General features: G+C 47.4%; 2 protein-coding genes across 6 annotated transcripts; both read left to right on the forward strand.

Annotated features, from left to right (window-relative positions):
• Positions 1–15,580: 15,580 nt before the first annotated feature.
• LOC127342146 (uncharacterized) lies at positions 15,581–31,103 on the forward strand. 5 transcript variants are annotated; one of them, XM_051368088.1, is made up of 20 exons: positions 15,581–16,078; positions 16,170–16,262; positions 16,489–16,586; positions 16,711–16,762; positions 16,911–17,053; positions 17,844–18,022; positions 18,121–18,266; positions 19,370–19,645; positions 20,094–20,234; positions 20,503–20,757; positions 20,937–21,074; positions 21,152–21,448; positions 21,573–21,746; positions 22,592–23,558; positions 23,636–23,724; positions 24,390–24,494; positions 24,570–25,700; positions 26,873–28,177; positions 28,279–28,477; positions 30,465–31,103. In XM_051368088.1, exons 2-20 carry the CDS (start codon positions 16,170–16,172, stop codon positions 30,908–30,910), a joined length of 6,234 nt encoding a protein of 2,077 aa, XP_051224048.1. In that variant the 5' UTR covers positions 15,581–16,078; the 3' UTR covers positions 30,911–31,103. The 5 variants fall into 5 exon arrangements, with proteins under 5 accessions (XP_051224048.1, XP_051224045.1, XP_051224046.1 ...); XM_051368085.1 differs by lacking the exon at positions 30,465–31,103 and adding an exon at positions 28,901–29,864; XM_051368086.1 differs by lacking the exon at positions 30,465–31,103 and adding an exon at positions 28,901–29,864 and having other exon boundaries at positions 16,495–16,586.
• A 5,541-nt stretch (positions 31,104–36,644) lies between these two features.
• On the forward strand, positions 36,645–39,658 carry LOC127342148 (vacuolar-processing enzyme beta-isozyme 1-like). Its single transcript, XM_051368091.2, has 8 exons — positions 36,645–36,806; positions 37,023–37,179; positions 37,338–37,423; positions 37,531–37,730; positions 38,345–38,393; positions 38,458–38,661; positions 38,903–39,109; positions 39,220–39,658. Exons 1-8 carry the CDS (start codon positions 36,711–36,713, stop codon positions 39,400–39,402), a joined length of 1,182 nt encoding a protein of 393 aa, XP_051224051.1. The 5' UTR covers positions 36,645–36,710; the 3' UTR covers positions 39,403–39,658.
• Positions 39,659–71,327: the final 31,669 nt, after the last annotated feature.

A 71,327-nucleotide genomic window follows, 5' to 3' on the forward strand; every position in this document is an offset into this window, starting at 1 on the left:
TGTTGTGTTTGTTGGGATCCGATGAATAGAGAATACTTGTTATGTTGATTATCAATTTATATCTATGTGTTGTTTATGATCTTGCATGCTCTCCGTTATTAGTAGAGGCTCTGTCCAAGTTTTTACTCTTAACTCCAAGAGGGGTATTTATGCTCGATAGTGGGTTCATGTCTCCGTGAATCTGGGGAAGTGACAGAAATCTCTAAGATTATGGATGTGCTGTTGCCACTAGGGATAAAACATTGGTGCTATGTTCGAGGATGTAGTTACTGATTACATTACGCGCAATACTTAATGCAATTGTCTGTTGTTAGCAACTTAATACTGGAAGGGGTTCGGATGATAACCTGAAGGTGGACTTTTTAGGCATAGATGCATGCTGGATAGCGGTCTATGTACTTTGTCGTAATGCCCAATTAAATCTCACTATACTCATCATAATATGTATGTGCATGGTCTTGCCCTCTTTATTTGTCAATTGCCCAACTGTAATTTGTTCACCCAACATGCTGTTTATCTTATGGGAGAGACACCTCTAGTGAACTGTGGACCCCGGTCCAATTCTCTATACTGAAATACAATCTACTGCAATACTTGTTCTACTATTTTCTGCAAACAATCATCATCCACACTATACATCTAATCCTTTGTTATAGCAAGCCGGTGAGATTGACAACCTCACTGTTTCGTTGGGGCAAAGTACTTGGTTTGTGTTGTGCAGGTTCCACGTTGGCGCCGGAATCCCTGGTGTTGCGCCGCACTACATCCCGCCGCCATCAACCTTCAACATGCTTCTTGACTCCTACTGGTTGGATAAACCTTGGTTTCTAACTGAGGGAAACTTACTGTTGTACGCATCACACCTTCCACTTGGGGTTCCTAACGGTCGCGTGCTGTACGCGTGTCAAGCTAAATTTCTGGCGCCGTTGCCGGGGAGATCAAGACACGCTGCAATGGGAGTCTCCACATCGCAATCTCTTTACTTTGTTTTTGTCTTGCTTAGTTTTATTTACTACTTTGTTTGCTGCACTAAATCAAAATACAAAAAAAATTAGTTGCTAGTTTTACTTTATTTGCTATCTTGTTTGCTATATCAAAAACACAAACAAAATTAGTTACTCGCATTTACTTTATCTAGTTTGTTTTATTTACTACTGCTAAAATGGGTACTCCTGAAAATACTAAGTTGTGTGACTTCACAACCACAAATAATAATGATTTCTTATGCACACCTATTGCTCCACCTGCTACTACAGCAGAATTCTTTGAAATTAAACCTGCTTTACTAAACCTTGTTATGCGAGAGCAATTTTCTGGTGTTAGTTTTGATGATGTTGCTGCCCATCTCAATAATTTTGTTGAACTTTGTGAAATGCAAAAGTATAAAGATGTAGATGGTGACATTATAAAATTAAAATTGTTCCCTTTCTCATTAAGAGGAAGAGCTAAAGATTGGTTGCTATCTGTGCCTAAGAATAGTATTGATTCATGGACTAAATGCAAGGATGCTTTAATTGGTAGATATTATCCCCCTGCTAAAATTATATCTTTGAGGAGTAGCATAATGAATTTTAAACAATTGGATACTGAGCATGTTGCACAAGCATGGGAAAGAATGAAATCTTTGGTTAAAAATTGCCCAACCCATGGACTGACTACTTGGATGATCATCCAAACCTTTTATGCAGGACTGAATTTTTTTTCACGGAACCTATTGGATTCAGCTGCTGGAGGTACCTTTATGTCCATCACTCTTGGTGAGGCAACAAAGCTTCTTGATAATATGATGATCAATTACTCTGAATGGCACACAGAAAGAGCTCCACAAGGTAAGAAGGTAAATTATGTCGAAGAAACCTCTTCCTTGAGTGATAAGATTGATGCTATTATGTTTATGCTTGTGAATGATAGGACAAATGTTGATCCTAATAATGTTTCGTTAGCTTCATTGGTTGCACAAGAAGAACATGTTGATGTAAACTTCATTAAAAATAATAATTTCAACAACAATGCTTACCGGAACAATTCTAGTAACAACTATAGGCCATATCCTTATAATAATGGCAACGGCTATGGTAATTCTTATGGGAATTCTTACAACAATAATAGGAATTCACCCCTGGACTTGAAGCCATGCTTAAAGAATTTATTAGTACACAAACTGCTTTTAACAAATCTGTTGAAGAAAAGCTTGGGAAAATTGATATACTTGCTTCTAAAGTCGATAGTCTTGCTGCTGATGTTGATCTTTTGAAATCGAAAGTTTATGCCTAATGAGAATCATCATAATAAAATTGTTACTACAGCAAATTACATCCAAGTTAGAATTAATGAGAATATAAGATTGATGGCCGAATTGCGTGCTAGGTGGGAAAGAGAAGAAAATGAAAAAGAAGATAATATAGCTAAAGTTTGGACTATTACCACCACTAGTAATGCTAATGCTACACATGTTGCTGCACCTTCTACTATTACTAATAAAAGAATTGGTGTTAGCAATGTTTCCACTTCTAATGCAAAGCGCGAAAAAGCACTGAAAGCTGCTAAAGCGCTGAAAGCTGCTTTGTGATAAAACTGCTGAAATTTTTTCCAACATTGGGGATGATGATCCCATTGCTTTAGATTATAATGGTTTGAATTTTGATGATTGCCACATCTCTGATGTTATAAAGTTCTTGCAAAAACTTGCTAAAAGTCCTAATGCTAGTGCTATAAATTTGGCTTTCACGAAACATATTACAAATGCTCTCATAAAAGCTAGAGAAGAGAAATTAGAGCGCGAAGCTTCTATTCCTAGAAAGCTAGAGAATGGTTGGGAGCCCATCATTAAGATGAAGGTCAATGATTTTGATTGTAATGCTTTATGTGATCTTGGTGCAAGTATTTCTGTTATGCCTAAGAAAATCTATAATATGCTTGACTTGCCACCATTGAAAAATTGTTATTTGGATGTTAATCTTGCTGATCATTCTACAAAGAAACCTTTGGGGAAAGTTGATAATGTTCGCATTACCGTTAACAATAACCTTGTCCCCGTTGATTTTGTTGTCTTGGATATTGAATGCAATGCATCTTGTCCCATTATATTGGGAAGACCTTTTCTTCGAACTGTTGGTGCTATCATTGATATGAAGGAAGGTAATATTAAATATCAATTTCCTCTCAAGAAAGGTATGGAACACTTCCCTAGAAAGAGAATGAAGTTACCTTTTGATTCTATTATTAGAACAAATTATGATGTTGACACCTCGTCTCTTGATAATACTTGATACACACTTTCTGCGCCTAGCTGAAAGGCGTTAAAGAAAAGCGCTTATGGGAGACAACCCATGTTTTTACTACAGTACTTTGTTTTTATTCTGAGTCTTGGAAGTTGTTTACTACTGTAGCAACCTCTCCTTATCTTAGTTTTGTGTTTTGTTGTGCCAAGTAAAGTCGTTGATAGTAAAGTTCATACTATATTTGGATTACTGCGCAGAAACAGATTTCTTTGCTGTCACGAATCTGGGCAAAATTATCTGTAGGTAACTCAGAAAATTATGCCAATTTACGTGAGTGATCCTCAGATATGTACGCAACTTTCATTCAATTTGAGAATTTTCATTTGAGCAAGTCTGGTGCCTCAATAAAATTCGTCAATATGAACTGTTCTGTTTTGACAGATTCTGCCTTTTATTTCGCATTGCCTGTTTTCTTATGTTCGATGGATATTTCGATTCCATTGACTTTCAGTAGCTTTGTGCAATGTCCAGAAGTGTTAAGAATGATTATGTCACCTCTGAACATGTATATTTTGATTGTGCACTAACCCTCTAATGAGTTGTTCTAAGTTTGGTGTGGAGGAAGTTTTCAAGGATCAAGAGAGGGAGATGATACAGCATGATCAAGGAGAGTGAAAGCTCTAAGCTTGGGGATGCCCCGGTGGTTCACCCCTGCATATATCAAGAAGACTCAAGCGTCTAAGCTTGGGGATGCCCAAGGCATCCCCTTCTTCATCGACAACATTATCAGGTTCCTCCCCTGAAACTATATTTTTATTCCATCACATCTTATGTGCTTTTCTTGGAGCGTCGGTTTGTTTTTGTTTTTTTGTTTTGTTTGAATAAAATGGATCCTAGCATTCATTGTGTGGGAGAGATACACGCTCCGCTGTAGCATATGGAAAAATATGTCCTTAGGCTTTACTCATAGTATTCATGGCGAAGTTTCTTCTTCGTTAAATTGTTATATGGTTGGAATTGGAAAATGCTACATGTAGTAAATTGCTAAAATGTCTTGGGTAATGTGATACTTGGCAATTGTTGTGCTCATGTTTAAGCTCTTGCATCATATACTTTGCACCTATTAATGAAGAAATACATAGAGCACGCTAAAATTTGGTTTGCATATTTGGTCTCTCTAAGGTCTAGATAATTTCTAGTATTGAGTTTGAACAACAAGGAAGACGGTGTAGAGTCTTATAATGTTTACAATATGTCTTTTATGTGAGTTTTGCTGCACCGCTTCATCCTTGTGTTTGTTTCAAATAGCCTTGCTAGCCTAAACCTTGTATCGAGAGGGAATACTTCTCATGCATCCAAAATACTTGAGCCAACCACTATGCCATTTGTGTCCACCATACCTACCTACTACATGGTATTTCTCCGCCATTCCAAAGTAAATTGCTTGAGTGCTACCTTTAAATTTCCATTCTTCACCTTTACAATATATAGCTCATGGAACAAATAGCCTAAAAACTATTGTGGTATTAAATATGTACTTATGCACTTTATCTCTTATTAAGTTGCTCGTTGTGCGATAACCATGTTCCTGGGGACGCCATCAACTACTCTTTGTTGAATATCATGTGAGTTGCTATGCATGTCCGTCTTGTCTGAAGTAAGGGCGATCTACCACCTTATGGTTAGAGCGTGCATATTGTTAGAGAAGAACATTGGGCCGCTAACTAAAGCCATGATCCATGGTGGAAGTTTCAGTTTTGGACATATATCCTCAATCTCTTATGAGATAATTAAGTGTTGCTACATGCTTATGCATAAAAGAGGAGTCCATTATCTGTTGTCTATGTTGTCCCGGTATGGATGTCTAAGTTGAGAATAATCAATAGCGAGAAATCCGATGCGAGCTTTCTCCTTAGACCTTTGTACAGGCGGCATAGAGGTACCCCTTTGTGATACTTGGTTAAAACATGTGCATTGCGATAATCCCGGTAGTCCAAGCTAATTAGGACAAGGTGCGAGCACTATTAGTATACTATGCATGAGGCTTGCAACTTGTAAGATATAATTTACATGATACATATGCTTTATTACTACCGTTGACAAAATTGTTTCTTGTTTTCAAAATCAAAGCTCTAGCACAAATATAGCAATCGATGCTTTCCTCTTTGAAGGACCTTTCTTTTACTTTTATTGTTGAGTCAGTTCACCCATCTCTCTCCACCTCAAGAAGCAAACACTTGTGTGAACTGTGCATTGATTCCTACATACTTGCATATTGCATTTGTTATATTGCACTATGTTGACAATATCCATGAGATATACATGTTATAAGTTGAAAGCAACCGCTGAAACTTCATCTTCCTTTGTGTTGCTTCAATGCCTTTACTTTGAATTATTGCTTTATGAGTTAACTCTTATGCAAGACTTATTAATGATTGTCTTGAAGTACTATTCATGAAAAGTCTTTGCTATATGATTCACTTGTTTACTCATGTCATTTACATTGTTTTGATCGCTGCATTCATTACATATGCTTACAAATAGTATGATCAAGGTTATGATGGCATGTCACTCCAGAAATTATCTTTGTTTATCGTTTACCTGCTCGGGACGAGCAGGAACTAAGCTTGGGGATGCTGATACGTCTCCGACATATCGATAATTTCTTATGTTCCATGCCACATTATTGATGATATCTACATGTTTTATGCACACTTAATGTCATATTTGTGCATTTTCTGGAACTAACCTATTAACAAGATGCCGAAGTGCCGATTCTTTGTTTCTGCTGTTTTTGGTTTCAGAAATCATAGTAAGGAAATATTCTCGGAATTGGACGAAATCAACGCCCAGGGTCCTATTTTGCCACGAAGCTTCCAGAAGACCGAAGAGTCAACGAAGTGGGGCCACGAGGCGGCCAGACCACAGGGCGGCGCGGCCTAGGTCTTGGCAGCGCGGCCCTGTCTCCTGGGCCCCTCGCGTCGCCCCCTGACCTACCCTTCCGCCTACTTAAAGCCTTCATCGCGAAACCCCCAGTACCGAGAGCCACGATACGGAAAACCTTCTAGAGACGCCGCCGCCGCCAATCCCATCTCGGGGGATTCAGGAGATCACCTCCGGTACCCTGCCGGAGAGGGGAATCATCTCCCGGAGGACTCTACGCCGCCATGGTCGCCTCCGGAGTGATGTGTGAGTAGTTCACCCCTGGACTATGGGTCCATAGCAGTAGCTAGATGGTTGTCTTCTCCTCATTGTGCTTAATTGTCGGGTCTTGTGAGCTGCCAAACATGATCAAGATCATCTATCTGTAATTCTATATGTTGTTTTTGTTGGGATCCGATGAATAGAGAATACTTGTTATGTTGATTATCAATTTATATCTATGTGTTGTTTATGATCTTGCATGCTCTCCGTTATTAGTAGAGGCTCTGGCCAAGTTTTTACTCTTAACTCCAAGAGGGGGTATTTATGCTCGATAGTGGGTTCATGTCTCCGTGAATCTGGGGAAGTGATAGAAATCTCTAAGATTATGGATGTGCTGTTGCCACTAGGGATAAAACATTGGTGCTATGTTCGAGGATGTAGTTACTGATTACATTACGCGCAATACTTAATGCAATTGTCTGTTGTTAGCAACTTAATACTGGAAGGGGTTCGGATGATAACCTGAAGGTGGACTTTTTAGGCATAGATGCATGCTGGATAGCGGTCTATGTACTTTGTCGTAATGCCCAATTAAATCTCACTATACTCATCATAATATGTATGTGCATGGTCATGCCCTCTTTATTTGTCAATTGCCCAAGCTAATTTGTTCACCCAACATGATGTTTATCTTATGGGAGAGACACCTCTAGTGAAGCTGTGGACCCGGTCCAATTCTCTATCTTGAAATACAATCTACCGCAATACTTGTTCTCTTGTTTTCTGCTAACAATCATCATCCACACTATACATCTAATCCTTTGTTACAGCAAGCCGGTGAGATTGATAACCTCACTGTTTCGTTGGGGCAAAGTACTTGGTTTGTGTTGTGCAGGTTCCACGTTGGCGCCGGAATCCCTGGTGTTGCGCCGCACTACATCTCGCCGCCATCAACCTTCAACGTGCTTCTTGGCTCCTACTGGTTCGATAAACCTTGGTTTCATACTGAGGGAAAACTTGCCGCTGTACGCATCACACCTTCCTCTTGGGGTTCCCAACGGACGCGTGCTGTACGCGTGTCAAGGAGTAGGAGCGTCGATGTTTTGTTGAGGAGGCGAAGATTCTTCTCCTTCAACTTGCACCTCGGAAACAACTAGAGTATGCGACGTACTCGTTTGAGCAGTCGCATCAGTAGCTGGCATTTCTTCCTCGTCACCACTACGATTAAACGGCGGCAGCATAAAAAGCAAGATAGACAAAACTCTTCGAGTAGCAAAATAAGGAGAAATAAAAGATGACTTACGAGCTGACGAGGGCTTCAAGGTATGGATCAAAAGCTGCCTTCTGACGTGAAGGAGCAGCTTCTTCGGCTTTGGAGGTGCAGGAATCTTCGACTTCAGCCCTTTTCCTTTTGTTCTTTGGAGAAACAGCAGGAGGAGGAGACTGTGCCGATGTAGTAGCCTCAGAGGTACCCTCCTTTTCAGAAGATCCCGCAAAATTTCGAGAACCTGCGGGTTCATTATGAAAAGAAGGGGCATCTTGGTTGTCATCCGTGACAACAGCTCGTTCTTGGACTTCCCCACCTTCAGGAAGGGGAGGAAGCGAGACAAGATTTGGATGGTTCTATATAAAAACAAGGGGAGGTGTCAATAAAAGAGTTATGTAAAGGATGGCAAAACAAGAACAAATCAGTCGACAAAAGTTACCTTGGGAAGCGCATTGGTGGCGCTATATGGTTTTACGCGACAAGAAGAAGGGACAGGATCTTTCTTGCTGAGGGAGGAAATTTTCCGGACAAGTTTCTCTAAGTCCTTGACCGGTAAATCCACCGACAACCGATCCGCATCATTGTCGCCAGCATACTTCCAGAGAGGGTATTTGCGAGCCTGAAGAGGCTGCACTCTGATTCTAAGGAAATATGCCGTGATTTGGATACCTGATAGTTCTTTACCGCGAGTGTTTTGCAACTCGTGGATACGGGTCATCAATGCCTCCGTCGACGTTTTTTCTTCCTCGGTAGCCTCTGCATCCCAGGAGCGGCGGCGATAGATTTTCTCGGCACCGTCAAAAGGAGGAATACTGTCTTCAGCACATCCATGGTTCTCCTCATGGATGTACAACCACTTCTTGCCCCACCCTTGAACTGAATCAGGGAATTTGACATCGAAATACTCGACATCGGGGCGAACGCAGATAACAACGCCGCCTATGTTATAGGCGACATTGGGAGAGCCATTGCGGTGACAAAAGAAAATGCGCTTCCATAGCGCCCAGTTGGGCTGGACGCCAAGGAAGGCCTCGCAGAGGGTGATGAAAATAGAAATGTGGAGGATAGAATTGGGCGTAAGGTGATGAAGTTGCAGGCCATAAACAAAAAGCAATCCCCGAAGGAAAGGGTGAATGGGGAAAGAAAGGCCGCGGATGAGATGGTCGACAAAACTAACCCGATACTCTATTGGAGGGGTTGGGTAGCTTTCTTCGCTGGGGAAGCACAGCGCCTTGGGCTTCTTGCTGATCCCCAGTTTCTTCAGAAGGTTGATATCTTGGGTCGAGATTTTGGATCTCTCCCACTCGGCGCTTCCCAGATCCACGGAAGCCATCGTCGATTCTGGCGTGCTGTGTCTAGTCAATCTACGCGGTGGCATTAACAATGGCGCAGGAATGCAGCTTGGGAGAAGATGAGCTCAGGGAACTGTGGGGCGCAAGAGGAGTTTTTGCAGAGGAGAGCAGGAGAACGGCGCGAGCGGAGGTGCTCGAGGAAGAAGAAGGGGATCTTATATAGAGGTGCGGCGAAGCGGCGTACCGTTGGATGGAAAAAGTGTGCGGCAGATGATGACCACGTGGAATAGGGGTATAATAGTAATTTAACCCTAGAGGAGTTACAGTGCGTGCGCCAGGAAAAGCGGAGGACGTGTGTCCCCCATTTGCACGACGTGGCAATATGATGCGTAATTTGGGCCCGCAAGGCAGCGGGAGAGGACTTCTCGCGATTTCAGGAAATTGCAATCGTGGCTATCGTCAGCAGTAACGTCACTTTGGTAGGAGAAAAATTCGACTTCACAGCTTCATGAAAAAGGCGACAGTAAAAAAAAAAAATATTGGAGAGCCTTTGATCAAATACAAGTTTTTGATCAAATGCTCGGGGGCTACTTTGGAAAAATGAAAAGTTCGAGAAAGACAAAATAGAAATGGCGTGAGCCTATGATCAAATACAAATATTTGCTCATAGCCTCGGGGGCTACTCCCATCGGGAGCGCTGTTCGCGCACCCGAGAGATTTGAAAAATTCTGGAGAGAAAGAAAATATAGCGGCATAAGGCGTGGAGCCTACACCCAAGCACAAGTCCTTGGCTGTAGCCTCGGGGGCTACTCCCATCGGGAACGCTGTTCGCGTGCCCGATGAAATTATAAAAAAAGAGGGAGAAGAAGACAGATCAAAGCACAAGAGAGTATATTTCAAGTTATAAGTAACTCTACATATACTCCCATCGGGAGAGCAATATAAGTCATCTGTTGACTCAATAAAATGTGCCATTCAACAGCCGAATAAGCACTCGACAATATATTCTCAGAACGCCAAAGTTGCGATCAATTTCTGAATGCCGCAAAACTTTGCGAAGGTAAGACCCCAGATCCGTTCTGTTTGGCGCGGCGCCGTCTCTGACGTCGGTTTGCTACTTTTATCCGTATCAACAGATACGAAGAAAAATCCTAACGGACGCGTTAGGTACCCAATAAATATGACTGGGACTCGACAGAATGGTAAGACCTTAAGCAGCACATGTCGAAGTTTACACCAGTGTCCCGAGATCATATCCAGAGACGTGATCTTGAAGTAGGTTTTTGCGGATTGCCACTAGAGCAGTTAACTAGTACATGATCCGTCAGATGAACTAGCCCCAACTACCATTATCCCTGTACAATATAGAAATTCATATAAAGAAATATAGAGAAGTTTTAAGTTGTCGAGTAAAAATAAACAGTGGAGATTTTCCCTGACTCTACGATTCAAGCAAAATCTCGGGGGCTACTGACATAGACATCCCCAATGGGCCTGCCGAAGATAGTACCCGGGGTTTACTGAAGGCCCACGACCCGAAGAATAAGAAGATTCGGAAGCCCAAGTTGATATTAAGGAAAGTTAGAATTGTATTAGAGATGATGTTTGTAATCTTGCGGGATGAGTTGTAAATCGTCTCGGACTATGTAACTTGTACAACACGAATCGCTCGGCTCCACCTCCTATATAAGGGGGGAGTCGAGGGACAAAGAAAGCATCGAATTATTGTCTCTCAAACCCTAGTTTTCATAATCGTCGAGTACTTTTCGGCTGAAACCTTCGAGATCTACTTGCCCTCTACTTCCAACTAAACCCTAGTCTACAACCCGTAGGCATTGACAAGTTCATCCCTTGTCACCCACCCTGGACGGAGCCGTGCTATTGAGTTTGGCTCCACCTGCAAAGGCGCCATGCTTCTCATCTTGGCTCCATATGGAACGGAGCCGTGCTACTGAGCATGGCTCCATCTTGTGCGGAGCCGAGCAAAAGGTTATTTTGTGAAATCTTTTCGAAACCAAGTTATTTTGTGTGATCTTTCCAGATTTAGGTTAATTTTGTCAAAATCGACTATGCAATGGTTGATAAGACTGTTTTATCTTAATCCAATCACGTAATCTAAATATAACATTAAAACATGATGTATAATAGGTTGTTTTTAGTCTTATATTTGGTAACGAGACATTCTAAATTTGTGGTGAGAGAGATTGTGCTAAAAGATGATCTCTTAGCTAAGAGAAGGCAAAGTCTTTTTTTATCTTTCTCTTTCCTCCACCTCAGCGTTTATCCTAAGTGGTACTGCTAAGATATCACCATTGTACATGCCCTTATATTCATGGGACCGTTATGACGACAACCGGTTAGTGACATCAAAGACAATGGTCGTTTGGCCGCACCTTAGGCTTCTTCTCTCACGATATTGTGACACACTCTACTATGTGTCCCCTCGCGAGATCTAATGGGTGAAACCAGAAAACCTACACCCTTGATCCATCAATCCTTCCAATAGTACACCCTTCTAACATTCCTATTTTTATCTTGACCAAACTCTCAAAGCTTATATGGATCACATGATTACAAAATAGAGAAATGAAAAAAAAACATAGGAATTTTCTAGGATTGCAGGTACTCCCTCCTATCCGAAAAAGTGTCCGGTAGGTTATATAAATACATTTTACAAGTAAGCCCTTTGAAAATCAGAAAAATCGTCCACATTGGCACTATCTGCATCTTGGTTTGTACTTGTGGCTAGCACTAGAGGCGACGCTTGGAGATGAGGCGTCGGAGGACAGCCAACCGAAGATGGGGCTGCAGCAGGAGTACCGGCCGGAGGAGGGAACCACGCAGCGTCGCTTGCTAGGATCTTAGGTATCTAGGGTTGCCGTGAGGGCAGAGTTTTGGGGGTTTTGTGCCTTGGAATCGGTAGAGGGTTAGAACTTAGAGCATCTCCACTCGGCTCCCCAACACCCCCTTCCCAGGCCGAAATTTATCGCCGGATGGACGAAAATTCCTTAGCCGCGCCCCCAGGAGCCCAATTTTCACCGGATTGGTCCTATTTTTCATTCGGCGACCGCGTGCCAAACCCAACACCCCCGGGGAGCGCCGGATGAAGAGAAAAGGCGAGTGGGCTAGGTCTGTCGGCATCACACCCACAAAGATCCCCCACTCCACTCGTGTTTCCCAAACCACCTCGTCGCCGCCACCTCGCTACCGGCACCACCCCATCCTCTACTGTCGCGCATATGCCGGTAGAAAGGCCACACCCACTCCCTATCTACCGCCGAGCTCGTCGCCGTTCATCACCTCACCAGCGTTCCGTTGTCGATCCCCATGCCGATCCGTGTCCCGACCGTTACAGCAGCACGCACGTGAGGTGTTGACATTTTGATTGCTCGGCCATGGAATCTGATGACGAGGACGGCCAAATGTTTGTTTCACTGTTGGAGGAGGAGAACGCTGTTGCCGCCGATGATGTAGCACATGATGATCCTAGCGTCTCTGGCCACCCTATATGCCGAGCGGAACTCAAAGCCGCGGCGTGGCTGCTCTGCGTCGGGTCGCTGGAAGGCCAAGGCGGGGCAGCGCCTAGAGTGGTACATCATGTTGTATGTCGATTACTTCGCCGATGAACCGCTGCACCCTGAGGCAGTATTCCAGCGGCGGTTCAGGATGAGCTCGGATCTCTTTTTGAAGATTGTGTATGCCATCCGGGACTTGGACCCCTACTTTCGATGCAAACGGGACCGCACCGGCATGATTGGGTTTTCCTCGCTACAGAAGTGCACAATCGATATGAGATTGCTTGCATATGATGCTCCGGGTGACAGTGCCGATGACTATATGTGCATGGCCGAGAGCACCGCCATTGATTGCCTATACAAGTTTGCAGGGCAGCCATAGCAGTGTTCGGGGAACTATACTTGAGATCACCCACTGTTGAAGATACTGAGCAAATATTGCAACCAATGCAGCAAGATGATTTCCTGGGATGCTTAAAAGCATCGAGTGCATGCATTGGAAGTAAAAGAACTGAACAATGGCTTGGCAGGTCATGTACAAGGGCTACAAGGAGGATGTAGTGTGGTACTTGCGGCAGTGGCTACATATGATAACTGGATTTGGCACTCCTTCTTTGGAATGACAGTCTCAAACGATGACATCAACGTCTTGAAGTGTTCGCCTGTCATTGCCAAGCTTGCTGAGGGACATGCTCCCCCGGTGAATTATGAGGTCAATGTGTGCCACTATAACAAAGGATACTACCTTGCAGATGGCATCTACCCTACATGGCCAACATTTTTGAAGATGGTCTCAAAGCTCGAAGCTGCCAAAAGAAGCGTGGTTTGCCAAGGAGCAAGAAGCTGCCAGGAAGGACGTCGAGCGAGCATTTGGTATCCTCTAACAGAGATTTGCAGTTGTTCGGTTCCCAGCTATGACTTGGTCGCAGAATCAGACGTGGGAGGTGATGAACTGTTGTGTGATATTGCACAACATGATCATAGAGAATGAGCGGAAACATCCAGTTCCTCAGGTCGAGTTGCAAAGCTTGATGATCAGATGTCGGCATCATGGGATTTCTTCCTAGCTATGCGTCATGAGATCCAAAACTCACATGTGCATCAACAGCTGCAAGATGATCTGGTCGATCACCACTGAGCTCGCAAGGGTGCAAGAGCTGCTGCACCATGATTTGTTGTGTTTGTTGTGTTGCTGTCATGTTGTGTTTGTTGAAGTATTTGATTTGTTGAAATAATGCGGTGAATAATGTCATAAATTTTTATATTTCATGTTGTATTCTGAAACTGTGCCGAAAATTGGCATATTTTTCCCGAATTCATCCGAACTAGGGATCGACCGTGGGTTCATCACCGAAAATCTCCCTTTTCCAAACTGAAAAATACACCCATCAGAAACACCAACGAGTGGAGATGCTCTTAGCCTTGTCGAAGCGGTGCTGGAGGTGTGAATCTCGTCGCTGACACACAACGGCGATGGAGACATCAGGGATGATTCCTTCATCGGGAGCGCACGAATCACGGCGCCTAGAACGAGTCCGGGTGGGTCACTTCACTTCACTATGCTAGCTCCTTGCGGTACCCACGAGAAGTGACCATGTAGAAGTTTTCTTACCAAGGATTGAGGATATCCAGTGATATAGGAATAATTAGAGCATGTCTAACAGATCCTTTAAATTTCTGCCCCGTATAATACGAGTAGAGGGCACTGTATTCGATTTCGATCAGGCGAAAACGCGTCCGAGCTAACAGATACCGTATCCTTAAACTATAAAAAGCCAAATCAATTTTTTTTTCCATTTTATTTTTCCTCTTCTTCCTCCTCTCCTTCTTCCTCCTCCAGCCACTGCCTCTGCCCCAGGCCCTGCCCCGCCCTGGCTGGCCGCCGACCGCCGGCCTGCTTCGCCGCCGCCGCTCGCGCCCCCGCCCGTCCGGCTGCCGGACGCCTGCCCGCGCCCGCGAGCTCGCCCCGCGCCCGCGCGCTGCCTCCGCGAGCTCGCCCCGCGCCCGCGCGCTCGCCCCGCGCGCTGCCTCCCGAGCCCGCGCGCTCGCCCCTGCCCCTGCGTCCTGCACAGCTGCTCCGTCTAGCCAGCGAGCACGCGCGCCGCCTCGCCCCCGCACCGGCCCGGCCGCCTGCTTGCCCCACCCGCGCCCGCAGTGCTCGCCTTGTCCCGCAGCCACCCGGCCGGCCGGCCGCCCGCACGCCTCCCAGGCCAAGCGCGCACACCAGCCGACGGCGATGCCCATAGTCCCGGCGAAGTACGTGCAGGATCTCGATTTGGCGCAATTGGGTGCGTGCAGGATCTCGATTTGGCGTGATTGGGTGCGTGCAGGAGAGTCAACGAGGCGGAAGCAGTTGCGATTTTCTGAAAGTTCAGCGCGCCACGAGTGGGGGGTTGACCCTGTATTCATCCTCCCACCCTGTACTTGTAAGGGGCGAGGAGCCGCCCCGTAGCCAAAACTGTAAAAATTCGATACCGGGGGACTGATTTACGGGTCTGCTAGACGACCGGGTAGAGCTCTACCCCGTATATCGGCAGTTATTTTACGGGATTGGATCTTTTAAGGGGCCTGTTAGACATCCTCTTACTTTGGACGGGATGGATTTGGACACTGAACAAGAAAACGTGAACTGAACATGGATAATAGCACGTTGAAGTGGGTAACCGCTGGACACCTGTGCTTTGGATTTGGATACTGATCTAATCTTTGTTCCAGGTTTAAGTGTAGCCCGGACTTATTTTCTTTTTTTGAGACTTCAAAACTTTTGGTTTCAAAGTTTCATAAAATTCTAAAAATACTTCATAGATAATGTTGTACTCTATCAGTGTGTAATTTTTCAGAATGAAAGTAGATTGTATTTGGCCCTTAGTAAAAAAATGAACAATCTTATAAAATGGCAAAATCGAGATATCATTGTACTGTCCGTTATTGACTGTTCACTAATGACAAAATCTAGATTTGTTATTTTTGCTGATCCCAAAATACAACATATTTCATTCAAAAAAGTTTACACAATGGTAGCTTACAATATTTTCTACATTCTGGTATTTTTTGATTTTTTTGAAATACTTAAATTCGAATTTTCAGAGGTTCAAAAACAGCCTCCATGTAGCCCGAGGAAACAAAAAAGAAAAAAAAAAATCCATTCTCATCCCTTTCGCTCCTCCCCAAAGTGAAAAAGCACCCGGTGTAAACCTCAACCGCCGGAAGTGAAATTTCGTCGCCACCACCACCGCCGCGGCTAAGCCCGGCCGCCGCTGTGCCGGCCCCGCTCGCCCTCCCGCACCCCTGCTGCACCTCCTCTACCCCCCCAATTCCGTCGGGAGAGCGCTGCCACCGCCGCCTCCCACGTCGTCCCCAGACTCCGGCGAGATCCTCCCTCCTTCCAGGACCTCTCTCCGCCGCCCCGTTAGGCTCCCGCGAGCACCGGACCGAGCAGGAGCACCTCGGCTCGATCTCCGCCGCCGCCCCGCCGTTGGCTCCGAGCCGCAGCCCCGACCTCCTCCGGCTTCGCACACGGTGACAAGGACCTCGTCCAGCTTCTCCCCTGCGTCCCGCGACCACCCGCGTCGTCCTGTTGACCGCGGCGCCCACCACCGGCCACCCTGCTTCAAACGTGTTCGACCGAAGTCCCCCAAGGTATTTTTTCTATTTTTTTTTCTTATTTGTTCGTTTTCTTTTTACAAGTGCATTGAGTATTGATGTAAATTTCTGTAACTAATTTGCACAGATGAATTTGCTTGTGCGTGCGGTTTTCGATGACTCGCCCTCGGATGCTGACGAGGAGATGGCGGTGGAGTCTTTGATCGAGATGCAGGCCAATGTTTGTAATTATCTTATATGTTCGATTGTAGATTGTGTATATCAATCGATATATAGGTCTACCTAGCACAGAAAATTTAGGGAGTCTGTTTTGGGGGGGTCTGCTGGAGACGAGCATTTTCAAAAGCAAAAAACCTTCTCTCTTCAGTCCCTACAACGCTTTTAGGCTCTCAAAATTTAGGGATTCTAGTGGAGATTCTCTAACCTTTTATCGTCAATTGCTGTAGGTACAGCCGTGTAAACCTACTGATGTGTGTCGGCAAAATATAGCGGCTGAAAGCAGCCTTCCAGTGAAGGCTAGAGATCGACCCACTGCCCCTGCAAGGTGCTTAGTTCTCATTGCAAGAATTGCTATTCTCAGCTCAGCCTTTGCGGCTTATACGATAGTAGGCAGTTGGGTTATGCATTCTGAATCCATGTTGATTCTGTGTTAACCTTTCATTTTGCAGACAAAGCTGTCTATCATCATTTCAAAGTGTGCCACTATCTCATCATGAAAAGGTTACCCCTCTCCAAACTCAAAAATAATTTGATTCTTTCAGTAACGTGTTTTTATGCCTGAATTCTCTTGTCCCGTGCATTGTGCGCTTTCTGATTTTATGCATCAACGGCTTTGGGGTTGAACATTGGCTCTTTGACATTGTGTTAGATGAAGAACCCACTTGGAGACAGCGAATCCATTAGCTTTCAAAAAGAAGATTCAGCTTCAGGACATGTCAAGGTGATGTCATCTGATGAAACAGATGGTAACTCCAACATATGCGTTGCTTGTGGAACCCCAGGAACTCTTAGGTAAGTTGATTCATTTTTGTATCAACATCAGTTTTAATAATGTATTAATAAAACAGTCGTGCAAATGAAGCCATTTCTATAGGATTTGTATAGGAACAGATTATTGTGATCTATAAAGGGGAAACAAATGTCACCTACCCTTGGTGAGCTACCGTGTTACTGAATTCTGTTTTGGCTTTTATGATGCCAAATCTTAATAAATTCTTATCCTGAAGTATGTTCCAATTCTTAATGCACCCAAAGGATATATATGCATTTATGCATATTAAATCCAGTGTGTATACTTTTCCTTGTTCCATCATGGTGAATGGAGGAATGACATGCTGTGTGATGGTCGTGCGTTGAGGAACGTCTGAGTGCTGGACATGATTTTGCCTTCTTCACAGTTTTACTTGCCACATCTCCAGTCTCTGTGTTCATCTGCTTTTTTACATTTTTTATTAGGTGAGTTATCATAATAAGTCACCCATATTAATGGCTTTATCGATAATCAAACCCTGTGGTATAATCTCAGCCGAACACTAGGTTAGTAGAACCTACAAGAAATCTTGCTTAGTTTGTGAGTGAGTTATCTGAAATGTCCCAGAATCAGATAACCTGTTTTATGATTACCAATTTCTAAGTGCACATGTAAATCCCTTGTTCTCTTGTACTGTCTACCATGATAAGAGAAGACACTATTAAAACTTGCCATCTGATCTGTGTATATTATGGATGTTCTGCATACACTTTGGTCCGTCATGCACAATGTTCACTTCATGTTCTCATGTATATATTCAATTGATAATAGGTCCTGTGATGGAAAAGGTTGCCAAAGTAGATACCACATCTCTTGTTTGTATCCTTCCCTGGAATATTTGTCTCCTGGAATTTGGTTCTGTACCAGCTGCACGAATAAGAGGTTCCAGCTTGGCATACATTCTATCGTTGATGGAATAGAGTCTGTGTGGGATGTCAAGGATGCTGAGGGTAAGTACAATCTTTCTTCTGACATGAGACAAAATCTATTATAGCAGTTCTTCTGTTTCCAAATTTATTACTTCTATTTATCGGATCTGTGTTTATAGGAATGCAAAATAGCAAGCATTACTTTGTTAAGTATAAGAATCTGGCGCATGTCCATAATCGGTGGGTTCCAGAAGGTGATATCAATGTCACGCCTGGAGGTCCTGATCTTCTTTCCTTGTTTAACAAGAGGAATCATACTGAAAAGGTGATTACTTTTTTGGCGATCTTTATTTTATTATGCATATGAGAGATGGTTCAGGCTTTGCAAAAGAACCATGCTGATGTTATTCTTTGAGTAAAATACATCACAAGTCCTAGGGTACCAAGTTAGTCCTACAATTATGAAAATGCAGATCCGAGCCCTAAAAGATTGTTAAGTGTGTCACCGGTGGTCCTACTCGTGCTGCATCAGCTTTGACTTGCAAGCATGGCTAGTTGACCACTGCCATGTGGCAATTTTTTGCGAAAAACCCCTTGAAGATTCTTCTCTTCCAATTTCGTGTCCCTTCTACAAGATGTAGAAGCTGAGAACCGGGAAGGACACAGGGGAGAGGCTGAGGATGATCTCGAGCTAGCGGCGTCATGCCGTGGGTGGCGAGTCTGTGGCCCCCCCTGTTCTCCCCGTGACCTCCCGATGCCGGAAAACCCGCACCCCACCCATCACGATCCTGAGCTGTCAAAAAAAAAAAAACCCTCATGATCTCGATCCTCTTCCTCATTATTGGTGAGCGGAACTCCTTGCCTGCCCTGCTCCTGTGCCTCCATCCTGGGTTCCCCAACGCCATCCTCGTCTCGTGTTTGCTGCCCACCTTGAAGCTCCCAGCTGGCCTCCGCCTCTCCCCTACTGGCCTCCCTAACATACCGCATCGCCAGGGCCCTCCTACCTCCCGCGCCACCACAGACATGGTTCCAGCTCCTGCCGTCGCGACAGCTCGCCCTCTGCTTGACGTGCTGTCCCTTCTAGAGCAAGAAAGTATTAAAATTCGTCACCGCGAATTTTGATTGGGTTGACCACGAGACAGCAACCGGTGGAGACAGAGGTGGACAGGAAGACATGGAAGGGCAAGAAAGTTGAAGAGATAATTTTGTAGCTGGCTTCGTGCAAAAATTTGCCACATGACAGTGGTTAACCTGCTACGCGTGCAAGCCAAAGCTGATGCAACACGGATAGGACCGACGGTGACATATTTTACGAACTTTTAGGACCTAAATCTGCATTGTCATAATAGTAGGACTAACTTGGCACCCCCTAGAATAGTTTTAGGACTCATGGTGTATTTTACTCCTTTTCTTTTAATGGTTTTCCAGGCAATTTGGAAGGAGGAATGGACTAAGCCACACCGCCTGTTAAGGAAGAGACTGCTCTTGGCACCAAAATTAGCTGATGATTTCTTTTCCTCATGTGATGTTAAATATTCATATTGTACTCTTGAATGGTTAGTGAAATGGAGGTGTCTTGGCTATGATCATGCAACATGGGAATTAGAGACTCTACCCTGTTTGCTTACGCCCGAGGCTGACCAACTTAAAAAGAACTATGAGAACCGCCATGAGGCTGCAAAACAATCATCTATAAAAGCAAAGGTGTGGTGGGAAAACTAATTTTAATGCTTTATCTTGGTGCTCCTAGTAGTATTTGTAATTCATTCATGATACAAGTCTGATAGGGAATAGCCTGGCTACTTTGAGAATGATAAACTTTGTAGAAACATAACATCATTTATTAGGTTATATATACTATTAAGATTTTTGCTGTTTAAGTTGATCGATAAACTAACAACCAATAAATTGAAAACTGAAAGCTGGGTTAACTGGTCTGCTAATTCCATAAAAAAGTTTAAGTGCATATGAACCACACTATATTATCTTTATTTTTGCCCAGCTGTATTAAACTATCACATCATTGATATTATATTACCTCTGTCCTCTTTGTCACATGTTTAGTTATATCTGTGCTTAAAACCTATACATATTCATGAAACTGCTAATTTTCTTCTTCTGTGCAATACTGTAATTATTACTTGTGTTACAGGTTAAGAAAAGCTCATTTCAGAAACTTCAGAGATTACCAGATGGGTGTCATCCTGATTTTGACAGTGATCACTTGTGTTCTATCAATTACCTCCGAAAGTTCTGGTACAAATCTTTTGGCGCCGTTCTTGTCGATGATAAGGTAGGATTATGCAAGTAGCTTAGCTGCATTAGTCTTAAAAAATGGTCAAGAAACAAGACTTTATCCTTCTATTCTAGTTTTCCACCCATATAATTGTTTGTAGTAGTTATGACCACTGGCATGGTCATATGTTCTAGTGCGTACTTACAAGGATGTAAGGTTGTGCTTCCTTACAAGGATGTAAGATTGTACATCTCTTGCAGTTGTACTTGGCTATTTTTAAACTCCCATCTGAATAAAAAGGACTCTGTGTTTAACCATCATGCAGGAGTTTGTAATAAAGACCATCTTATTCACAATGTCTGTGTTACCTGACTCCAGCCAACCCATCCTAATTGTCACAACTCCTGCTTCTCTATCCTTATGGGAGGTTCAGTTCAATAACTTGGCACCATTTATCAATGTTGTTGTGTATGAAGGAGGGAAAGACAAGCTCAAATTAATTCAAGATTTGGAATTTTATGATAGCGGAAGCTCTGTTATGTTACAGGTTCTCTTATCCCATGCTGATGCTATCTTAGAGGTAATTGCCAACTGCTAAGTATCTACTTTCTAGTCTTAGCTAGCAAATGGTGCTCACCAATCAAGAGCACATAATTTCCACCTAGATCGTATTGGGTGTCGTCGTTACTAGTTACTACACCCCTAGCTCTGTTAAGCTTATGCTTTTCATGTAATTGCAATCTCTCTGCCATGGCACAGGATATCGAACCTATAGCCCACATTGGTTGGGAGGCGGTCATAGTTGATTATTATCAAAAATCAACCCTACAGTATCTCGAACAACTGAAGCAACTTTCCACTGATTTTAGAATGTTGCTTGTGAGCTCCCCAATTAAGGTGCCTATCAATAGCTCTGGCCTGTATTACTGCTTCTGTGCCACAAATAAGCCATGCTGAATCTTGTTATTTTGCAGGATAATCTTCCTGAGTACATGAAACTTTTAGGTTTCCTTGATTCCAGAGAGCAAGAAAATGGCAATTGCGCTGATACTGCTGATGCCCTTGTGACGGCGAAAGTAAACTTCAAAAATCATATTGCATATGAGCGCCGAGCAGATTCTTCAAAACTATTGGAGCATTGGGTTCCTGCTTACATGTCACAACTGCAGCTAGGGATATATTGTTCCATACTGCTTTCAAATTCATCTGTTCTCCAGTCGAAGATGAAAAGTGGTAGCTCTCTTTGCGACATTATTATGTCTCTCTCAAAGGTGCTTTGAAAACAAATTTACAGCTTGCATGATAACAAGTAATCAGTAATGTGCTTCTTTTCTTCTTTTGCAAAGTTACTAACACTGCTATTGCCCTTGATCTATTCTTGTCCTTATGTTATAGTGCTGTGATCATCCTTACCTTGTTGATGAGTTCCTGCAAAATTCGACTGTCAACATTCACAATTATACTGATACTCTAGATACCAGAGTGCAAGCGTGTGGCAAGCTACTGCTTCTTCATGAAATGCTTAAAGAAATAAGGAACAAGAGGCTGAGAGTCATTATTCTTTTTCAAGTGAGGCACTCATCGCATTACCCTCTTTCCTTAGTACATATGTGTGGCACGATGTACTAAAGTAACCAATCAAGGTTCTAATATTGTTATTCAGTATTTGTTCAGTCATACAGCTAGACACCTAGTAGTGATTAGGTGGCCCCAACTGCTCCAGTTATGGGGCCTAACCGGTGATTATATGGTAACATCTAAGGGGCCTATATTCGTTCAGTAATACACTCATACACCTAGACACCTAGTAGTGATTGTGTGGCCCTAACTTCCAGTTATGGGGCCTAGCCCGTGATTATACGGTAACATGTAGATGCACCTGTTCCTTTTTTATACCATATGATCTCTTTTTTGAGAACACTTCTGCATATAAATTTCATAGAAGCTGGATTGATATAATTATCATCTAAACTGTGAATAATTGTAAATAGTCCCTAATACTATTCTCTACATTACTAGAATATGCTCATTAGCTATGCTGTTTGCATCTTGCCTTGGTTCCAATGTCATGGTGCTCCATAAAGTGCCAATATTCAATATGCCGTTTATGTCAGCAGATATTTACATGAATGAACATGGTGCCTTGCAGAAGTATTTTCTTATAACAAGTGATCAACAATGCAAATAAATTATGTATGGCAATTTCCTCGTCTGACATATAAGCCCCCATTTCACATATTGTTCCTAACGTGTTCCAACATATTGTTCTGAGTGTGTTCCCTTAAGTACTCATCAATGTTATCATTCCTTTTTGAACCCTTTGTGCTCTTCTATGGAATTTGTCCCTTTGACAGTTTTCCTTAAATTTTCTTAATTTTCTAATTTAGCAGTTTTTTTTTCCGGTGCTATGGCAGTCTAGTGTAGCAGGTGGAAACGCAACGGGTGATATATTGGAAGATGTTGTGTTTGACAGATTTGGCCCTGATTCGTATGAGCGTGTTGAAAGTGGCGCACCATTGTCAAGGAAAGAGGCAGCAGTAAATATGTTCAATGACAAGACTAAGGGGAGGTTTGTTTTTCTGATTGAAAGTCGTGCATGCCTCCCAAGTATTAAGCTGTCATCTGCCGATGCCTTTATCATATACAATAGTGACTGTAACCCACTAAATGATCTGAAGGCTCTTCAAAGAATACAAATAGAGTCACAACTTAAGTATCAGGGCATTTTCCGTTTATACAGTCCTTTCACAGTGGAGGAGAAGCAGCTCATGCTTGCTAAACATGGTGTGCCTATTGATAACTACAAGGATATGACAGGTAGTTTAGGCCATTCCTTGATCAGTTGGGGTGCATCAGTTCTTTTCACCAAACTTGATGAGCTTCAGCATGATAATTCAAGTAAAAACTTCGGAAGGGATAGACAATTTATGGACAAAGTAAAGTTGAAGTTCTTAAAAAAGTTAGCCAAAAATGTTGTAGACAGCACCAAAATCAATTGCACATCCATATCGAAAGCTAATATGTGTGGGGAATTTTATTCAAGAAGCATTACTCTAATAGGCGAAAATGTGGCAATGCCTGCCTTGGATGGAGATCCATCAAATTTCTGGTTAAATTTACTGAATGGGAGATCCCCTTGTTGGAACAATATATCTGAGTCACCACAATCAAGCCATAGAATGTTACATAACATAGAAGAACCTGTCAAAGTTCCTGCTGAAGAAGCTGATGAAGCCAGAAGGAAGCGTAGAAAGCTTGACAGAATCACAGTTCCATCTTCTAAGCGTTCATCTGACAACAGTCATGGTGATATGTTACCTAAAAATTGTACTACATTGAGGCCCCCTCTTCAACAACTTGATAAAACACAAGAAAAAGAAGGTATCACATTTGTGTCAAGATTACATTCTGCTGCAGATATGCATATTACATGGTTCTGATATAATTTTGTTCTGAAGGGGTGAAAAAACTGATGAGCACACCCAAGAATCTTCACGTTCAACTTAAGAAAGAACTGTCAAAGCTAATCAAGGTGCTAGAACTGCAGGTATGCATTTTCTTTGTTCTTCCACTTTCTCTTTGTTTCCATTATGACATGCTATTGAAAAAAATACATTATAACATATGTTTATGCTTAGAATTTATTTGGCTAATGTACACAGATTTACGCGAGTGCACAAAATCCTTTTCTGTATGTAAAAACAAAATATCCCTAAATTTAATCTAGCCTTGAACCTCAGTGAAAATTCTATTCGGTAATGCTTAAATTAGCTGTTAGTAAGCCCCCACAACTACATAGCGGAAGTAAAGCCATGTCAAAATCTTAGAAGTGCACTTATTCATGGACAGATAGAGTAAGTAGTAACTAGCAACCAGATCTAATATGTCAGCTAGGTTACAAATAAACACTAACCTTCAAGTCTTAGTAAGGACAACTCAAGAGCCAATTTAAGCTTTATGTTTCCCACCTCATTGTAAAAGAGCGTTAATAATTGACACCCCAATTTCGGTACATCTTCAAAAGCTTTTAAATATGCCTGAGTAGGAAAAAGGCAACCTCAAGTAGAAGTTGCTGTTAAATGTGTTTGGCTCTCTGCACTTTCTGCAATTTATTATGCCTAATTCTTACCATTCATTTTTTGTTGCTTTGCTCTCGCACCGCTTTTTTCTGCTTACCCAATCTAACATGCATTTTTATAAATATAAATGCAGGATAATGTAAGACTTATGTCAGAACAGCTATTTGATTATTTTCTGAACAATCATCAAGTTGTTATCGAGCCAGTGGGCATATTGCGCGCGTTCATTATAGCCTTGGTAAGGAGGACACCCACGCAATATTGTTATGTTATATTTATCAATATGCTAATGTCCATATTAATTTTTTTTCAGTGTTGGCGTGCTGCTTCTCTTCTTAATTGTAAGGTAGATCTCAGAGAGTTGCTTGCCCTTGCTGAAAAAAACTTGAAGTGTGAGTGCAATGAAGAGCTTGTGGCATTGATGTGTAGAAAATTAAGGACCCTAGTGAAAAAAATCCCAAATATAGCAGATGAAACAAGCATCAAGGGTCAATCAGTGTCAGTAGAAGACACCCAACTTTCATGCCAAGAGACCTCTAATAACTTGGAAAAGGACCACATGTTCCAAGAAAAGGAAATGGATCTTCATGGTAAGTTCACAAATGGTGCATCTTATGAGGTCTCTACTGTTGCTGAGCAGATGATCTCAGAGAGGCAGGAACCTGTTCAAGAAACTCGCAGAGAATGTCACGTGCCACATGATGAGCTTCCTAACATGATTGTGGAGAAATGTATATGTTTAGTTGACAATGTTTTCTCCTTAAGAGAAAAGAATATCCTTTGCAAACAACAGCTCGAGATATCAGGTTTAGTGACACACAGGCAGAACAATGTTATCAGACTGAAAAAAGTATGCAGTCTAGTTCTGGAACATATTCATAGAAGTCATATTGATGAAATGACCAGGAGTAAGAAAATAAATCTGACTACTCAGTGGTTCACTATGCTTATGTATGCATATTTGGAGCACATGAAACTCCAGCATGACAAGCTTGAGGGACTGCAGTCTGATACATGGTCTTCAGAGCGACAATTGAAGGAAAAGCTCAACCAGGTAGCAAAATCAGGCCAATTAGATCGATACTTTGACCGGTATATTGCTCTACCTGACTCGAACTTTGTTATGGAAGAATTCATCCATTTTAAGGAACAGAATGATGAGCATCGTATTGCTGAAAGTTCTGTGTCTTGTCAGCATTCATCAAATGACGCATTGGCGATGGAATTTACATTAGTACGAAATGAAGTTCTGTCAGAGCCCACATCTATACAGGCAATGGAAAATGAGCCAGTTGAGACTTCTGTGGGCTCTGGCAGAGGACCAGCATCAGAAGCTGCTGATTTCCCAGAAAACAGCATCCGCTGTAGTTCTGATGGCATTGGTGTACAAAGAGCTGGCTGTTCATCAAGTAGCATTCCTACAAATGATGATTCTACCGGTCAGGTATTATGTTGCTCATTTTCAAAACGTGTTATGCTTGTCGTATGCGGATATGCGTGTATAAGCTTCTTTGTTCTTGACTTACACATGAGGACTCTGTTCTACTTGTGCTTCAATCCTGACTTTCCAATAGAGTTAACCTGGAGCTGCTATATTTCGCACCATTGGGCTATACATGTCATCAACACACATGATACACCACCAAGGTGGGGCTATCGTCGTAGTGTACGAGGCAGCAACTTATGGTTTGCCCAGAAAGGATTGTGGAATTTTAGTCAATTACCTTTAGTTTGTTTCCATTTTATCTCTAGGCAAGTTTGTCAGGCCTACCACTGTTTAGGAAGAGAGACTACTTTCCGGTTGAGCAAATAATAGAATTCTCATTCCCCAAGAACTATGTTGAGCAAGGCACCACCAGGCCTTCAAGCATATGACCTGCTATAACTATGTGATGGGTCTCCCTGAGCTGAAAAGTAATAGAGCAACTTGTTTCACTCACAATTAGATGGTGAGAACTGCAGCAAGATAGCTTGTCCAGATTATGCAGTCTATCATAGTTTTTCCAGCCTGTGCTCTATCTAGGCTAGACTTGAGAGTGAAATATGTTATACCTTCATAATATTCCTCTGGGGAAATTAAACGTTGACCAACGGGGGAATGATCCCTCCCTTGGCTATACGTTGTTAGGTAGGATGAGGCTCTTCCCGCGGATGGACGCTAGGATGATAACCCGATTAAAGTTCGCCCCTCCCTGCGAAATTACCGCGAGATGGAGATTCGAACCCGGGTGGGCTGGGTGTGCACTCGCTTGCCTTGCCACTATATTCCTCGGGGAAATTATCTCTTTCTTTTGATGGAAAGCACTTCAAAGTTGTGCCAGTCGACATAGCTAATATTCGTTACTACCTCTGATACAAATTAGTTGATACTGGTTCAGTGAACCTAGACATTTAGGCATCTGCGACAATTAATTTGGATAGGAGGGAATAGTAGATTTCAGAGCTTGGCACATTGTTAGTCATTTTTTCCATTGTTCATAAAATACTACTGCATCATGCTTCGTATTTTTTTTGTTTCCTCGTACTATTATAGTTGGCTTATTTATGTGTTCATTGTCACTATATATGCTTTGGTGATGCCAGAGAATGATCTCAAATACCTTTATTTTGTATCAGGAATCCCCAACCAGTGAGTGTAGAAATGCTGACCAGATGGAGATAGACAATATTGCTAAGCCAAATATGTTGCTGGGAGGTGCAACTTCTCTTGTTAGTGTAAAGAATGATGACATTCTTGACACAGATGGAGTCCACTTGGAGTCAACAAATTTGGCTGCCTCACAAAGCCTTGTAGCCTTGGTTGGAACTCAAGCTGTTCTATCATGCATGTCTCCCCAGCAAAGCACAGATCTGTCAGCTCAACAAAATGTAGCACCTTCAGGGTGTCCACCTGCCGAAGCAGAACAGACAGGTTTGTCGGACACACAGGTGGTTCATGTTTTGCAGACTGAAATGCAACCATCAATCTTACTTTTGGATGCTCCACCTCAAAACACGCACCCTGATGACAGGAGCCAAACAGGTTGTCAAGAAGATAGAGTAACTGGACTGTCACAGGGAGGCGCAGCAATTTCTCAGCATTTAGGTGATGTCAGAATGCAAGTCCAGGAAAAATATGATGGCAATGTAGCTGCTTATCCAGTGCTTCCAGCATCTCCAACTTACCCTGCAGATGGCCTAGTTCCCCTACCTGTGTCTGGGGAAGTTGAATCCCAGATTTGTGAACCAATTATAGCTGCAAAACAAAGTACAAGTCCACATACCCAACAGAGTTTGGCAATTTCGCATCATCTACCAGCTGAAGCAGAACCGTCAAGTATATTGTGCACAGAAACAGCTTGGGATTTGCAGCCCGAAGTGCAACCATCAACCTCAATGCAGGATGAACCCGCAGAGGTAGAGGATGAACCTGAGGCAGAGGATGAGCCTGAGGTAGTGGGCATGGTGACAGTTCATGATCTCCAGGCCGAAATACAACCATCAGCCTCAGTGCCTGCTGGACAAAGTACAGGTCTGCCTGCCCAACAAAGTTTAGCAGCGTCACAACATCCACCAGCAGAAGGGAAACAGGCAGATGTATTTGGCACAGAGCCAGCCTGCGATTTGCAGACCGAATTGCAACCATCAACCTCATTGCAGGATGAACCTGTAGAGGCCGAGGATGAACCTGAGGCAGATGATGACCCCGAGGTACCTGAGGTAGAGGATGAACCTACAGAGGTAGAGCGAGCAGGTACCTTGGGTGCCATATCAACTCAGGATTTGCAGCCTGAAATGCAATCATCAACCTCAACGCAGGATGTTCCATTTGAACGAATACTTGTGTTTAATAATCCAATACTTAGTGACAAGCCGCTTAAAAATGAGTTGGGCAGGTTAATGCGTTGCAAAAATTTGCTTAGTAAAGAGCATGAGCATAAGGTTTGCTTTTTCTTTATTATGTATGTTACTGTTTTACGGTAAATTGTCTATGCTACATCAATTTTTCATTTTTCCTTGGCTGCACATCTATTTTTCAACAGAAATCACTACTTCTAATAGAGTGCAACCAAGAAATAGAGAAGATAAAAAGAAAGTATGACTCATTACTTCAAAACGAGGAGTCTTCTCATCTTCAGACCCAGAGGGAGCTTGCTGATATCTATAGTAGCAAAGTTCATGTCAAAAAATCACTAGCTGAGAATTTTCGAGGGGCATCCACACCATCATCTACAGCTCCAGGTATCCAACTAAACATTGCTAGCATATCTCATTGTTTCCAAAGCAGTATTCTGGTAATAACTAGTCTTTCAGCATTTAGCTTCGCTTGCTGTGATATTTTTGTTTAATGCATATTTTTGAAACTCCATCTTTTTTGTTTTGTTTGGTCGGCTTATAAGGTGGAGCATGTTATTCTTACATGATTCATCTACAAGCATCTTGTTTATATTCAGTCATTTTGTATGGTGGACATATTATATTGTGATCGGTTAGCAGTGTCAGTCTTCTGCTGTTTCTGGCTTCTTTTCCAGTAATGCCATGTTACGTGGTTGCATTACATTGATCTTCAAATTACGAAGGGCAGTCTAGATCCAGGATCTGCTGCTTAGTCAGGCTCTCCTAGATCATGCGAGTAATGGTTAGTTTTTCCCTTGTGCAATGCAGGGAGATCAGCGAGCCCTGTAATGGAGCAGCCATTTGAGTCTTCTTCAGCTGCTCAAACCACAGCATCACCAGTTATCTCGTCATCAGCCATCAGACCACCAGTGCCTAATCCACCAGTATCTTATGTCCGACCTTCGTATGTGGCTCAGCCATCATGGAATACGCAGCCACAGACAATCCTACCTGGCAATCTCTATGGAACGACATCAAGCTCACACCCACCTTGCCGAGCGTCCTTGCTGCCATCTGGTGGACACCCAGAGTCCATGGCTAATATCTTGCAGTCATCTAGTTCAAACCCCATCTTCATGTCAGCCCACCAACAGTCATCATATCCAAACATGGTCTTGGGCAGCACCTCAGGTCCGCTGAATGCAGCGCCAGGAAGCCAGCGTACTGGTGCTCAAATTGCCGCTGTCAATCACAATCAATCCAGCTCTGAATTGGCATCGCTGAGTGTGTATATACCAGCTAGGTTTGGCATTGGTAGCAGTAGCAGTCCTGCAGGCGCAGGGGCCAGCCCAGAAGTTGTGTGCCTGTCCGACGACGAACCGTAGCAATGCAGTCCCAGTTCGACTTGTAGGACGTTACTACTGGCCTCCTGTGGCAGCCATATGTCTTGTTGACTAAGAAGCCGATCAAACTCCTCTAGCATCATCCTTTTAGCGAAGAGATGTGCAGTTGCAAATTGAAGAGAACATTGCACCTGTTGAGAAATGGTAGGGGCTGACGTAGTACTGGTCTTTTTACCAAATTTTGTGTAGCGCCAGTTAATATAGCGAATGCCTGACCCTTTATGGATTTCTATGTGAATCTAACTAGCTGGCCCTTTGTTAGCTTGAGATTGGTCTTGGCTCTGGTCTACTCGATGGTCTACTCGATGCCAGAGCTGGGCCTGTACATGTTCTGCTAATTTCTGATGACAATCTTAATATATATCTATCTTACTTGAAAGCCAAAAGAATCAAGGTGCATTTATAACTTCGGCAACTACAGTTGCATGTATCTGTCAGCTTTTTCTTTGATTTTGCTTATTATTGCCTATGTTCTATTCTTCGAATGGCATATGAGGATGGTTTGTTTCACTTGAAATGAAACAAGCTGAGCTGACCTTGACGTGTACTGGCTGCTGTCATAGAGAAATGGGAAAATAATCCTATGAAACCAGGTTTTTTTTTTTGACAAATCTGACCCCTTGCCAAAACTAATGCCTCATCTGACCCCGGCAAAATTATTTCGGAGTATGACCCCTGTGTTCCTCACCAAGTAGGATGAAGCCGAAGTTATGCAGGTTGGGGCGAAGAAAAAAGCAGCAAGCAATCTTGGTAGTACGGCACTATTGCACTTGGTGGCATGTGGCTTGGCGCCAACCTGCACAACTTCGGCCTCATCCTACTTGGCGAGGGGTCAGACTAAGAAATAGTTTTGCCAAGGGCAGATATACCACCCCTTTAGCCTGGGCATCCGCCTAGGCTTGCTGGCACATGATGCCTTGCATTTTACGACTTTGTACATCGAGTTCGCGCGAGAAAAAAAAAATGACGTCTTAGACATGTTTGCCCAGGCTTTCGGAAGCATCTGTGTCCGCCAATGATTACTGGAGACGTGCGGAGGGTGGTGGAGCAGAAGCCGGTAGTGGTGGTGGGGCAGCGGGGTTGCTGCATGGTGCACCTGGCCCGACGCCTACTCCTCGGACAGGGTGGGAACCCGGCTGTGCTCGAGGTTGGCGATGGCACCGACCCGGCGACCCTCATCGCCGCGCTCCAGTCCAAGGACATCACTACTAAAGGCGTCGTGGACGTCGTTGTTGATGCATGCGGCTTGGCGGCGGCGTTCCCGGTGGTGTTCATCGGGGGCAAGCTGGTGGGTGGGCTCGACCGGCTCATGGCCATGCACATCGCCGGCGAGCTCGTGCCGGTCCTGAAGCAGGCAGGAGCCCTGTGTTCAGAGGAGCCCTGTTTCTCTGACCAGTCTTCAACTCTTGATGACCCTTGCCACCCTAGTCCCTAGTTATAAGTTTCCAATATGTGCATGAGCTTTCCTGAAATCTTGGCTTTCTTATGACTACTACTGGGCACTGGCACATTTGGCAAGTCTAGAATGTATTTCCTGTTTATTCTGGATGTGTCTGCATGCCATCCGGAAGTATTGTAGCCCTTTCTATATTGAATGCCAAAGAAACCGAGTTGGTTCCTTTATATCATCGGTGAGTCCATGGCAGTTATTATTGCTAACAACATTGCCCCCATTTGAAAATGGGAAATATAACAAAACATCAATTAATTTTGAATGGAGCAAGCGACTTTAGATGTTGATACCAGTTGGACAATCTTAAGCGTCTCATATAATGCGGTAACAGAGGCGGCACATCGATGAAATTGTACGACACTTCGAAAATTGCTCGCCAATTGCATCAACTTTACATTGTTTTTTTATTGAAACAGTACATTTTGGGGGGGGGGGGGGCGGATTTTGGAGCAATGGTTCACCACCATGAAACTGATAGAACAGTAAATCCTAGTTTGGATCAAACCATCAAATTAATCAGCAATATGTGCTCCATGACTCGTGCAAATGCGACCAGTCTCCATTTACAGGAAAGAAAAGTTCATGGTCTAAATTAGCAGACCAAATGCTGCGATATCATGAGCATTCAGCATCAGCAACCTAGTGCCCTTGGGCGGCATGTAAGTTTTCTATATATATGCTTGTTCACTTGTTGTACACCTTTGGTCCAGCTATAATTATAAGTGGATCCGTCAACGTAATAGACGAGAACCACAGTTAAGTTGTGACAACAGCTATTCTTTTACATACGTTTGGATCGGATTCAAATGTTTCATACACCAAGGGTGTAACACGTATTATTCATATGTTTGAATCGAATCCAGAGTATTCTTTTACATGTGGTACCCTTATTTCAGCTGTGTAAGTGTCATCATACAGCCCCTGGTCGTCCCCCGCGGTGGCCGAAGGGGAGAAAATCTAGCCCCGTCCTCCCGCTCCCCCTCTCCGCTCCCTCCCCTGCCGCCGCCGGCGTGTGCCGCCGGGCAAAGCCCGCGCGGTGCCGGCGGCGGCGGGCCTTCCCTTACCCGGCGTGTGGCGGGCCGTGCGGGGCGGTGCTGCTCCACAGCGACGGTGCTTCTCAGCGGAGGTCGGCGGGGCTTGGCGCGGCGGCGGCCGGCGAGCTGCGTCAGGGGCGTCCTCTCGCACTTGGAGGCGGCAGTGGTCGCTGCAGCCGCGCGTGGTGGCCGTGGTGGTGCATGGCGGCCGGGCTCGATCTGGGCCTGTGCGGGCCGACGTGGGCCGCGGCTCCGGGGCGTGGTGGCGGCGCGTGGAGCTCTGTCTCCGGCGTGCTGCGTGGGCGCGGCTGCAGTGGTGGTTGGCCAGCAAGGGTGGCCTCCTCCCTCGGGCTCTTGCTGGCCACAGGTGAGGCCGGTGGTGGCCGGCACTCCTCTTCGGCGACGGTGAGGCCGGTGTGGCTTCTTGCCTTTCTGGTGGTGGTCCAAGCCGGCGGCTGCATCTCCGTCCAGCGTCTCAAGTTCGCCGCTGGCGACATCGAGGGTACGGTGAAGGACCAGGGTGAAAGCCCTGCCCGGTGCTTCCGGTGCGGATCACGGCGACGCCTGAGGGCGCCGCTTCCTTCCTGAAGGCGTGATCTTTGGTCCCAACCGTGCCTTCCCTCTCCTCTTGGTACCAGGGGAAACCCTATGTCCGGTCCTTCGGGCAAGGCGGCGGTGGCGCCACGACGTCTTTTTCTTCTTGAAGACGTTGTCGAGGCTTCATGGGGAGAGGCCGATGCGTATTTGGAGGCTGGGCATTGGGATGCGCTGCTGGTGTTGGCTGCTGGCCAGGGCATGGGGCGTTGAGGCGCTATGTACGACGTGGTGGATGCAACCAAGTCTGCTGCTTCTCCAATTCCGAAGGATCCTGCCTTCTCCTCGCCGACTCTTCTAGGCTCATGAGGGGAGGTACGTTGGTCCGGGTTGCCTTGGAGTCGCGAGCGTGCTATGGTGGTGTCTCGCTTGGTTCGTGACGCGGTTCGGTGGCTCCATGCTCCATATCCTCACCTCTTTTGGTAGGATGTTGGGGGCGGGTAGCTCTCATCGGATCGTTTGTAGCGGGGTGTTGTAAGCCGCTTGGCTATGTTTCGTCTTGGGTGTGTGTGGAGTTGTATTGGCCATCGGCCTCTTCTTCTATGTGATTGATACTTGGACGTATTCTCGAAAAAAAAAGTATCATCATGCAAGGGTGTTGCTTTTGAATCTCTTTCTCTGCTTTGCTCATGTTTCTAAAAGGACCCGTGACCGCTGCTCATATTTCTGTTTTGTTCCAGTACTTTGGTAAATTCTGTTTGTTCTAGTAATATTTTCCATGGAATTTCCTTGGTGGTGGTATTGGTCAATTCTGTTTGTTCCGTCACTTTGATAGTTCTCACTTGCCATCACTCTTTTTTTTTTCATGAACATGCAGAATTGCATGTCATGTCATTAAGAGATCACTTGTCACCGCTCAATTTTCTGCCACTGTACCTGTTTGGAAAAAAATGATAGGCATGAACTGACATTTCCCATGGCCTTTCTTTTAATGGATCCATGGTCTTTCTTGGTGGTATTTGTTACATCTCTCGATTTTTGGTGAACAAAACAACAATGTTAGTCGATCTCTAGCAACAGTTCAGTTCCTGAGCTGTGAAATGGAGTAACTGAAGAAAGATCGTTGTGCGATCGAGCAACCGCCCATTTGAGCGAGCTGCGCCGTGGCTGTTCCTCCCACAAGTCCGTCCCAATCTTCTTCCTTTTGCTACTTGGATATGACGCAGCAAAGCGTTGAAAAGCTTGGGGAAGAAAAGAACCACGTACACCATTCAGAACTGAATGAAAACCCTGTTAGCATGCATTTACATGCGTAATCTGAAACAATCACTTTATAATTTGCGTTTTCGCGAAAAAAAAGCTGCAGCACGTATGTGGATACTACCTCTCGCTTCGATAAATAAGTCGTACACATATCTCAGGATGAACTTTGATCAAAAAATTGAGCAACATAATCTTGATTATATTATAGTATTTAATTAGTATCGTTGGATTTGTATTGAAAAATACATTCTAATGATGCCAATTAACGGCAAATTTTATATACTCCCTCCGGTTTATATTAATTGACTCGACTTTATCTAGATATACAAATGTACCTAGTCAATTATCTAGGCAAAGTTGAGTCAACTAATTTGCATCGGAGGGAGTACCTGAAGTAATTTTTGGTCCAATAAAAAACATGGAAAACAAGAACGGCTTATTCATTGGAGTGGATGGAGTACAGTGTTCCTCTCTCAGAGTATCTCCAACCATTGGGGTTCCCCAAGCCGAAATCCGGCGCTATTTAGCACCAGATGGATGTAATTTTTGGTCTGGGGAGGCCCATTTTCCCAGCGGCAAGCCCATGGTCGCGTGCTGACGCTCAACCACCCCGTAAAAAGCGACGGTGCAGTCGCCGGGAAGGGGAACCATCCGGTGGTAACCGCGTCCATCGTCGTATTGAACCGTCGTAATGGACCGTGAAGTGGCCTCGAGGCGCGAACCGCCGGAGCAGTAACTCCGCCGAAGAGCAACCGCCGCTCTCTTCGTCGACAGACCACTACATAAACGATCTACCGGGCGGCGCCATTCATCTCTTCACCATCCTCTGTCGTCGGATACTTCAGCATGAGCAGTCTCTCTTTGCCATCAGACACAGACATCGAGGGGAAATCGCCTGGATGGCGCCATTGGTGGGACCGAGCTGCAACGTCTAGCAGCAACGATTCCCCGCCGCTGGAAAGCGACGATTCCCTGCCGTCGGACAACGACGATTCCCTGTCGCCGGACAACCTGCTGTCGGACAGCGAGAACGAGGAAGAGACTGAAGAGCATGACGAGGAAGAGGCTGAGGAGGAGGAGGAGGAGGAGGAGGAGGAGGAGGAGGAGGAGGAGGAGGAGGAAGAGGCTGAGGAGGAGGAGGAGGAAGCGGCTGCTCGGGCGAAGGCGGACGCGGACGCGAAGGCGAAGGGGAAGGCGCAGCCGGCGTGCACCTTCGACGATGAGGAGGACAGGAGTTCCTCCGACGCGTCGACCGACACCGCCTCTTCGGAGGAGGTGACGAGCCGGAATCGCCAGCGTGAGGACGATGACGCGGGTCCATCATGGAAGAAGTAGTTTTTTTTTTCAAAGTTTTTATATGTCTTCTTTATGTTTTTCCGAAGTATTTATATGTAATTTGTGCTCACCTACAAATTTCTTCTATCTATTAAATTAAAAACTTCCCCCAAATCATACGCGCGCCGTATCTCGGGAAGACGATGCGAGGAGGACGAAGATCGGCCTCTGTCGCCGACAAGTTTGAGCCACCAGACGATTCCCGCGATTTCGTTTCGTTCGGAGTCCCCAAGTACTCCTCGGGGGCCGGGGATGACATGAGCTCTCCGGATGGATGAAAGCCCAAATCCGGGAGAAAACGAGGAACCGAAGGCGCGACTGGTCATTTTCGTCCATCCGGATGAAATAAAGACGTCTTGGGGGTCTCGTCGGGGAGACGGCTGGAGATGCTCTCAAGTCTTCACGTTTCCAATGCCGCACACGCGTACGTCGTTCCTCCAAAATCGTGTGGAACGTTCTATGTTTTCTCTGCAAACAAAGACGGTTCACATCATGCGTCGCCGTCAGGCGTGACTAGATCGTGTTCATTGTGGATGGAGTACATTGTTCCTCTCAAGTCTTCACGTACGTTTCCAATGCCGCACACAAGTGCGTACGTCAAGTTGTTCCTCCAAAATCGTGGAACATTCTATGTTTTCTCTACAAACAAAGACGGTTGGCTTCCACCACCAGCTCAGCGGCCAAAGTCGGCTAATTATGTTGTGCTACTACGTAAAAATGTTGGTTTGTTCGAGAGGCTGAGAGGAGATAAATAGATAATAGCGTGGGAAGGCACACTACTCTGCATGCTCTAGTTTTGGAGCCTCAGTACTCCTTTCTCTCCGCGCACCGAGTTTGCGTCAGTTTCGTCTGGTTTCCTCTTCTGTGGCGATAGAGCTGGGCCTGGGAGGCTGCGGAAACTACGGAGCCATGTCGTCGGCTAATTCACGACGCCAACCGCCACCGCCGGCGCCGAGTGCGACGTGGCCACGGCCGAAATCCGGTAGCTAGGAACCGCGGCACTTTCTTTTAGCAAGTTTAGGCGTGCATTCGCAAGCCATGATTTGGAGTTTCAGCCACGCAACAACGCAAATCCGATTACGCGTCTGCGAGGCCTCGCGCGCCGTGGAGCACGCCGGCCGCTGCCGCTATAAAATGCGGCTCCAGTCGTCCACCACCGGCACCATCACACTTGGCTAGCTCTCTGCTTAATTTCTCCAATTCTTCCCCGATCTCTGTAGCTAGCACAACAGTACTTGTTCCCGAGGGCTGGCGGCGCGCGATGGCTCGCTGGTGGGTGTGTGGACTCCTCTCGCTCCTGGCGGTGGCCGCTGCCGCTGCCGCGGAGGGGAATGCGGAGCCGCTCTGTCTAATGACATAATAATGTACGTAGTGCAACACAGTTAACTGGAAAAGAAATTTAATTCATAACAACTCAATGCTGCCCACTCTGTATATATATGAAAACTCGATCGATGGCATGTGCATGCTCAAAATTCGATCACTGAACAACTGTATGCATGGGTGCTTGCTCAATTCGTTGTGGTGTTCTTGATGCACGACTGCAGGCCGATGTGTGCCACGCCTACCAGATTCTGAAAAGGGGAGGACTCAAGGAGGAGAACATCGTGGTGTTTATGTACGACGACATCGCCAATAACCCTCTCAACCCAAGGCCTGGAGTCATCATCAACCATCCTAACGGCACAGATGTTTACGCTGGTGTTCCCAAGGTATTACTACATATCTGGCCGTTTTCCATTGAATTCTAGTTTCAAACAAGAGTGTGCACCTAATTCTAATCCCACACCTTAACATAGATTGTAGTACTGTACTACTTTTTAGTCGGAGAATGGCTGGTAGCTTTGTGTTGTTTTATTCGATGTACTCCAGAATTCATGGTGTTGTATTCCTACTAGACGTCTGACCAATCCTAACATGCATTGCAGGACTACACCGGTGACCAGGTCACTACTAAAAACTTCTTCGCGGTCCTCTTGGGCAACAAAACCGCGGTTACTGGAGGGAGTAGGAAAGTAATAAACAGCAAACCGAATGATCACATCTTCATCTATTACACGGATCATGGGTCTCCTGGTTCTCTTGGTGCATAACTCCATCCCACATAAAATGTTACTACTAGTACCTCTTTTCCTAAATATAAGATGATCTGAACTCCTAAAACGTCTTATGTTTATGACGGAGGGTGTATTAATTAGCTGATTTACTTGTCAAACTTAGCTAACCTTAGCAAGTTTTTGTAGGTATGCCAAACTTGCCATGGCTTTATGCTGGCGACTTCATTAAGGTGTTACGAGAAAAGCATGCTTCCAAGAGCTATTCAAAAATGGTATACTGCCTTTTATTTTCCCTAGGAAAATAGTATATCTTTTAAAGAGTATGAAACCGTACTCTTAATTGGAGTCTTATACGTAATTAAAATTATAACCTTGGCAGGTTATATATGTTGAAGCTTGTGAAAGTGGCAGTATGTTTGAGGGTATAATGCCTCAGGATCTTAATATTTATGTTACAACAGCATCAAACGCAGTTGAAAGTAGTTGGGGAACTTACTGCCCTGGGCTGAATCCATCACCTCCTCACGAATACGTTACCTGTTTAGGTGACCTCTACAGTGTGTCTTGGATGGAAAACAGGTAATTAAGCATCGTCTCAAATACATTATGCTCTATAGTCTGCACCAGATTGTTTTCAGTTATCTCATAAACCCTATGTTTGTCACAAGTATGCCTATATGGCTTATATATTTGAGTTTTTAGTATGGTCTGGAATGTGATTTACTTGCATGATTAACATTAGCAATGTTTGGTAATGGTTATGTTTGGGCCGTTGATGTTGAAACTGTTTTGCCATTGTTAACCCGCTATATTTTATCTTGCTCAGATCTTGTATGTGTACTGAAAATTCGTATACACAACGTCATTTTCAGACCCTATTCAAAGTTAATTCCTAATTCATCACGCTATACAAGACATGATTTCATATTTGTTTGTGGTTAAGGAAGTATTATCACCTAGAAGGCTAGAAGGCACAACATGAGTGCGTGCTACTACTTAGTACGGTCATTGGCAACCTGACTAACACATAAAATAAATCATGAGACGCCGCAGTCGCAAATGGTAGTAACACATATGTGCAAATATAAAAAGGTGAGGAGTGGGTAGATAGGATTTTCGAAGTATCCATCAATGTTCTTCTGTTCTATAACCATGATGGTTGCTGTTCTGAAACATTTGATCCTACTCTGCAGTGAAACTCACAATCTAAAGAAGGAAACAATCAAGGATCAGTACGAGGTGGTAAGTCTCGAGTACACTTTCTTCATTCTGGTTAGTGGCATCAATTCACTGCTTTCTTGGGCAGGTTAAAAACAGAACCGCAAGCTCAGATTACATAACTGGTTCTCATGTCATGGAGTATGGTGACAAGACATTCAAGGATGACAAGCTTTTCCTTTATCAAGGTTTTGATCCTGCAAATGTCAACAACACAAACAGGGTGCCTTTGCCCGGCCTGGAAGGTGCAGTCAATCAAAGGGATGCGGATATTATTTTCATGTGGAAGAAGGTAAAACTCCAGTTGTATTCTTCAGTCTCAGTTAACCCAGTTATTTCATGAATATTCTCTGTTACTGGTTATAGCTAATCACCTTGGGCCTCAACTTCTGTGGTTGCTACATGTAGAACCAGGCCTTCCTTCTCTAAACAATGCATGTTTCTGTGTTACATTTTTTCATGCATTTTTTTTTTGCTCTGCCATGTGTTCTGTTTTGCCAAATTTGTCTGGTAATGTATCCTCTTGCTTTTAGTATGAGCAGCTAAATGGGGGATCGGAAGATAAGCTGAGGGTTCTCAAGGAGATCAAAGAAACCGTGGCACACAGGGTGCATCTTGACAGCAGTATCGATTTCATCGGGAAGCTTGTCTTTGGATTTGAAAAGGGACCTTCAATACTTGAAGCTCCTAGAAGCTCTGGCCAACCAGTAGTCGACGACTGGGACTGTTTGAAGAGGATGGTAAGTGTAAAGTGCTGTAGTTTCTATTTTAAATCCCAGAGAGTTTCTTCTGTTGCTTGTACATCCACGTTCTTTCAGGTTGGAACTCCGTACTGATGCCCATTTGTCAGGTGCGCGTTTTCGAGTCCCACTGCGGATCACTTACTCAGTACGGCATGAAACACACGAGGGCGTTCGCAAACCTATGCAACAACGGTGTCTCCGAGGCCGAAATGAAGGAAGCAAGCATCGGCGCCTGCGGAGGTTACAACTCGGCGAAGTGGAGCCCACTGGTTCTTGGGTACAGCGCCTGATCCGCTCGCTGCAGTATACGGGAGCAACAACTATTGCTCCAGATGTTACACCTCGTAGGTGTACATACATATCAGTTATACGAGAAACCACAGAACATTGATTCTCTTGTGTGTGTTGGTTATAATCAGTACGTAGTTTATGGTCATGCCTGTGTAAACTGAGTTTGACTGCAATCAATTGAAAGGCAATGATTATGACACAAGTCTATGAATATTGTTGCAGGGCAGTGCCCTCTGATATGGTGAGCCATCTTAGTGCAAAAAGATGATGACCCACAGTAGTAGTGATCCTCCTAAAGGCAGCCCTACCAAGAAAATGTTGGCTTGGTCGTAACCTATTTTTCTTTCTTTTTCTTGAACGGAGGCAAAATATTTGCCCCAACACATGCATGCTTACAAGTTACAACCTTGTTGGGGCCATCATGGGAAAGGCACGAATGGCTCACCATATCAATGGGAATGTCCAGCCCTGATAAGCACAGAAAACATCCATCAACACCAAAAATAAGCTAAATGGGTATTCTGAGGCAGTGGCAGTGCTAGACAACAGCCATCTCGCCACATATAAAAGCATATAAGCCACCTTATATGAAGATCCCGCAACAGCCAAAAGATTTCCGAGGCCAGAACAAGTCCAAATTATTTCCTGTAACACAAAAGGCACATCAATTTTAATCTTACCACCACAGGTTATCAAATTTGGCACATATAAACGACATGCCTCATCTCCAGCCACTGAAACAATCACCTGAAAACTCAGTCTCAAGCACCCCACAAACGTTGTTGCTGGTCGATAAAGTACTGCACACAACGTCACATCACAGCCAAACCCAAGGACTAGAGAAATCCATAGCATCACATCACAGCCAGAACCAACCAAGGGCTAACAAATTCCTCAAAGACTGCAAAAAACTACCGCCTGCCTACAGAGGGGGGGCAAGCTTGTAAAATATGTGGCCAATTTGTAAGATGTAAAAGACTGATGCACATACACAATTCAATGACTTCCAGAGCACTTCAGTTGTAGCAATTAGGTTATGCCAGAACATCCCTCATGTGTAATATGGCTTCCACAAAGACAAAGACATTCCTGGATGCCTGAAAATGCCGGAGGAACCCCTAAATTACTACAGGGAGGACTCTAATCAATAACAGCAGCTAGGTAGACAGATAAGAGATGCTCAAGGTAGTCAGCCGTTTGTAGGTGACAATACCAAAACGGATCCCAGCTACAGTGGTGCAAAAGCCTGCAACTTGACCACAGGAAACTAACCTGATGTACCCTAAATCCTAATGTAATTCAGCCGCACTTAACTCCGGTATGTTTCTCCGTTACCTTTTTTTCGATAAAGGGAATATATTAATATCGAGAGATACCAATTACACCCAGCCTCTGCAACAACGCACCACCCTAATGGCACTACGGATGCACACATCCAAAAAAAGGAAAAGAAAACTAAGAAACAAAAGTCCCGCCACAGTATCATGGACCTAACAACAACAATACATCCACCACCATGACAACACCTGAATTGCAGACTCTCCAAAAAACGACGCCTCCAAGAAGGGAACAGTGCTCCAATACCGTTGTCGCCCGATCAAAGATCTTAGGTTTTCACTCTGAAGATAGTCCCCACTCTCAAAACAATGCCTCCACCAAGGTCACTGCCAGGCACACGAGTTAAGGCCAGACCTTGGGTTTTCACCCTGAAAGGTAGGACTCTGCACTTCACATGTGTTGTCGCCCCCACTTTCATGCCGCTGCTGTGAAGCCCGGACACCAAGCAAGCCCCTCAACAGCGCGGAGACTTGAACCTCCCTTAGCTAGTCCTCCCCTCCGGCCTTCATGAAATTCTCTTCTTCCGACTTTCATCATGGATCCATAGTCACTTGATGTCAACACAGAAAGAGAGCTTCGCGCCGCTCCCTCCAGAACCAAACGGTCGGAATAAACGCATGGGTGCGCACGACCGAATACCACCGATCCAGCAAACTCCAGGCAAAGCACTGTTACATTCGCCGACGGAGCCTTCCGGAACTCAACCCTCCAGCCAGATCACGAGTCCAGGCCTCCGGTAGTTCCTCCTCTTCACGCAAGAGAGGCCCTAGGACCGCCGCCTTTATTGAAGCCGGACCCCCACGTCGGTGACCATCCCGGGCTGGCCAACCCAACCCTCCACCGGCGACACCATCGCCGGCTTCCATGCACCTCCATCTCACCGCCGGATGGCGATGATAAATCAAAAATCCACCACCACCAACCGCAGGCCAACCCTCTCTGGCGAAGAAGAGGCCACCTCCTCCGTCAAACCCAAGGCTGCTGCCCCGGGCGCCCTCGTGTCGCGGAAGATGCTCGAGATCGCCTCCACGCACCAACGAGAGGCGGGGATGGATGGCATGGCGCAGACCGAGGGTCTGGCCGCCGCCCACCACCAACCCCTGCCAGAGTGCTGCGGGAAGCTGACGAGAAGAGGGAGACCGCAGCGCCGCCCATCCCACCCGCGCCGACCGGTCCGCCAGGGGACAACCGACGGGAGGAGGGCCGCCGCCGCCGTCGCCCATCCCACGCGCGACCTCCGCCAAGCATCGAGGAGGTGGGGATTCGGCCGCCGATCTCCACGCGGCGACGAGGAAGGGCCCCCGCCGCCGCCACGCCCCGAGGGACTTTGCCCCGGCGGCGCTACCGGCGGCGGCGGCGGAGGGTTGGGGGCGGAGGGTTAGGGTTGGGGGCGGAGGGTTGAGGGCGATTGGAACAAGAAAAGTTCAGGCTCCTCCCTCGTCATCAGGATTGTGGAGAAAAATATCCTTCCAACTGCCTCTACCAAACCTTCACAAGAAACAAATAAGGAGAAGCGATAAGAATCATACAAGAATTTTTTTGAAACTCCTTTGAGACACTAAACAACAATCATGAATTTTTCGTGAAAACGCAAAAGCCTTGCATTTCGATGCATTGATAGATAAAGAAGAGTTTATGTACAAGTCCGAGGACGGATACACCACGCCGTACAACTCGACCCAAGAAAAAGGAAAAACCTAGACTAGGGGAGTAACTGGCGCACACCCCGGGCTCCCGCGTCCGCCCAAATCCGCGCGTCGGCAGTGATGTCGTTGAACAAGGATGTCACCGAAGGCCGTGCGTTGTTGAAGACCGCCGCGTTCCGGTGTTTCCAAATCCACCATGCCATGAGCATGATAACCGACGAAGTGCCCTAGCGCAGCTGGCGAGGGGCGGTCCGCACCATCAGCGACCACCACTCCGCGAAGTCGCCCTCAGCCGTGGGAGGGCCTGAGGTGGATCGGATCCACGACAGGACCTCAAACCACACCGTCCTAGAGAAGGGACATCCAGTAAGCAGGTGGCTCATGGTTTCGGTGGACTGATCACATAACGGGCATCTCGGCGCATGCGGCAGCCCCCGCCGTGCCAGTCTCTCACCCGTCCAGCACCTATTGAGGCAGGCCAACCAGATGAAGAACTTCACCCTAGGTGGTGCCCAGGATTTCCAGTTGAGCTTCCAAGACCCTGAGATGATCGCCCCCTGAAAAAGGGTGTCATAGCAGGATCCAGCCGAGTACTGTCCATCCGTCGTCCACCGCCAAACCCACCTGTCTGGGTCCCCCGATAGTTGAATGTCTCTGAGTCTACCCCACAGCTGGACTTACTGCCATAGTGCCAGGGCGCTCGGTGCACCTACTATATCGGGAATCTAGGTGCGATCAACCAGCGCTTCACGGACCGTGCGCGCCTTCCGCCGGCGCTTTGGAACCAAAGCGTATACCTCCGGCGCCATCTCCTTGATGGTCCTGCCATCCAGCCATCTATCCTCCCAGAAGAGGGCGGATTCCCCGTTGCCGACTACCATGTAGGTAGAGGCCGCAAAGACATCCAGCTCCGTCTTCGAGAAATGCAGGTCCATCCCGCGCCAAGGTCGCAGGGGGTCGGTGTGCATCCTCCAGATCCAACGCACCCTGAGGCTGATGGCCGTGCGTGCGAGATCTGGGATTCCCAGCCCCCAAGCCGCAGCGGCCTACACACCCTCGCCCAGTTGACGTGGCAATGACCGCCATTGGCGTCAGCCCTACCAGCCCATAGGAATCCTCTCAAGATTTTGTCGACCTGCTTGAGTGCTTTCTTATCAAGACTCAGCACCATCAGCTGGTGCAACGGTATCGCTGCGAGAACCAAGCGGATTAGCGCCAAGCGTCCTGCCCGAGGCATCATTGATGCCCTCCAGGTAGGTAGCTTGTCGGCTAGATGGTCTATAAGGGACTGGAATGCTGCAGCCGTCAGCCTCCTAATAGACAGCGGGATGCCGAGGTATCTCACCAGGAATGGCGCTAGCTGGCACTCCATGAGTTCAGCAGCGCCCGCGGCCTCAGCCTCCGAACAGGCGATGGGGGAAACAGAGCACTTGGCGAAGTTTGTGCGCAGCCCTGATGCATGGCCAAAGAGCTCTAGGATACCACGCACAGCGGGTAGTTCCGTCTCATCAGCGTGGCAGAAAATCAACACATCATCCGCATAGAGCGACACCGACGTCGCTAAGTACCGCCGTGCTAAGCGTCGCAGCACCCCAAGCTCGATCGCTTTAGCCAACAACCTGTTAAGGGTGTTCATCATCAGAACAAACAACGCTGGCGATAGGGGGTCTCCCTGTCTCAGGCCCCGTCGATGCCAAATCGGGGGGCCCGACTCGCCGTTGAGCATCACCCTGGTGCTCGCAGTGGATAGGAGGATGGACACCAGTTCGCGGAACCTTGGCCCAAACCCTAACTTGCGGAGGATCTCCAAAAGGAAACCCCAAGAAACGGAGTCGAAGGCGCGGGCAATGTCCAACTTGAGCATCACCCGCGGCTCCTTCTCCCTGTGTAAGAATCTAACTGTCTGCTGGACCAACATGAAATTGTCGTGGATACAACGCTTGCGAATGAACGCGCATTGGTTACGATCCACCAGCGACTCCATCCGAGGGGCTAGACGAGTGGCGAGCGCCTTCGCAACCAGCTTTGCAAAGATATGGATCAGGCTGATCGGGCGGTAGTCGCCGAGCGCAGCCGCATCCGGGCGCTTAGGCAGTAGGGTCAACAAGGCCTGGTTTAGGCCTTGAAACCCGCGCCCGCATAACGTGAACAGCTTGTCGAAGGCTGACATGAATTCACCCTTAACCACTCCCCAACACTTCTGAAGGAACTCAGCCGTGAACCCGTCGGCCCCCGGCGCCTTGCCCACCGGCAGTCGCCGAATCACCTCCCAGATCTCGTCCTCCGTGAACACCGCCTCCAACTCTGAGAGGTCCTCAAAGTAGTATCCAAGAAGTCCAAGTCTAGCGAATGTTGTCTAACCACTGAGGTGCCGAGAAGGCCCTCAAAGTGCGTGAAAGCAGCTTCAGCCATGGCTGCCTGGTCAGAAATGACCGCGCTCCCACCTGCAGGCTGTGGATCACGTTTTTCTGGCGACGGTACGCCGCGTGTTGATGGAAGAAGGCCGTGTTGGCGTCCCCCTCTTTCAGCCACGCGATCTTGGCCCGCTGCCTTGCCATAGTGCGCTCAAGCGAAGCTAGGTCCAGGTAAGCGTGTTTGAGGTGCGCCCTGAGTCGGTGTCAACACCCGGATTTTTAAGTCCGGATGCCTATTATGTCATACATCGCAATCCCAGGAATATTGTTGTTGCGAGGCATAATAGTTCAGTATCACAGTCATCATTCATTACAAACCATAATGTCTTACAAATTGGAATCACATGATCCATATTACATGAATAGTTGATCTATTGATCAACGAACAAACACAAGTTCATAGCGGAAGCGTAAGATACAAGGACTCTCTAGTCCGCAGGCCAACACTTGACGTCGGAAAACTCCTAGTTGTCGTAGGCGTCCTGCTGGTCATCTCCTTGTTCATCTTCATACTCTGGCCATTTGAATAGCCAGGGACAAAGCTGTGAGTACTTCAAGTACTCGCAAACTAATACTAAATGTAAGTGCTAGACAATTTTAGTAAGGTTTGCTAAGCTCTAGTTTATTTGCATAAAGCCAATTTTAGTTCACAAGTATTTGAGAAAAGCTTATTAATGTGCTAACTAACTCAAGTGGGAATATTAGTGTCATTCCCACCATTCAAGTGGTGATTTCAATTCAATTCACCACTTCACCATTCATTTCACCCATTTCAGTTCAACATCATTTTCAAGAATTTGACATCGGAAACTGTATGGCCTTTCCAACCGTCCGTAACCGTGGACGCGGCTATTCGAATAGATTGACACTCTGCAGAGGTTGCACACTTGTGCCACAACATTTGATTTCATCCGTCGGGATTACCCCGAATCATCGTAACACAGTACGCGGATCATCAACCATAACCTTTCACTTACAAATCCTAGTATGAGCACCTCTCCCCATGAGCTTGGCCTCCCAGTGAAGACCAACTGTCAACCTAGGAACTGCACAGGGCTTGGCCGTACAATTCACCTCAATTCACATCATTTCTCAACAACGGAGGCAGCCTCAAGCATAACCCCTATGATGTGTGTTCAGAGGGAACCCATACTAAGATGCATAAACTTCCAGTTAAGCCCTACCCATAATCAGGTATTGTGGGGGTACTCAATATTGGAAAGGTATCGCATTCAAACCAATATCAATTTTATCAAAAATCACCATCTTCTCTTTGTCATATTCACCTTCAAAAATCATTCAATGAAATGCTTCATCATTCCAAGGTTTCAAAATTCAGTTCAAGTCACATTGTTCCCATCTAGAGTAGTCAAGTTTTAATCATTAGCACTAGCTCTAAATCATGAGGGGTGCTATCTTGCTTTGCTTGATCGAGACTAACTTTACTACTCTAGTACACTTCTTTACTTTGACCAAAGTTAACTATAAAAGTAACTCTTGGAAAACAACAAGTAAAACTTGTAATGTAGAAACTTGGGATAGGCTTATGGTAAGAAAAGGTAAGACTATGGTGCCTTGCCCCAAAGGGCTTTGCACTTTGCAAGAATATTAGCTTGCCTTGGTAGTTCTCAAAGTTCTCCTCCTCCTCCTCCTCTTGGTAGCAACCTTCTTCCTCCGGGTATTCTCCGGTGCTAGCGTCTAAATTTAAATACGAGTATAATCACTCAACTAATTCAATGGCTATTCCATACATCACATATATTCACACAAATTATTCTAAGCACACAATTAATCTAATTATGGTGCATTGGTTGTGTTGCTTGAGGAGAAATAATTTCCTTTTATTTAATATGTAAATGATAGTTTCCATAGGGTTCTTGAGAAATAATTTCCTCTCATTGAAATCTTCTTAAGATTTAATTTCTCAACAATCATACATGAACTTATATTGACCTAAGTCAAACATTCATTATCATCCTTTGAGAAAGTGATTTAAATGAGGTAGACCACCTCATACCATTTAATAATGCTACAAATGATTTAAATCTCCAAGTAATTCATGTAAGAGAGTTTGGCCAGGGGTCCAAACATCACATGAATCTATTTGGGACAAGATTTAAAGGAAGTAGAATACTTCATATGATTTGCATAATAGTTTTGGACAATATCACTTAGATAAACTAGCCATATTGTCCATTAATTAAACTAGGGCATGATCATGCAAAGTGACCACACCATTTTCTTGCAGAAACATTTAGTGTAAGTCAAATGTGAGCTATTGGAGTTGGAATTAACTTAATATCTATTTTGGTTGATTTTTAATAATTATTTGAATAGGGAAAAGTCCCTGCCTTCATCTTTTTATCTGATTAATTCTACAAAAAATCTTGAAGTGAGACCAGTGGCATGTTGTAGATCTTTTTAGTAGCTTTCCAACAATATAAAATTTGTTAAATTTGGCCAAGCCAAACAGATTCTATGGATTTTCAAAGTTGGATCCAGTATTGAATTTGATTTGAATTTAATTAGACATGATTTGAATTAAAGGGCCGGCGGGAAACGAAGCTGGGCCGAATTGGATTAAAACGGCCCACGCCCAGCCCACCACGTTCCACAGACGCGTGGGCTTGATGACAGCATGGGGTCCACTCGTCAGCGAGTCATAAAACCCGAAACGGTATGTTTTAACGTGGGGCGTAGGATTAGATGAGCATCGGACGGCTCACGTGCATCGTCATCTCCGACGAGATGCCGTGGCTTCTCCGGCGAGCCTAGGGGGTCGGAGGGCTCACCGAGGCTCCAGCAAGGGTTGGCAGTGTGCGCGAGTTAGTTGTCGACGGTGAGGAAGCAGCCTGTAGCAGTGGCGTCGCTCGAGGAGGCTCCAGTCGACGGCGACTGCTCCAGGGCTTCCGCGGCTCCGATCTTCCGATTGGCCTTGCTCCGGCGACGATCGGGGTAGCTAATGGGTTGAGGAGAGGCAGTGGAGGATGGGGAATGAGATGGTGTGCTCAGCTTCGTCCAGGGAACGCGGTATTTATAGAGGTGAGAAGGTGCTGCGGGGCAGGGTTGAGGTCGACCATGGCGCGGCGATTCCGGCGAGCTGTTGGGCTAGGCAACGATGCAGTGACGTTCTCCTCATCCAGGCGAAGCTATAGGTAGTGACGGCACGGTCGGGCGGCGTCTGTGGGCGACACATTGCTTCCATGTCGGGCGGCGGCGTCTACGGGATCTTGTCATCGTCTCCGGCGGCGGCGGTCCAGGGTCTCGGTTCCACGCGTGTCTGGTGGCGTCGTGGTGGCGCAGCGAGGCTCAACGCGTTGCGAGAGGGGTGTCAACACCCGGATTTTTAAGTCCAGATGCCTATTATGTCATACATCGCAATCCCAGGAATGTTGTTGTTGCGAGGCATAATAGTTAAGTATCATAGTCATCATTCATTACAAACCATAAAGTCTTACAAGTGGAATCACATCATCCATATTACACGAATAGTTGATCTATGGATCAACGAACAAACATAAGTTCATAGCGGAAGCGTAAGATACAAGGACTCTCTAGTCCACAGGCCAACGCTTGACGTTGGAAGACTCCTAGTTGTCGTAGGCGTCCTGCTGGTCTTCACCTTGATAGTTCTGCTCGTCTTCATACTCTGGCCATTTGAATAGCCAGGGATAAAGCCGTGAGTACGTTGAGTACTCGCAAACTAATACTCGTGTAAGTGCTATTCAGTTCTAGTAAGGGTGCTAAGCTCTAGTTTGATTTGCATAAAGCCAATTTTAGTTCATAAGCAGTTTAGTAAAAGACTCAACCTTTGCTAACTAACTCAAGTGGGAACATTAGTGTCATTCCCACAACTCTGTTGTGATTCAAGTCAAGTCACCATTCACCATTCAACCCCTTTTCAAGAAATTTTGATACCGGAAACTGTATGGCCTTTCCAACCGTCCGTAACCGTGGACACGGCTATTCGAATAGGTTTACACTCTGCAGAGGTTGCACACTTGTGCCACAACATTTGATTACATCCGTCGGGGATAACCCCGAATCATCGTAACTCAGTACGCGGATCATCAACCTTAACCTTTCACTTATATATCCTAGTATAGGCACCTCTCCCCATGAGTTGGCCTCCCAGTGAAGATCAACTGTCAACCTGGGAACTGCACAGGGCTTGGCCGTACAATTCACCTCAATTCACATCATTTCTCAACAACGGAGGCAGCCTCGGCATAACCCCTATGATGCTTGTTCAGAGGGAACCCATACTAAGACACACAAACTTCCAGTTAAGCCCTACCCATAATCAGGTATTGTGAGGGTACTTGAAATTTGGAAAAGTATCGCATCCAAACCAATATCAGTTTTATATCAAAAATCACCATCTTCTCTTAGTCATATCACCTTTCAAAAATCATTCAAAAACAACTTCACTTCACCAAGTTCCCATCTAGAGTAGTCAAGTTTTATTTGTTAGCAATAGCACTAACCATGAGGGGTGCTAACTTAGCATTGCTTGTTCTAGACTAAGCTGGGTACTCATATGCTACTCTAGACCAAGTGAATCATGAATCAAAAAGTACTTTGAAAATAAAAGCATTAAAACTTGTATAGTAAAACTTGGGATAGGACCACTAAGCATAAGGTAAAAGAGGGTGATGCATTGCTCTTGAGAGCTTTGCACTTTGCAAGTGTATTAGCTTGCCTTGGTGGTGGTATTGATCAAATTGGTCTTCTTCTCCTTGGAAGTAGGCCTCCTCCTCCTCTTGATACTCTTCCGTACTAGCGTCTAAAATACGAATACGAAGTACAATCACCACACCAATCTTATATACTAAACTAAGCACACATAAGTCACTCAAGCTAAACTATCATTACACACTACTAAGTTGGTGAGGTGGTTTTCTTATTTAAGAAAAATAATTTCCTCTCATATTAAATAAGGTGCTTCTTTGCCTTCTTTAGAGAAATAAATTCCTCTAATTATCTTATTAAGATTTAATTTCTTTCTTGAGTAATATATGACCTAGGTTGACCAAAGTCAACCTCTTCATACTTATCATTTAAGAAAATGATTTAAATGAGGTGGAGCACCTCATACCTTTTAATCCTAACATGGTGATGATTTAATATCATCAAACAAAGCATATGAGAACTAAATGACCAAAGTCTCTATCTCATAATGGAATGTTTGTGACAAGATTTAAATGAGATAAACACTCTCATAAAATTTCTAAATAGTTTTGGACCATATCTTTGACTTGACATAGCCAAATAGTCCTCTAATTCATCTAGGCCATGATCATCCAAAGTAGGCATGGCATATTTTTGAAGAAACAATTAGTGCAAGTGAAATGTGGATTATAGGAGTTGTAATCAACTCAAAAGCATTTTTGATTGAATTTTAACAATAGTTTGAAGTCAGAAAAGTCTCTGCCTTGTTTATTTTGCTACTTTAATTCTACAACACATATAGGGTTCAAACCAGTGGCATTGCAAAGATAAAACTCTAAGATTTCCAACCATATCCATTTCATAAATTTTGGCCCACTGGTTTGGAAGCTATTCAATTTTGAAAACAGCATCTGTGAGCAAAACTGAAAAGATTTGATTTAAACGAATTTGAACTGTGGGCTTCGCGCGGGAAACGAGCTGGGCTGTGGGGTTTAAAGGAAATGGGCCGGCCCACTTCACGTCCAGCGCGAGCAGGCCGTCTGACGGCGGGTCCCACGCGTCAGAGGGTCATACCGACCGAATCGGTAAGTTTCTTTCAGGGCCGTAGGATTAGAATGTGATCTAACGGGCGAGGAGCGTCGTCGTCGGCGATGAGAGGCGAGGCTACTGGCGGTGACGGCAGGGGGTGGGAGGCTCACCGGCGGCGCGGCGATGGTCGGCGACGTGCTGCAGGGAGGTTGTCGATGACGAGGAAGCAGTTGGCACCGACGGCGTCTCCAACGGTGGTCGAAATCGTCGGCGCGCCTCTCAGCACCTCCGCGGGCTCCGGCGATGAAATTGGGCGGTGCTAGAGGCTAATCGGAGAGGGGAAGTGGTCGAGGTGAGTGAGAAGAGAGAGGGGAGCACGGTGGTGTGAAGATTTGGGCGCGGGGTTGGCTCCTTTTATAGCGGCTGGAGGTGCCCGCGGTGCTGTGACGATGTCACCCATGGCGACGGTGCTACAGTGGCGATGGTGGACTGGTGATGACGCGGGCGGGTAGGCGATGTCTTGGCGGTGACGCAGCGCGTGATTGCGGTGAAAACGAGGGCCTGTGGCGCTCGTCATCATCCCCGCGTCCTGGCGTCTGTGGCGGATGGCGTCGGCCATGGCGTGGTGCACAGGGTTCCCGCGGCCAGGTGGGCGTGTCCATGGCGTTGCTGGGGTCGCGGTCGTCCTTCTGGCGCAGAAAGAAAGGGGAGGGGACGAAGGAGCAGGTGGCGCGACGACGTGGCCAGGCGCGTCTGCGACGCACGCCGTGCGCGCTCTGGCGTGCGCGTGCACGTCCTGGGCGTGTCTGGGCGTCCCTGTTCCGGCGCGTCCAGGGTCCAAAACGTTCGAGCAGCGTGTCCAGGAGGGTCAGGGGTGTGAGGGGAACGTGTTGGACATGGTGGTGCAGTGCTGTAGTGAGCAGAGAGGGAGGTGGCACGATCATGTCATGCCATGCCACGGCATGGCATGGTTTGGTCAACATGGTGACGATGCAAAGGACCAAACCTTGTCTGGTGTGTTTGGCAGGGTGGAGAGAGGTCAGGGGAGTACAATTGGTGACCTAATGGTGATGGTTTATGCTATGATCTGCTGGACAAAGCAAGGTCTTGAGTTGGCAGATTTCTGCCCACCAAGTGTTTGATTAAATGGCCGCAAGAACAAAACTTTCAAATTTTTGGATGAAATTTGGTGGATTGCAAACATATATTATTTGCAGTAGAATGGTGGTGGTTTGGGTCAATTTGGCATTGATTTGCAAAATCACAAAATGCATGTGATCTTACATATGCAACAATGTCTCAACTTTGCTAGCTTGCCATTTGAATTTGGGAAAGAATTTGGGGTGGTGGCTTTGGGCAAAGTTGTTCACCTTGATGTTGTCTTGGATGAGGTGCAAAGTTTGGGCAAAGTCTAGAAGAGAAATCTCAAAATAACAGGGCTCAAAATAGGTACCAGATTAAAAATGTCACATGTGACCATATTGCATGTAACTTGAAATTTGAATTTGGTTTTGGTTTGATTTGAGTTTCTTTACTTCCAAAAGTGTTTAAAAGGGTTTAGTAACCATTTACAACCAATGGTGCAAGCCCAAGTGGTCTAGGTTAGGTATTTGCAAAAATGGCATGAGCCATATGTGTGTGTGGAGGTAAATTTTATCTTTTCTTTCCTAGTTTCTTCTTCCTTGCAATTTGATGATCCAAAGATCAAAGTTGGGGTTTAGGTGTAAGTGAAATCACACAAGCACATATCATGGTCAATTGCACACTCAAATAAATAAACAAGTGATCTATATGCATAGCACTATATGATAGGAAAAAGTTTTTGTTGGTTCTCAAATTTGGTATTTGGGGAAACTCTCTCTTTGTCTCTTTATTGAAAAGTTGGGATGTTACAAGGGGCCAGGGCGAGTGCGAGATGGTGGGGTGGCGCGTGGCCAGGGTGGTCTGCAGAGCGTCCACGCGCGACGCGAGCGGCATGCTGGCCGATCTTGGCGCGCAATCTCCGGCGATGGTCGGCGTCGAGCTGGACCGTGGCTTGGCTAGGATGGTGTAGAGGAGTGTGGTGGCGATGTTTGGCAGCAGGGCCAGGGCAGGAGAGGAAGGGAGAGAGGGGAGGTGCGTCGGGGTGGCGACATGGCCGACATGGCCATGCCCTAGCTTGCCCTCCTCTCTCCTTAGGTTTACTATGGGTCATTAAGTGTGAGAGGGAACCAGTGGACCAAATAGGATAGTTTGGGGTAGATTAGGGTGGTGTAGATCACTATTTAGCATAGTGTCAAATAGTTTCATATTTGGAATTTGCAAATTTGTCCAATTTTTGGGTGAGTTCAAATGGTGGCAAGATTTGAATTGGGTGTGTTTGATTGAGTTGTATTTGACCAGAGATGATGAGAGGTGGTGGTGGAATTGTTAAATTCAAAGAATTGCAAATTTGGCTAAGTGTGAGATTGTTCCACTTAATAAAATGTTGCAACTTTGGATGAGCATAGCATTTGATCTAAAAAGAATTTGGCATGGTGGTGTTTACACAAAGTGTTCACTTTGATGTGCTCTTGGATGAGGTGCAAAGAGTTGACAAAGTTTAGTTTGAAAAATTTGAATTGCAAGGGCTCAAAGTAGGGATCAGACTATAAATGGCAGATTTGACCATTATCATATGTGATCCAAATTTAAGTTTGAAAATCATTTGATTTGTGTTTCTTTGATTCCAAAAGTTGTAATAAGTGTTTAGTAACATTGTTCAACTAATGGTGAAGACCAAATTGGTCTAGGGTCAAAATTTATAAAAATGGCATAAGCCATATGTGAGGGTTTTAGGGTTTTTCTTTTATTTGATTTCTTTCTCTTTTTGATTTATTTGATTGGTGATCTTCACATGATCACATTAGGGTTTTAGAGTATAGCACATACACATAATAACAATCATCATGGCATATCACTCAAATGCACAAGTCCTATGCATGGCACTATATGCAATTTAAAAAGTTTTTGTTGGTTTGAAAATTTGCTCTCTGGAATCTTCTAACTTTCTTTTTATTAAAATTTGGGATGTTACAGTCGGCGCTCGTCCGGAGATAGTTGTCTAACCTCCATGGCCACATCCAACCTAAACACGACCTCCCGCGCTATCATCAGCTACAGTTTGACACATCCTACCTTTTTGTCACTCCAGCTCAGCAAGCTGCGTGCCGTGCGCTTAAGCTTTGCAGTGAGCCGCCGGAAGGGGTCTAGGTCACCATCCACAACATCCCAGGCGCTACGCACTACGTCCTCAAAACCTTCCAACTTCAGCCAGAAGCGTTCGAAGTGGAACCTCTTCCGCCCTGCAGATTTGGTGGTGCAATCCAGGAGGAGTGGGCAGTGATCAGCCACCACCGTTGCAGCGCAACATGCATCTGCTATGCAACTCCTCCCAGGCAACCGAAACAAACACCCGATCCAGCCGCACCAAAGTGGGTGTTTCCCGCTCGTTCGACCATGTGTAACATCGTCCATGAAGGTAGATCTCCTTCAGCTCGCAATCATTCAGAAAGCGCCGGAATCTGCCCATCATCCTACGGTTGAGGTTGCCGTTGTTCTTGTCCTCATCCCGGTAGATCAAGTTAAAGTCCCCGCAGAGGGCGCAGGGCAACAATCATGAATAAAGAGAAGAACATGCTGTTCCACCCCCTTTGTTAACATCTCTTCTTCTACCGAGCTCCATTTCCTTGCCCTTCTACGCCCAGCTTTATTATCTGCCACTTGCAAAGGAGAAACAGATATTCTCCTTGGGCTAGGAAAGTGTTATCTATGTGATTCTGATCTCGAGCCAAGCGAGTCCTCCCACTGCAAACAAACTTTTTTTAAGCATGGTCACCAAAATCTAATGTTGGGGGGGGGGGGGGGTGATGAATTTATGCTATTAAGCTACCTTACATACTAAGAAAAGCTTTCTAATGTCCAAAGCACTTGAATTACACTTCGTATTCTAATTAGACTATAGCACAGTTCAAATCCTGAGATATACAGTGGTACTCAACATGCATTGATAAAACTGGAATCATGTTTATTAAGAGTTATTCGTCATTTAACTGTATTATCTTGACAAAATGCAGTTAAATATCAATAGCACAACAAGTTCCAACACATATTTGGTGTACTTTCTGTTAGAGTTGTATAGTTTCTTTTCCGTTATTCCCCAGTGTATGAGGGGCTTACCTGCACATTGTCACACATGTACATGTACTGGCCTATGGCTCTCTGTGAATACTAGTTGCTATTCTAACATGGTATCAGAGCTCTAGGTTTAGCTCCTTGCACGCTGTAACTCCGTGCTCGATCCGTGCCGCCGCCGATGATCCTTCCGGCCGGTGCTACTCCGCTCTCTCTTTTCTCTCCCGTTCTCGTCAGGATTGAGCTTTCTTCCCAGAAATTTGGTCTTTTTCGTCGATTTTAGAGCTCCAAATCGAGCTAAAACTACGGGTTTTCTGGCCAGCTCCGCCCCCGCCGCCCCCGCCGCCGGGCGCTTCCGCCCCGGCCGCTCCCGCCGCAGGCCGCTCTCACCCCGGCTGCCTCCGCCGCCGGCCGTTCTTGCCACGGCTGGCCCCTCGCAGCCCGCCCCCGTCTGAGTTCGGCCGGCCTCGCCCCGGCCATCTCCGGTGCCGGCCGGCATTGCCCCAGGCGCCACAACCCCTGCGGCTGGCCGGCTCTGCCACGGCAGTTTCTGCTGGCTGAGATCTAGAGCTCGAAAAAAATGGCGTCGTCTTCGGCTGGGTATGTCAGTATTCCTCGGTGCCCGGTGATTTTTGATGGTACCAACTATGGAGAATTTGCAGCCTTTATGCGCATTCGTATGCGTGGTCTTCGGCTGTGGGGTGTTCTTACTGGCGAGGTCTCTGGTCCGCCGCACCCCACTGCTCCTGTGCCTCCTACTCCGCCGTCCGTGCCGCCGGCTCTTGCTGAGGATGCCACTCAGGCTGATCGGGATGCAGCCAAGTCTGCCGAGGCTAGTGCTGATGAGGCATATGAGGAGCAGGTACTTGCTTATTCGGAGGCCCTTGGCTCTTACCGTGACAGTTTGGCTACCTTTACCCTGTGGTGTGATGAGGATGCCGGGGCTGCTGCTGTTCTTTCCCAGAGTGTTCAGCCACAATTTGCTTCTGAGTTTATGGGCCTCACCACTGTTGCTGAGATGTGGTCTCACCTTCGCCAGCGCTATCAGCCTTCTGGGGATTCTCTGTACTTCTCTATCTTGCGTCATGAGCATGATCTTAAGCAGGGTGACTCTGCTGTTGATGAGTTCTACACCCAGAGTGCGGCGATCTGGCGCCAACTTGACTCCCTTCATAGTACTGTCTGTGGTACTTGCCAGTGTTGCCGGATAGTGCGTTGAGATATGGACTTCCAGAGGATCCATGAGTTCCTGTCTCGACTTCGTCCAGAGTTTGAGCCTCGTCGTGCTCAGTTATTTGCTCGAGGCTGTGTTCCTATCTCAGAGGTGCTGACTGAGCTTCGTGCTGAGGAGACTCGTCTGTGTGGTGCTGGACTGCTTGGGCCACCCTCTGTTCTTGCTGCTCGAGTTCCCACTGCTCCTACACCGCCACTTCTTCCTACACTAGTGCCTGCTGCTTGTGGAGGAGCCCGCTCTTCTCGCAGTGGGGGTCACTCTCGCCCTCCTGGGTTCTGCACTCACTGTCGGAGGTCTGGTCACCTTGAGTCTGACTGCTACCAGAAACAGCGGGGTGTGCCTCCTCGTGCTCCACCCTCAGCGCCTGTCACCACCGGCATCACTGAGCAGGATATAGTGAGACTTCAGCGTCTCCTTGCCTCCTCCGGCTCTGCTTCGACGGGTACTACTGCCTCCGCGGTTGTTTCCTCTCCACAGTCAGGTACATCTTCGTGGGTTCTGGATTCTGGAGCTTCTTTTCACATGTCTCCTGATTCTTCCTGTCTTTCTTCTCTTTGACCTCTTCCTCTTCCTGTTAGTGTTCTTACTGCCGATGGTACTTCTCTCCTTGTTGCTAGTCGTGGCACTCTTTCTACTTCCTCCTTTTTCGTTCCTGATGTTTCTCATGTTCTCCGTCTTACCATGAATTTGCTTTCCGCTGCTCAACTCACTGATTCTGGTTGTCGGGTCATTCTTGATGTTGATTCTTGTTCTGTTCAGGACACTCACACTCGGGCCCTGGTTGGGGCTGGCCCTCGGTGCCGTGACTCCTAGGGACTTTGGGAGCTTGACTGGCTTCATGTTCCTTCTTCCACCACTTCATCGACCGCTCCATGCGTGCTTGCTGCTTCCACCACCGCCTCCTTTCAGCAGTGGCACCATCGTCTTGGTCATCTTTGTGGTTCTTGCTTGTCATCTTTACTTCGTCGAGGTCTTTTGGGCATGTCTCAGGAGATGTCTCGCTTCAGGGTTGTCAGGGGTTGTAGGCTTGGTAAACAGAATCAGTTACCTTATCCTACTAGTGCGTCTGTGATACGTCTCAAACGTATCTATAATTTCTGATGTTCCATGCTAGTTTTATGACAATACCTACATGTTTTGCTCGCACTTTATAATGATTTCATGCATTTTCCGGAACTAACCTATTAACAAGATGCCGAAGTGTCAGTTCCTGTTTTCTGCTGTTTTTGGTTCCAGAAAGGCTGTTCGGGCAATATTCTCGGAATTCGACGAAACAAAGACCAAACATCTTATTTCACCGGGAAGGATCCAGAAGTCCAAAGGGGAGACGAAGATGGGCCAGGGGGCCCCCACACCACACCTGGGCGCGGGCCCAGGCCTGGCCGCGCCACCAGGTGGGGAGGGCGCCCTGGTGCCCTTCCGATTCCGCCTCTTCGCCTATTTAACCCCTCGTGACCTAAAAACTCGATACCAATTGATGAAACTCCAGAAAGACTCCAGGGACGCCGCTGCCATCGCGAAACTCCATTTCGGGGGACAGAAGTCTCTGTTCTGGCACCCTGCCGGGATGGGGAATTGCCCCCGGAGTCATCTCCATCGACACCACCGCCATCTTCATCGCCATCGCTGTCTCCCATGATGAGGAGGGAGTAGTTCTCCCCCGAGGCTGAGGGCTCTACCGGTAGCTATGTGGTTCATCTCTCTCTCTCCCATGTACTTCAATACAATGATCTCATGAGCTGCCTTACATGATTGAGATCCATATGATGAGCTTTGTAATCTAGATGTCATATGCTATTCAAGTGCTTAATTATGTGAACTTTGGGGTTACTGTGACCTCGGTGTAATGGTGACAGTGTGTGCGCCGTGTGTAACTCCCTTATGAATTGTGGTGTGTTAGTACCTCCTATGAATGCTCACGGTGACGGTGTGGGGTGTTTATTAGTACTTGGGAATACGCCTTTGAGGTGTGCTTTTGCACACTTGCCCAATGAATTTGAGTTCTCTATCCAATAAGAGAGTAGTATGATGAAGTGCTTATATTTATATTCAATTATGATTGCAATGTTGAGAGTGTCCACTAGTGAAAGTATGATCCCTAGGCCTTGTTTTCAAATATCGAATCACCGTTTATTTACTGTTCTGTTACATGTTTGCTTGCTGCCATCATTATTTCAGATTGCAATTACTACTTACAATCATCCATATTACTTGTATTTCACTATCTCTTCGCCGAACTAGTGCACCTATACATCTGACAAGTGTATTAGGTGTGTTGGGGACACAAGAGACTTCTTGTATCGTAATTGCAGGGTTGCTTGAGAGGGATATCTTTGACCTCTACCTCCCTGAGTTCGATAAACCTTGGGTGATTCACTTAAGGGAAACTTGCTGCTGTTCTACAAACCTATGCTCTTGGAGGCCCAACACTGTCTACAGGAATAGAAGCGTGCGTAGACATCAAGTTATTTTCTGGCGCCGTTGCCGGGGAGGTAAGGTAAAAGGTATTCACATCCTCCGACTACTAAGCTATTTCCTAGCACTGTTGCCGGTGTGTGAGTGCTCGAAGCTATTTCCTTTAGATCCTGCAATTATATCTTTTTGTTTCTTGTTTTTATTTCACTAGTTAGGCTTAATGGAAAACAACAAAAAAATTAGAGATCTTTATGAAATTTATCTTGAGTTAGGACATGAGGTGTTTGAAGAGAAAATTAAAAAACCTATGGAACTTTATATGCATGCTAATGGCAATGTTATTAGTATGAATACTTTGAACACCATTGTTGCTAATGCTATGGAAAATTCTAAGCTTGGGGAAGCTGGTTTTGATGAGCATGATATTTTTAGTCCCCCAAGCATGGAGGAGAAAATTTTCTTTAATGATACTTTGCCTCCCATTTATGATGATTATAATGATAGTGGTATTTTGGTGCCACCTACTATGGAGGATAAAGTTTATTATGATTATACTATGCCTCCTATATTTGATGATTATGGTGATGAGAATAATAATGATAGCTACTTTGTTGAATTTGCTCCCACTACAATTAATAAGAATGACTATGCTTATGTTGGGAGTAGTAATTATTTTAGGGATTTCTATTTTCGTGCCCTCAGTTCCTTAGTTGTGCTCAGTTTCCCCAGCTCCTTAGTTTTTCCTCAGTTTTCCCCAAGTGCTTGTTTGAAACCCGCAGAAGGCAGCTCAGACGGCAGGATTCCCGTTAAGTTGACCGCTCCGTGCTGACGTGTGGGGCCACGTCGTGTGGGCCCGCTTCGCGTGGGGCTGGTAGAAAGGGACCGCGTGGGACAGGACGAGATAGCGTTTGGTTGCATGTGAGCAGGAGCTGGGTTTTGTCTCTCTCAGCCATTGGCATTTCCCTTTTAACAGTACCTTTTCTGCCTCCTTCTCTCTGCCTTTTTTCACCTAATTAGTATCAAATCTAGAGAAGCTTGCATTTCTGTCTTTCTTCAATTATTATTTGTGCCTTTTGGCCCTCGTTGTTTGCCCAATATGGCAGCAAATCTAGTAGGGAGCCCAATCTAGTACTCCATCTAGTCCATATGTATGTAGTTAAATCTAGAAGCAAATCTACAGAGAATGTACGATAAATTCACAAGGTCATATAGTTGAATAGGGATAGATAATATAGATAATAAGCTGCATTCAGCAGCCAAACATAGTAGGGTTCGAGGTTCTTCACAGTAGTACAGTACCATCATACTAACAACATAACAACGAGGGATCCCTAGCTAACAACAAAGGGATCCCAACAACAAAATGGAGGAGGCAGCAGCAGCACACGTCCAGGACTCCGCCTACCCCATCTGCCTTTGCCTCCACTTGTTGCTCCCCTTGGGAGCCTTGGGCTTGAGCGGAGGCATGCGCCCTCCGGAGATCTCCACCCGCTGGATGCTGCGGAGGTGCATGCCGAGCGCCAAGTGCTTGGCGCGGAAGGAGTTGGGGTTCACCGACGCGCCGACCTTGGGGTTGGTGTGGCCGATGTTCTCGGCATGCGTGAGGACGCAGTTGAAGTCAGTGCCGCCGAGCCTCCTAGTGCAGAAGGGGCACCTGTAGACACCCTTGGCGACGTCGAGGTAGGAGACGTACTGGCCGACCTGCAGCCTCCGCAGCACCTGGCGAGTCTTGACGTCATGGTGCTCGTCGTCGCTGCCGACGTCGCTGCCAGACAGCTGATCCATATCAAACAGGAATTTATTAGTGAATGAGTTGCAAACGTGCATGATAACAAAGTTAGGAAAAACAGAGGCAGCCTCAGTTAGAGTGGACACGATTATATGTCTACAGGGACGGTGTAAGCGAACCAAAGCTCATGCACAACAGATTTGTACACAGAAATGGTTCGCTGAACCCTCCCTGTAAAAATCTGTGCCCACCGATTCATCATAGGCAAAGAAACAGATTTTAGATCTGAACTTGAACACATTCTAGATTATTTGCAAATTAAACGGTTGATATCTTTTGATTCGTGCATAAAATAACTGATTGAGATCCTATGATTACTTGCATAAATTAACCGATTGAGATCCCATTATTACTTGCATAAATTAACCGAACGGCCGAACCCCAAATCTTAAACGAAATCAAGGAGGGATCAAAGCAAAATGGAATAAAATCGGCGCAAATATTAGCCCAATACTCATCCATCCACAGATCCATCTACACCAGCACAAATAGGGTTCAAAAAGGAATGGGGAACAAAAAAAGGAAGCAAACCGTAGTTACCTCGTTCCATGGGTCCTCTATGGAGGTGTCGTAGCGGTTCGGGGGCGGGACGTACGGCACCGGCTCGTAGGGGTCCCATCCCGGCGGGATCTGGCCGCGACCGGCGGCAGCAGCCTCCGATGCACCGGCGGAGGCGGCGGCGACGTCCGTTGAGGGGACGGTGGCGACGTCTGTTGAGGGGATGGCGTCGAAGAGGGAGGCGTCGCACTTGGAGCCGACGGCGCCGTGGACGATGGGATTGGCATTCTCCTTGTCCATCTCGCCGGCAGAGGAGAGGGAGAGGGAGAGGGTTTTTTGCTTTGGAGAAGATGATGGGACGTGAGAGAGGCGGCGTTGCGTAGGAGAGTGAGAGTGACAGAGATAGTGGGAGGAGGCGTCTATAAAGGCAAGGGGTGGTTAATGCGACCCGCGTCCTACGCGTCCACCGCTGCACGTCTTGGACTTCTGCAATGCGCCACGCATCCACGATTGCACGTCTTCGACTTCTGCACCGCGACCGGCGTCTACGCGTCAACAATTGCACGTCTTTCATTTCTGCACCGCAACACGCGTCCTCGAGTCTAACCCTGGAAATTTAGATATACTCAGGTATAACCTCGAGCATTATGCTAGCATTTTTTGTGTGCTCAGTTTTCCCTTGAGTGCTAATACTGGCTAGTGCAATATGCTCAGTTTTACCCTCAAGTAGTTGGTCAACAGACAGTCAACAAATGGGATTAACTAGTTAAATGAGTCATTTAATGTGCAAAAAATTCCGAAAAATAGTGGCACATACTCATGGAGTCTTTACCATAAATTGCCAGTTCTCAAAACATAGATAAGTCATAGATAAATCAAGTTTTACCGCAAATTGCCACTTCTCAAAGGCCTTCTCAAATCACCTAGTAGCTATGAAGGTGCATGGTTTTCCACAATAAGCCCTTCCCAAAACAGCTTTCCCCAAAACATACTTTGTCTAAATGAGGCCACAATTCTCGCACTCATGTATATTTGTATTGCAAATAGTTTGAGATAGGCCAAGATGGGTTTTATTGTACAAAACACGCATTTTCCATTTTTTAAATCTCATATTTGAATCCCTTAGTCTGTTTTTTACATAGGTGCCCTTGGTTTCTTGATACTACTCAGTTTTGCCCTCTCCCTCCACAAATTCTCTCACACGTGCAATATTGCCCTGATTGGTCTAGCCCATGTTACGCGGATCGTGCCCGCCGACCGTTGATCGTATGATCTAACGGGCAGGATAACCCCTCTCTCTCTCTGTCGGCGGTTACATTCCACTCTCTAAGTATGCTAAAGGGCGGTTTTCTGTATTTATTTTCACGCGCTAAAAATTATAAACTCTTTTAGGCATTACTTTTCACGCAAAAAATGATAAACCATCACCGATTTGTTGTAGCCATAAATTTTCACGCAAAAAATGATAAACTGTCACCGATTTGTTGTAGCCATTAATTTTCACGAAAATCCCAAATGATAAACCATCACCGATTTGTTGTAGCCATTAATTTTCACGCAAAAAATGATAAACCATCACCGATTTGTTGTATCCATTACTTTTCATGAAAAAATTGATAGACCATTACCGATTTCTTGTAGCCATTACTATTCACGGTAAAAATGATAAACGAACCAATCTATCTATCTCTGTATTTGAGGTTTTGATCTGAAAACAAATGGGTATTATAAAGGGAAATAAAAGTTCAAAAAAATGTAAAAACGAAACAATCTACCTATCTTTGTATAGAAGATCGTCTGTATGATTTTTGAGGTCATTTAGAGAAGGTAGAAAAAAATCCCTTTTGAGAAGGTCGAAAAAACCTAACTTGTTACAAAAGCTGGTTTCAGTGAGACCTAACCAAATTTGGCATACATTATGCCATATCTATAACAACAAGGAATATCTAAAAGGAAAAGTTTCACAAAATTTGAAATTTATGGCGAAAATGATGCCATACATGATGCTATTTTTCGAGGTTTTGACCTGAAAATCAATTGGATATTATAAAGGGAAATAAAAAGTTCGAAAAATATAAAAATGAAACAATCTATCTATCTATGTATAAAAGATCAGCTGTATGAAATTTGAGGTCATTTAGAGGAGGTAGAATAAATCACCTTGTTAGAAAAGCTGGTTTCAGTGAGACGAAACGGCATGCGTTTAAGCAAAGTGATTTTTTCGAACATCTCCAAATGATCCCAAATTTGCCATACATGATGCCATACGTGTAACAACAAGGAACCCTATCTAAAAAGTGTCAAAAAAGTTTGCCCAACCGTATAGCTCTATCAAAAAGAACCTCACCATGGCGCTAGTATAATTTTGGGCTTAGTTACAAACTTTCGTTACCTAACCTTCAACACGAAACTTGTTTCAAATCACTTTTGGCGTACAAGAAACAAATCCCTCTTTGATTTGAGCACCACAGCCTCCAAACTTTGCCGATGCCGATATCGGCATGGTCAGAACGACTATGCTTGACGCCACTGCTAGGTCACCGTCGGGATGCACCCTCAATCCCATCCCCTCATTCGATCACTGACACACCAGAGATACCGCCGAGGTCAATGCCGAACGTACATGCTGATGCCAATGCCGAACATGCATCCACGCCGACGTGGGCACGGCCACGCCGCCCCGCTATGCTGGACGCCACAGACCACCGCGAGGTCTTTCCCTTCGCCACCACACTCTTCTAGCACCCATCTATACACGCCAGAAAGGAGAGACACTAGTTTTCTCTACATTGCTCGCGTTTGTGTCGGACACGGTCAGTCAAAGTTTTGAGGTAGTCGTCGATGTCGTCGACCATTTCTTCTCTTCTTTGCATGGTTAAACGCGTCTAGTTCATATCTATCTAATGCGTCTGGTCTCGCCTCATGCAGTTCTTTGTGGACGTCGATCTCATCTCGGCACCCCGCAGGCCACCTCCTCCGTGCCATCACTGTAGAGCTCCGTTTAAAAATCTATTCCTACCCGTGTATTGCCCCTTGTATCTGTCGTGGTATCGTCACGGCATATGCCATAGGGTGGCTAATCGAAGGTGGTTCCTGAGAGATCTCACGGCGGTATCCGGATGCGGGTATGGGGACGAGCGACACGGCGACGTACCCAGGTTCGAGGCCCTCCGATGGAGGTAAAACCTCTACTCCTGCTAGAGTGTATATGATGATCACACAATACAATGGTGCTCCTAGAGCTGTGTCCGGCTGCTCCTGGGAGGCTAAGGGAGACGATGGTCTCTCTCACAGGGCAGCGCTAAGGGTGGAATGAAGTGAGAATGATCGATCCCCTGCACGAGAGGGGGTAGTGCGACTTATATAGGCACCGGCACTTTACATATAAGACCCTATAGTTTACTGGCCGGCTTGGCCGGCTCCGGCTTCCGCTCCTTCCCGAGGTAGTGACGTCAGGAGCCGTTGAGGCCTCATGGCCTGTCCCATCCGGCTGCCAAGGTCAGCGGTATGGAGAGGAGGTGTCCCTGTCGCCATCAGCCACTGTAGCCAGTACGGATCGTCGTAGACCATGATGGCCTGTCCGGCGCGTGGCACTATTGCTCCACAGTGCCCCGCGCTTTACGGAAGATGAAGTCAGCGTGGACTTTGGGAACCCGGATCACCAACCCGGTTCCTTCTAGTGCAAGACTCGCCAGCCTCGAGTCGGTCTGAGGTACAAACCCCTAGTCGGATATGGCTTGTAGAAGCCGGCCCAGCTACAGCATTGGCGGCCGTAGCCAGGCCGACTAGGACCTAGAGCCAGCCGGCTTCCGGACCAGCCGGCCACGGCGCCAGCCGGCTGCTCCTCAGCCGGCCTTTGCCGCGAGCCGGCCAGTGGCCAGCCGGCTACTCCGCGTCCATTGCCCTACCCGGGGTCTTCCCCCCGACATTAGCCCCCGAAGCTGGCAAGGTCCTGCGTTTAGAAGGACCTAGGCAGGTTTTCCTGGCTTCTTGAATATACTTGACGGCACTTGGAGGGGCCGACTGAGAATTTCCATTCAGCCGGCTGCGCCCTCATCCGGCTCGCTTCGGCCGGCTGCTTCTAGCCGGCCACTATTTACACTTATGCAGCTTTTGCTTACTCGCAAGTTTTGGTGGTGTCTCCGCCTTGCTGGATGGCTTTTGGTCCGAGTCGAACTTATTGTCCGGCTTCGGCTTGCGGCGCGCCGGAGTCTCCGCCGCCTCGGGTCCTGCACCTGACTTGACCGGTCTGGCGCCTGGGCTCTGCCGCCGGTTCGTCTGGTCACATCAATGCCCCCTCCGGATCCGGTGTGGTTGTGGGCGACGTGGTGTGGCAGTTTCCGGTAACGGCAGCGGTCGTGGGGGGAGTTAATGCGCAGAAGATCCGGGCGACGTGGCCACGATCGCCACTTGGAGGCTAACCGTCCGCCGCGGGCGGCTATAAATGCCGCGGGGGAGGGTACCGAGGCGGCCACTGCCTTACTTCGTCTTCCTCGCGCTCCCGCTCCTCTCGCTCTCTTCTTCGCGCTCGAGCCCGTTGCTGCTCCGGCGAACGTTTTCCACTGGCGAACTCTGGCGAGCGCATCTCCGCCAATCCGCCGCTGCTACTCCGACGAGCCAGTGCCACGGGGCCCCGCGTTTCAACGGAGCGTCCTCCGCCGCCGTCATCGCCGCCGCCGTCGCAAGGTTCCTCCTCGCCTTTCCGCCTTTCGTGGTCCTCCTCTTCTTCTTCCTCGACGATGGCCTCCGCCAGCGAATCATGGAGGGGATCATACATGAGGGAGGACGACATCGAGCGGCTGGTGCGCCTCCACCGGATCCCGTCGTCGGTGGTCACGCGGGCGCCCGGCGAGGAGACGGAGCCCGAGCCGGAGCCCGGCGAGCGCGTCGTCTTCGGCGCGCATCTCGATCGCGGGCTGGGCCTGCCAGCATCCACCTTCTTCCGCCAGTTCCTCGACAACTTTGGCCTGCAGCCGCACCACCTGCCGGCCAACGCCTGCATCCTCCTCAGCTGCTACGTGGCCTTCATGGAGGCCTACGCCGGCTTGTGGCCGGATATCGATTTCTGGAGCCGGCTCTTCTACCTCAAGGCGCAAACCACTGAGGGCCGCCTGCGGGCCTGCGGCGCCGCCTCGATCTACACCCGGCCGGGTACGCCCTTCCCCAAAATTCCAACCGTTGACTCGGTGAAGAATTGGCAGATGTCGTTCTTCTACGTGCGCAACGAGGGCCAGCTCGTCGACCGGATCAACCTGCCGGAGTTCAACCCGGCTCCTCCAGTCGGCCGGATCAACTGGAGCTACAATGCCCGCACGACGGATCCGGACGCTGAGGTGAATCAGCTCTGGGACTTCCTGGGGGCGGCCATCGCGAACGGGCTGACCGCCGAGGACCTCCTCTGCACCATCGCCGAGCGCCGGGTGCTGCCGCTCCAAATGCGCACCCACAAAATCGGGCACATGTCCGGCCGGTTCGACCCGAACCGGACGTCCAAGGCGCTGCTCTCCAAGGCCCAGGTGGCCCACCGGGTGAATAACATCACCAAGGCGAACATGCCGGACGAATGGAACTACGGGCTGGCGCCCCACGACAGGGACCACCAACCCGAGCTGGTAAACTTTGTGTTTTCGCTGGCTTCCGGCTTGCGGCTGCGAGGCCGACTTCCTTTTCCTTCTGCCGACTTCCGGCTAGTTGTTTGCTCATGTTTTCTGTTTTTTCTAGCTTTTTGACCGCCAAAACGTCGAGGATGGCGACCCGGCGACGAGGAGGTGGACGCCAGATCACGCCGATCCGGCTGACCAAGCCGGCGACCAGGCTGGCGACGACGACCTGCTGCAGGCGCCTGACCTAGGAGGCCAGGGGGAGCACAATCCGCCCCCCTCACCGGAGCAGCAGGAGGACGAGGAGCCGGCGACGTCTGCCACGGGGCCGATCCCCACCGTGCCCCTGCGCGCGAGGCCGCCAAGCACCACGGCGACTTCGGCGCCCAAGGGGAAGAAACGGGTTGGCGACCCCCGCTCCACTGCCGCCTTGGAGGCGAAGGCGAAGAAACTCCGCCGGCAGCAGCCGAAGAAGGTTCCGGAGCAGGCCGGGTGAGCTCTCTTTCTCTCTTGTTTGATTCCTTTTCTTTCCTTACTCTCTATGCTTATCTTCTCCTTGTTTGTCCGGCTAGGGCCCCCATCAAGTTTGCCCAGGGCGGCGGCTCCCGGCAGACTCCGCGCGTCGTGTCGCCGCCTCCGCGCCAAAGGAGGGAGCCGACGCCACAGCCTCCATCGCGCGCACCTACGCCGCCGCCGCCTGCGGGTACTCCGCCTCCCGCAGGGGCGCCTTCCTTCGCCGTGCCGCTGGCCTCAGCGCCTGATCGCGGCACGCGGGCCGAGCCGAGCCGCGCCGGCCGACGCGCCGGGACGACATGTTCCCGCGCCGGACTCGTCTTACGGACCCAGCGGCTGGGGCCGGCCGGGGCATGCCGCCTTCGACCGGAGCCGGAGCCGGCAGGGCTGCACCGCCCGCGACCGGAGCCGGAGCCAGGCCAAGCGTGGTGGTGCTGGATGAGAGCCCGGAGGGGGCACCTCAGGCACCGGAGACGGCTGCGCCGACTGGGCCATCTGCTTCGCCCGGAGCGCCGCCACCACCGGAGCCGACGACGGAGGAGCCGGCCAGGCAGGAGCCGGCAAGGGATGAGCCGGCGCGCACGGAGGGCACCGACTCGCGCGCGCTGGTGAGGACGGGAGCCCCATCGGCGCCGCAGCAGGGCCTGCACGTGGCCAAGGGCGCTCTGCTTCTGCATGTGCCGTCCGCCTCCGACTCCAGCCTTGGCTCGGCTGGCACTATGGAGCAGGCGTGGCTCCGCGCCGACTCCTACGAGGTGACCAGCCGGGAGGGGAACCCCAGCCAAGCATCGGTGGAGATGTTCTTCTCCAGCTTGCAGGCCAACCTCAAGGCCAGGGCTGCCGAGGCCGCGGCCAACGTCGCCAAGGTGGAGGAAGCCAGCAAGGTAAGCTTCATCTGTTTTTCGATTTGGTTATTATCCTGGTAGCCCTCCGAGGCGTGGGCCGGCTGCTTGGAGCCGGTCCGGGTTTCGCCTAGTTGACTGATTTTTCTTTTTCCTTAGGCTGTGGCGGATCGGTGCACCAATCTGTACAACCGCGCCGTGACCCACTACCACAAGGCCAAGCTGGACCGGGCCGACTTGGCTCGCGAGCTGGAGGCCGTCAAGGGTAAGATCTTTCTCTTTCCGACTCGATGTCTTCTTTCTTTTTAGTCTTGGTTGGCTGATGTTTCTTTCTGGCTGCCTTGCAGTCGAAGCCGCCAAGGTCCCGCGGCTGGAGGCGGATCTCCGGGCTGCTCGCGCCCAGTGCGCCGAGAGCGAGGAGGCGGGCCGATCTGCAGCCGCCAAGCTCAAGGTGGCTGAGCAGGAGCTGACGCGGTTGCGCCGGCTTGAGCAGAACCACCTCACCGAGCTTGCCTCCCTTAGGACGGCGGAGAAGGAGAAGGTGGAGGATCTGAGCCGGCAGCTGACCGAGGTGGAGAAGCAGCGGCTTGCGCTTCAGGAGGAGGTCACCACCAAGACCACGGAGCTGTCGGCCACCGCCAAGCGCTGGGTGGACGAGATTGGCGCGCTCGACCGTGGCTTGTCGGGTGAGTGCATTCCTTTGTTCCTTTCCCTTTGCCGGCTTTCGGCTGTCGGCTTTCGTTGGCGGCCGGCGGCCGAAACTCTGATTTCTTCGCTATCTCCACCTTTGGGCTGGGGGCAGTCGGTTCTTGCCGGCTGCCGCCAGGCTTTTCCTTTTGTCTTAGGACTTCGAAAATTTGCATTTTTCAGCTTATTTCGGCTTCGATGATTTCTGACTAGCTTCTTCTTGCAGCGGCCTTCCCGGAGACGCAGGATGCGGCGTTAGCAGCCGTTGGCGTTGCGCGCGAGACCAGGAGGCGGGCGACTGGCGAGGGCAGCTCGGAGTACTTCACCATGGAGGACTATATGGCGTCCATGGCTGCCCGCGTCGAGCCCATCACCAAGCTTGGCTGGGAGCTCCGGAAGGCGGCTGAGGAGCTGGTCCCGATGCTGTGGCCCGCGGAAGCGGTGCCGCAAGATATCTCCAACCTCACCTCCTTGATGGAGCGGGCGCCGGATCGCTTCCTCGACTGGAAGGAGTCTGCCACGCGCGCTGGTGCCGACATGGCGCTGTCCTTTGTCCTCTCCTGGTACAATGAGGTGGACCTGGGGCAGCTCGAGTATCGGCGAGCTGGCGTGGAGGACAAGCTCCCGGCCGAACACAAGACCGCCCGGCTTGCCCGAGCCAGCGCCATTGCCGACTTCGTCGACAAGGGCCTCTTCGTCGCGGACCCGAACCCTCAATCTGATGAGGAGTACGAGATGGAAGATGAGGAGGCGGAAGACGCGCCCGAAGACGACCCGGCAGCCGGCTCCGCTGACGCTCCTCCGGCTGGTCCTTCTCCAGCCGCTGCTTAGATTACCTGTTTCTGTTGTTGCTTTTACCAAGACAATTTATTAAATCCCCGGGATGCCGGGTGCATATGTATGAATATTATCGTCCTTTCGTTATGTCACACTTCAATGTGTTTGTTAATCATTTGTGTGCCGAGTTGCTTTCTTTCGACTTGTTCGCTTTTTCCCATCCGCCCCACTCTTTGGCTGTGCTCTTGCCAGTCGTACGTCCGACTTGCGATCCGTCGCCGGATCAAGAGCGGGCGGCTGGGTGAGGCCGACAGTATTTCAGTCGAACGAGCTGAATTCGGCAATCCGGCACTTATATGAAAAGTTGCAAGTCAACTCGCTTTTACTCTTTCCCTTAGTCGTTTTTCGCGTGCCGGCTCCCTAGGCCTTACTCCCGCCAGCCGAACAGCCGGGTTGCGGTCTGTAGCTGGATCGGAAGCCGGCTGTCGGAAACCGGATCACGTTACTGAGCCGACCGCGTGAGAGGGTTCAAGCCAATTGGCGAAACGAAGCAGAGTACGCGAAAAACTTGTCGGAAACGGCGCTCTTGGTGCATGCTTTTTCATAGCTCACAAAAGGGATACAAGGGATACATACATTCCTGCTCTCATGTGTAAAATGGGCGGAGCAAGTTGACATTCCAGGGACGTTTAGTCTCCTCGTCAGCCTTGTCCGGCTTGTTTTTCTTAGCCTCTTGGGCATCTATGAGATAGTAGGAATCATTGCCTACTGCCTTGCTCACGATGAAGGGACCCTCCCATGGGGATGACAGTTTATGCTGTCCGGCTGTCCGCTGGATCAGCCGGAGCACTAGGTCTCCTTCTCGGAATGCTAAGGGCTGGACCTTCCGGCTGTGATAGCGTCGGAGGCTTTGCTGGTAGATGGTAGATCTGGACGCAGCCAGCAGCCGGGCCTCTTCGACCAGGTCGACTCCATCTTCGCGAGCTTCTTTGGCTTCGGCTTCAGTGTACAGCTTGATCCTTGGCGCGTCGTGCTCGATATCAGTCGGCAAGACGGCTTCGGCCCCGTATACGAGGAAAAATGGCGTGAAGCCGACTGAGCGGTTTGTCGTTGTGCGCAGGCTCCACAGCACATTGGGCAGCTCTTCAATCCAGCAGCCAGCTGCTCGCTCGAGCGGCTCCACCAGCCGGGGCCGGATGCCGGCTAGGACCAAGCCGTTAGCCTTCTCCACTTGTCCGTTGGACTCTGGGTGCGCCACAGAGGCTAGGGCCATCCGGATCCCCATTTCCCCGCAATAGCGAGAGAAGATGCCTTGGGAGAAGTTGCTGCCTTTGTCGGTGATGATGCTGTGGGGGTAGCCGAATCTCACAATGATTTCCTTGAGGAATGTGACGGCTGTGGAGCCGTCCAGCTTCTTGATTGGCTTGGCTTCGATCCACTTGGTGAATTTGTCAATCATCACCAAGAGGTGTGTCATGCCGCCTCGCGCTGTTTTGAACGGACCCACCATATCCAAGCCCCATACGGCAAATGGCCATGTGATGGGGATGGTCTTCAAGGCGGAAGCCGGCTGGTGTCTCTTCTTTGCGAAGCGCTGACAGCCGTTGCACTTCTTCACCAACTCTTCTGCGTCTCTGAGCGCAGTCGGCCAGTAAAAACCATGCCGGAAGGCTTTGGCCACTATGGCTCTGGATGAGGCGTGATGTCCGCACTCTCCTTGGTGGATTTCCCGTAGGAGTTCAATCCCTTCAGCCGGCTCGATGCACCGCTGGAACACCCCACTTACGCTGCGTTTGTACAGCTGGTGGTTGATGATCGTATAGGCCTTGGCCCTTCTCTCAATCTGCCTGGCCTGGACTCTGTCATCAGGCAGCACGCCGTCGGTGAGGTAGGAGAGGAACTCTTGTGCCCATGAAGGCACGCATCTTATCTCGAATACGCTGACCAACAGGGCCTCCTGCGTGGGAGCTTCCGGATTCAACTGCATGGTCGCCGGGTTCGGCTTGCTAGCCGGCGGGTTCGGCTTGCTAGCCCCCGAGTTTGGCGATGAAGCCCCCGGGTTGGACTGAGAAGTCCCCGGGTTCGGCATGGTAGCCGGCGGGTTCGGCTTGTTAGCCCCCGACTTGGGCGATGAAGCCCCCGGGTTCGGCTGAGCAGCCCCCGGGTCAGCCGGCACGAATATTGAATCCGAGTCCGGTGACGGTATGATGGACGGCTTCTTGAGAACCGCCAAAGCGATGCCCGGCGGAATGGCTTGCCGGGTTGAGCCAATCTTGGACAAGGCGTCAGCCGCCTCGTTGTTTGCTCGCGGCACATGAT

This window comes from Lolium perenne, chromosome 3 (assembly GCF_019359855.2).
Source record: "Lolium perenne isolate Kyuss_39 chromosome 3, Kyuss_2.0, whole genome shotgun sequence".
In the NCBI taxonomy this organism is placed as follows: domain Eukaryota; kingdom Viridiplantae; phylum Streptophyta; class Magnoliopsida; order Poales; family Poaceae; genus Lolium; species Lolium perenne.

What these genes read in the sequence shown, in the direction of transcription:
- LOC127342146 (XM_051368085.1), top strand. Translation starts at nt 16,170, where the DNA reads ATGAATTTGCTTGTGCGTGCGGTTTTCGATGACTCGCCCTCGGATGCT. An exon ending in TTGTGAGCTCCCCAATTAAG is followed by an intron (nt 21,075 to 21,151) that starts GTGCCTATCAAT and finishes GTTATTTTGCAG; the next exon opens with GATAATCTTCCTGAGTACAT. An exon ending in GAGTCATTATTCTTTTTCAA is followed by an intron (nt 21,747 to 22,591) that starts GTGAGGCACTCA and finishes GTGCTATGGCAG; the next exon opens with TCTAGTGTAGCAGGTGGAAA.
- LOC127342148 (XM_051368091.2), top strand. Translation starts at nt 36,711, where the DNA reads ATGTACGACGACATCGCCAATAACCCTCTCAACCCAAGGCCTGGAGTC. An exon ending in CCAAGAGCTATTCAAAAATG is followed by an intron (nt 37,424 to 37,530) that starts GTATACTGCCTT and finishes TAACCTTGGCAG; the next exon opens with GTTATATATGTTGAAGCTTG. An exon ending in GTGTCTTGGATGGAAAACAG is followed by an intron (nt 37,731 to 38,344) that starts GTAATTAAGCAT and finishes CCTACTCTGCAG; the next exon opens with TGAAACTCACAATCTAAAGA.